This window comes from Oryzias latipes, chromosome 7 (genome assembly GCF_002234675.1).
Source record: "Oryzias latipes chromosome 7, ASM223467v1".
NCBI classification, from domain to species: Eukaryota; Metazoa; Chordata; class Actinopteri; order Beloniformes; family Adrianichthyidae; genus Oryzias; species Oryzias latipes.
Genome location: NC_019865.2, coordinates 32770533 through 32841921, shown reverse-complemented (window position 1 = coordinate 32841921; position 71389 = coordinate 32770533). Strand labels below are relative to the sequence as shown.

Genomic DNA, 71389 nt, shown 5'->3' with positions numbered 1-71389 from the left:
GGAGAGACAATGCAGAAAATGGGGCCTCTAAATGTGTGAAGGATTATACAAACTATCACATGTTAAGGAATAAAGTTACAGAATTATACTTTTAAAAAAAGAATATTTAGGACAAAAAAATCAGTGTTTCCATGAATGACAGTAAAAGATTGTGTAAAGTGTTACAAGAACTGATGTGCAAAAAGAAAGACTTTGAATTTGAATATGGAAATTGACATTATTATTGTCAGTTGGTTCTTAATACATCTAAAACAAAATGCTTTGTTTTCGGTACAAAATATTTGTTGAATGCACCACGTTACCTGAATTTGACTATTGACAATAGTTGGGTGAAAAAGTGACTAAAAACAAGCTTCTGGCCATCAAATTGGATGATCAGCTGTCTTTGACAGAGCAGATTAATCATATTATAGTATCCAAGATCTTGGCTCAGAGGTCTGCTTAGTATTGTCCACCTTTTGTATGCATTAACTTTTCCATTTGAGCTGTTTCTATGTTTCCATTTTTCTATCTATTACTTCTTCTCCCCCATGGCTGGGTGTTTGCATTCGGCTCCCGGAGTCGTAGCCCTGCTTGTCCTCTGGCCTCTCGTGTTCTGGGTCCTCCTAGCTGCCTGGACCTGGTGTGCCCAGTCACCTTCAGGGTTCTCTTTTATTTAGCTTCTATTGTGTTATAATAAATTCTCCTTTATTTGTGCATAAGGGGTTTATCTTCTTGTTTTATTCCATATTCGAGGCGTCTTACTTCCAGGTAGGAAAAGGAGCTGTGAAAATAACTTATATTTCATAAAACATTGTTCTTTAGTGTGCCAAAGGTAATATATTATCATATATCTGGATACAGATTAAGGTTAAGAATAGCATGATTCTTAAGGCCCCTAAGTGGTTGTAGATGAGTGTCTTTGGAAAAGCTCCACCCTTTTGATAAAATGATATAATGATCAACCTCAAACAATATGAATCAAGATCGGATCTCAGAGAGATTTGTTTACAGCAACAGAGGATTTTACCAGGAGAAACAAAGATGTCCAGGTTTCTGACTTTAACATCCTTTCCTACAGCAGAAGGAGGTTTCTGGGCTGAAGACACCATGCTGGTCCATCAAATCCACCAACAGGAGTTCACACCTGAAAGAAAGAAGAAGGATCATCTGGATTAGACAGATTTATCTCCTGTCTTCACATGTTGGAGCAGCTTTGATGTTTCAGTTCAAAGGTCTTCTCACCAGTGGAGAAATCCACATCTCTGTTTCTTCCATGTCTGTTAAGAAAGTGAACTTTTCTCAGATGAATGAAGGATAAAGATGTAGTTCATCTCAGTCCTACTTGGAAGGTTTTGTGCACAAACAGCTGAATTGTTACAATGGAGCAGTGGTTCTGTCATGTCTCGTCAAGCTTCCTGTTGTCTCCTGTGGGGTTTCCTGTTTTATTTTGAAAGTTTAACCTACCTCTCGTTCCAGACTTTCCCTTTCCTCCCTGAGTCTGCCTCATCATCCCTGATCATTCCCACCTGTGCTTCCCCTCCTCATGTATTTATAGCCTGTGTTTCCTTTTGTCCTGTGCCTGTTTGTCACGTGCTATCACCTGTCAAAGCTAGCTCTCTCTTGTGTCCAAGAATTAAAAACCTTTTCAAGCTCTGCATCTGAGTCCAGTCCTGTGTCTGCCTGTCATTACAAACAGGCCAGAATGGACTCAGCAGAGAGCAGTAGATTAACATCAATCCTGCAATGCCTGGAAGCCCGCCTTGCCCAACAGGAGGACTTCCAGAAGGCCCTGGCGTCCCATATGGGTCAGGTCTCTACCCAAGTTCAAGACCTCCGTTCAAGTTCACTCTGGACCAACCCTCCTCCAGGACCTTTTACGTCCATCCCAACTCCTCCTACTCCCATGCCTGCCAGGAGCCTGGAAATCAAGCTCGCTCCTCCCGATCGTTACTCAGGAGAACCTGGACTATGTAAGGCCTTCCTCACTGACTGTTCGATTCATTTTGAACATTCCCTCCATGCCTTTATTTCTGACAGAGCCAGGATCGCCTTCATGATTTCTCATTTAACGGGGAGGGCTCGTGCATGGGCCATGGCTGAATGGGCTCGTGCCTCCACGCTCTGCTCGTCCCTCGTAGCCTTCCAGGAGTCGCTTCAAAACGCTTTCGACCCGGTGTCTACCAGCCGGGACAAAGCCCGTGAGCTCACCTTCATACGCCAAGGTGGGGACTCTGTCTGTGATTACGCCATCCGATTCCGCACCTTAGCGGCTGAGAGCGGGTGGAACTCGGTGGCGCTGTATGATTTCTTCATGAAGGGGCTGGATCCGCGCATTCAGGAGCAGCTCATTCCGGTGGACTTACCTCAGGATATTGACTCCCTAATCGCTCTCGTACGGTGGCCGAGAGGTGCAAGACACGCTTACATTTAAGATGCAGCAACAGCATATCCCAGTACAAATGAACAAATCACGAAACACAACAGCAAATCATGAAACACAACAGCAAATCATGAAACACAACAGCAAATACTGAAACACAACAGCAAATACTGAAACACAACAGCAAATACTGAAACACAACTGCAAATCACGCAACACAACTGCAAATCACGCAACACAACTGCAAATCACGCAACACAACAGCAAATCACGCAACACAACAGCAAATACTTAAACACAACAGCAAATACTGAAACAACTGCAAATCACGAAACACAACAGCAAATACTGAAACAAAACTGCAAATCACGAAACACAACAGCAAATACTGAAACACAACAGCAAATCACGAAACACAACAGCAAATACTGAAACACAACAGCAAATCACGAAACACAACAGCAAATCACAAAACACAACAGCAAATCACGAAACACAACAGCAAATCATGAAACACAACAGCAAATCATGAAACACAACAGCAAATCATGAAACACAACAGCAAATACTGAAACACAACAGCAAATACTGAAACACAACTGCAAATCACGCAACACAACTGCAAATCACGCAACACAACAGCAAATCACGAAACACAACAGCAAATACTGAAACACAACTGCAAATCATGAAACACAACAGCAAATCACGCAACACAACAGCAAATACTGAAACACAACAGCAAATCATGAAACACATCAGCAAATACGGAAACACAATAGCAAATCACGAAACACAACAGCAAATCATGAGACACAACAGCAAATACTGAAACACAACAGCAAATCATGAAACCCATGGTGGCCGGGAGGTGCAAGACACATTTATATTTAGGACACAACCAACAATAAATCCCAAACTAATAAATCACAAAGCACTAATAACAATCTCGGAACAAATTAACAAATACTGAAACACAACAGCAAACCACGGAACAAATGACGGAGTCCTGAAACACAAAAGCAATTTCGGGTGAAAACTAACAAATACTGAACTACAAAAACAAAAACAATCTTGAATTTCTTCAATTGTATTACTACAATAAAAATTACAACAACATTTAACAAGGTAAAGTTTTTGCTTTTCCGGTATTAAGGGTATTCCCTCTCTGTTAAAACCACTCTAGCAAGAATGCTTCAGGACTGTTTCATGTATTTAAAATATCCACGTAAACAAAACAGTAATTAATAACATTTAAAAAAACATACACAATTAGTTTTATATAATGTCCATTTCTGTTAGAAGCCATGTCTCCGCTTTCATTGTTGTGTTTCTAGTTTTGGTCATTTGTAACTTATTATTTTTTTGTAATTCGGTATTTGTTTCAGGACTGTAATTTTCATGATTTGCTGTTGTGTTGCGTGATTTGCTGTTGTGTTTCAGTATTTGCTGTTGTGTTTCCGTATTTGCTGTTGTGTTGCGTGATTTGCTGTTGTGTTTCATAATTTGGTATTGTGTTTCATGATTTACTGTTGTGTTTCAGTATTTTCTGTTTTGTTTCATGATTTTCTGTTGTGTTTACGTATTTGCTGTTGTGTTGCGTGATTTGCTGTTGTGTTGCGTGATTTGCTGTTGTGTTGCGTGATTTGCTGTTGTGTTGCGTGATTTGCTGTTGTGTTTCAGTATTTTCTGTTGTGTTTACGTATTTGCTGTTGTGTTGCGTGATTTGCTGTTGTGTTGCGTGATTTGCTGTTGTGTTGCGTGATTTGCTGTTTTGTTTCGTGATTTGCTGTTGTGTTGCGTGATTTGCTGTTGTGTTTCGTTATTTGCTGTTGTGTTTCGTGATTTGCTGTTGTGTTTCCGTATTTGCTGTTGTGTTGCGTGATTTGCTGTTGTGTTTCGTGATTTGCTGTTGTGTTTCGTGATTTGCTGTTGTGTTGCGTGATTTGCTGTTGTGTTGCGTGATTTGCTGTTGTGTTTCGTGATTTGCTTTTGTGTTTCATGATTTGCTGTTGTGTTTCAGTATTTTCTGTTGTTTCATGATTTACTGTTGTGTTTCAGTATTTGCTGTTGTGTTGCGTGATTTGCTGTTGTGTTTCCATATTTGCTGTTGTGTTTCGTGATTTGCTGTTGCGTTTCGTGATTTGCTGTTGTGTTTCATGATTTTCTGTTGTGTTTCAGTATTTTCTGTTGTGTTTCATGATTTGCTGTTGTGTTTCCGTATTTGCTGTTGTGTTTCGTGATTTGCTGTTGTGTTGCGTGATTTGCTGTTGTGTTGCGTGATTTGCTGTTGTGTTGCGTGATTTGCTGTTGTGTTGCGTGATTTGCTGTTGTGTTGCGTGATTTGCTGTTGTGTTGCGTGATTTGCTGTTGTGTTGCGTGATTTGCTGTTGTGTTTCGTGATTTGCTGTTGTGTTGCGTGATTTGCTGTTGTGTTGCGTGATTTGCTGTTGTGTTTCGTGATTTGCTTTTGTGTTTCATGATTTGCTGTTGTGTTTCAGTATTTTCTGTTGTTTCGTGATTTGCTGTTGTGTTTCCGTATTTGCTGTCGTGTATCGTGATTTGCTGTTGTGTTTCCGTATTTGCTGTTGTGTTTCGTGATTTGCTGGTGTTTCCGTATTTGCTGTTGTGTTTCATGATTTGCTGTTTTGTTTCGTGATTTGCTGTTGTGTTTCATGATTTGCTGTTGTGTTTCGTGATTTGCTGTTGTGTTTCGTGATTTGCTGTTGTGTTTCGTGATTTGCTGTTGTGTTTCGTGATTTGCTGTTGTGTTTCCGTATTTGCTGTTGTGTTTTGTGATTTGCTGTTGTGTTTTGTGAATTGCTGTTGTGTTTTGTGAATTGCTGTTGTGTTTCGTGATTTGCTGTTGTGTTGCGTGATTTGCTGTTGTGTTGCGTGATTTGCTGTTGTGTTTCGTGATTTGCTTTTGTGTTTCATGATTTGCTGTTGTGTTTCAGTATTTTCTGTTGTTTCATGATTTACTGTTGTGTTTCAGTATTTGCTGTTGTGTTGCGTGATTTGCTGTTGTGTTTCCATATTTGCTGTTGTGTTTCGTGATTTGCTGTTGTGTTTCGTGATTTGCTGTTGTGTTTCATGATTTTCTGTTGTGTTTCAGTATTTTCTGTTGTGTTTCAGTATTTTCTGTTGTGTTTCCGTATTTGCTGTTGTGTTTCGTGATTTGCTGTTGTGTTTCGTGATTTGCTGTTGTGTTGCGTGATTTGCTGTTGTGTTGCGTGATTTGCTGTTGTGTTGCGTGATTTGCTGTTGTGTTGCGTGATTTGCTGTTGTGTTTCGTGATTTGCTGTTGTGTTTCGTGATTTGCTGTTGTGTTTCCGTATTTGCTGTTGTGTTTCGTGATTTGCGGTTGTGTTTCCGTATTTGCTGTTGTGTTTCGTGATTTGCTGTTGTGTTTCCGTATTTGCTGTTGTGTATCGTGATTTGCTGTTGTGTTTCCGTATTTGCTGTTGTGTTTCGTGATTTGCTGGTGTTTCCGTATTTGCTGTTGTGTTTCATGATTTGCTGTTTTGTTTCGTGATTTGCTGTTGTGTTTCATGATTTGCTGTTGTGTTTCGTGATTTGCTGTTGTGTTTCGTGATTTGCTGTTGTGTTTCCGTATTTGCTGTTGTGTTTTGTGATTTGCTGTTGTGTTTTGTGAATTGCTGTTGTGTTTCGTGATTTGCTGTTGTGTTGCGTGATTTGCTGTTGTGTTGCGTGATTTGCTGTTGTGTTTCGTGATTTGCTTTTGTGTTTCATGATTTGCTGTTGTGTTTCAGTATTTTCTGTTGTTTCATGATTTACTGTTGTGTTTCAGTATTTGCTGTTGTGTTGCGTGATTTGCTGTTGTGTTTCCATATTTGCTGTTGTGTTTCGTGATTTGCTGTTGTGTTTCGTGATTTGCTGTTGTGTTTCATGATTTTCTGTTGTGTTTCAGTATTTTCTGTTGTGTTTCATGATTTGCTGTTGTGTTTCCGTATTTGCTGTTGTGTTTCCGTATTTGCTGTTGTGTTTCATGATTTGCTGTTGTGTTTCGTGATTTGCTGTTGTGTTTCGTGATTTGCTGTTGTGTTTCGTGATTTGGTGTTGTGTTTCCATATTTGGTGTTGTGTTTCGTGATTTGCTGTTGTGTTTCGTGATTTGCTGTTGTGTTTCATGATTTGCTGTTGTGTTTCCGTATTTGCTGTTGTGTTTCATGATTTGCTGTTGTGTTTCCGTATTTGCTGTTGTGTTTCATGATTTGCTGTTGTGTTTTTCATTATTTGCTGTTGTGTTTCGTGATTTGTTTTTTTTTTTACTGGGATTTACTGGGATTTGACTCTCGTAGCCCTCATTGACTCTGGGGCTGATGTCAGCCTTATGGACTGGAAGCTGGCCATCGGCTTAGCTCTTAAGCCACAGCCTCTAGACAGACCCATCCAGGCCCGGGGCCTTCATGGGAGGGGTCTCTTTGATATCACGCATGTTTCTGAACCTCTCAAACTGTCCATAGGCAACCATACAGAGGTCATGTCCTTCCACCTGTTTAGGGGCTCCTCTGGGAAGCTGGTTCTGGGATTTCCTTGGCTGCGTGAGCACAGTCCCGGGTGGACTGGGCGACAGGAAATATACTGGAGTGGGGGCCAGGATGTGACAGACACAAAATTTCCCATCCCGCAGGTAAACGAACCGTCATGAACAATAACCCTGTCCCTGTTCGTCCTGCTTCAGGTCCAGAGGCCCCTGACCTGAGCACTATACCCTCCTGTTACCATCATCTGGCCGAGGTTTTTAATAAGAACTGGGCTCTGAGCCTCCCGCCACATCGGCCCTATGACTGCACCATCGACCTGGTTCCGGGGTCCACCATTCCTAAAGGACACCTGTACTCGATCGCAGCTTCAGAACACCAGGCACTTAACAAATACATTGATGAATCCCTGGCAGCGGGTCTCATTCGTCCCTCCTCATCTGCAGCTGGCGCCGGGTTCTTCTTTGTCGGGAAAAAGGATGGAACTCTCCGACCCTGCATAGGTTACAGTGCACTCAACAACAAAACCATCAAGAACAGATATCCATTGCCGCTCATGTCCTCTGTTTTTGACCAGCTCCAGCAGGCCCGGGTGTTCACCAAGCTCGATGTCCGTAACGCTTATCATTTGGTCAGGATCAGAGAGGGGGACGAGTGGAAAACAGGGTTCAATACACCAAGAGGCCACTATGGACTCACTAACACCCCCGCCGTTTTTCAGACCATGATCAATGATGTCCTCAGGGACTTCTTGGATCATTTCGTTTATTTGGACGACATCCTGATTTACTCCCCGGACCTGGACTCTCATGTCTCCCATTTCTCTGCAGTCCTCCAGCGACTTCTGGATAACCACCTCTACGTCAAGGCCGAAAAGAGTGAGTTCCACGTCACCACCGTCGCCTTCCTAGGTTTTATTGTGTCCGCAGGGAAGGTAGAGATGGATCCAGCCAAGGTCAGCGCCGTGAAGAACTGGCCGACACCTGACAGCTCAAGAGGCTGCAGCAATTCTTAGGCTTTGCAAACTTTTACAGACGCTTTATCCGGGGATGGGAAGGTTCATCCCTGTGCGTTCCTGTCCTGGCGTCTCTCTCAGGCGGAGCGCAACTACGACATCGGCAATCGGGAGCTTACCGTCCCGGTCAGAAGGTCTGGCTCTCAACCAAGGACCTCAACCTGCACGTTCCTAGCAGAAAGTTGGCTCCAAGATTCGTGGGTCCATTTCCCGTCACCAAGGTCGTCAACCCTGCAGCGGTCCGCCTTCGGCTGCCCCGGTCCCTCCGGGTCCATCCCACGTTCCATGTCAGCAAGGTGAAGTCGGTGGTGGACAGTTCCCTCATGCCTCCCTCGGAGCCACCCCCTCCGCCCAGAATGGTGGGTGGGGGTCCGGTGTACACGGTGCAGAAGATTCTGGCTGTCCGGAAGCGGGGCCGGGGTCGCCAATTCCTAGTGGACTGGAAGGGTTACGGTCCGGAGGAGCGGCAATGGATTCCGGAACGCTTTATTGTGGACAGGTCACTCCTGACGGATTTCTTTGGGTCTGGGGCTCCTGGACCGTCAGGAGTCGGTCCTTAAGGGGGGGGTTCTATCATGTCTCATCAAGCTTCCTGTTGTCTCCTGTGGGGTTTCCTGTTTTATTTTGAAAGTTTAACCTACCTCTCGTTCCAGACTTTCCCTTTCCTGCCTTGTCTGTTCCCCACACCTGAGTCTGCCTCATCATCCCTGATCATTCCCACCTGTGCTTCCCCTCCTCATGTATTTATAGCCTGTGTTTCCTTTTGTCCTGTGCCTGTTTGTCACGTGCTATCACCTGTCAAAGCTAGCTCTCTCTTGTGTCCAAGAATTAAAAACCTTTCAAGCTCTGCATCTGAGTCCAGTCCTGTGTCTGCCTGTCAGGTTGAAAGATATGAAGGTGAACTTTACCTCCATTCTTCATTTGTCTGATACAACAAACAAACTGTTCTGATCAAGTCAGATCTGTGAAATGTGAACTCAAGTTCTCTGGTTTCTGTGTGCAGAGAAAACTGATTCCAGTTGAACCTGTTCCTCTGTGGGAACATTGCTCTGCTCTGATTGGCTGAACTGACAGAAAACAGATGTTATGGTTCACTGCCAGGTTTGATCCACAACATGATGCTCCTTCACACTGACTTCAGTCCAGAGTTAAAAACAAAGAAACAGTCATGTGACTCTATAGTCAAAGTCTCTGAAATGCAAAATATGTCAGCCTGTTTGTTAGGTTTAAAAAAAAACATCTTTCTGGAGGAAAGAAACATTTTTCCTTGGTAAAAATCTCAAGTCACACCGACAACTACAAATGTAAAAAAAAAAAGTAACCTGGTCTGTATTAATGACAGTTATTCTTGTGTTTTGATAAAGAATCAAATGAAGAAAAAAAAAGCATTTTGATATTGTATTACATTACAAAAAGAAACAAGTTGCTGAAGATTTATCATTATGGCTCTCAGGTGTAAAGGTTACATACCTTTTTCCTCCAAAAGAAAATCTTCACACACAAATATCTCAACAAGTACACAAGACAACTGCAGCTCACGTACACATACTTGCAGTGCTCAGCATAAATGTGTACACCTCACTACAATTGTCAGAAAACCTGTAGTGTCCTTTCAGAATCAACATTTTGTGTGAAATACTAAACTACAAAATACACCTACAAAGTTGGGCCATTGATTGAAAACAAGATATGTTCATTTGCACAAAAAAGGGACTTTCCTAACAAATGAATTCCATGTTGTAAAAATGAGTACACCTCATGGTCAAACACATTTTCACTGAGGGCCACCTCAGCATAGTGGTTGTCCTCAAAGGGGCCAACTATAACATATACATGTAACTAAATGTAATGAAAAATAAATGTAACTGCTCCTTGATGTTAAATAACTCATTATTTATGTATTAAAACGTTTTAAAGTGACAAAAACAGTTGCATAGAAAACACATATTTGCTTGTTACCCTAGCATAAATCCTTTTAAATTTTGTCCGCTAATTAAAACCCACATAACTCCATTAATTAAGGATCAACCTGTCCAAGCGAATAAAGAAAAATAACATAAAACTGAGCTAAAAAGAACATGTATTACAGTGTAACATTTTACACAAAAAAGCTGCACACAGCCTTGCATCCAACTGATGGTCTGATGACAACAATTTGTTTGCATACAAACATAAGACCAGCAAACATTGAATAAATACAACAGCAGCTACACATAATTATTATGTAATCAACTACAAAAAAAAAAAAATTGTAAAAAATTAAAAACTTGTATGCTTTCGCTGGCCACATAAAATGACATGGCGGGCCACATTTGGCCCCCGGGCCTTGAGTTTGACACATGTATCTTAGGAGAAAAGCCAAACTTGAGACAACAACATTCTAATGAACAGGCATTCAACCACAGGTGGGTCTAATGATTCATTTAAGAGATATCCAGCTCACAGGTGACTAGAAAAGGGCATTTCTTTACAAAGAAAAGCCCCTCCCACTTCATGCTGTCAGCAATGGCTCCCCATAGAAAAGAAACGTCACAAAATCTTTGAAAGGAAATCATTACTTTACACAAAATAGCTGAGGGCTACAAGAAGATCAGCAAAGCTTTCAGTCAAAATACTAAATACCATGGAGACCTGCCACCTGCTCCCCAGGAGAAAGGAGACGGATAAACCAGCGATCCTCATCAGGTTTGTGAATCAAAACCACAAGCTAGCTCTGATGAATCAAAGGAGGAATCTGAAGGGATCTGCTGTTTATCTGAACGACCATTTGACCAGAAGGAATGCTGAAATCTCAAAACATGCACGGCTTCTCAGGAAGCAGAAGCAGATTGAGAACACTTGGGTTAAAGGCTGCAGGATTTACGTCAAACCACTCGGTCCACCGGACCGGGCCAAGGTTCTGGTTGTGAACACCATGAAGGGCTTTGAGAAGTGTTTGATCACGGATGTATGAACCAACATGCAGAAATAAATCCAAGAGTCAAATGTAATTTCAAGAAATATGACGCCTAGATTCATCGCTTTCTACAAAAGTCTGTGACCCTGATTTTCAGAAGAGTTCTGACCTGCAGACAACTTGACCTCAACTTTCACCGCCGCTGATATCAGCTGAAGAAGGACCTGAATCTAATGTCTGCAGTCATAACAGTGAAGAGAACTATAAACTCTGTTTAAAACCAGAAGAACGGCTGTTAATCAGCAGTAAAAGAAATACCAACCTTGGACATTCGACATAATATGGACCCTTTTTATTTTTATTTTTACTTCACAGCATTACCTTTATTAAAAAAAAAATAATTAAAAAAATAAAATAAAATAAATGATTAATCAATTATTGAAAATGGGTACATTGATTGATTTTTACTGATATTACTTCACTTGCTCCAAAAATTGATTCATTATTTTTCCTAATGTCACATCATTTTGCACATATTTTCACTTTTGATGCTTGATCAAATTTTGAAAAGAAATTTTGTGTTATGTCTATTTTACTTATATAGTATTATTTCTATTAATCACATACATGATTTTTTTAATAAATATAATCTGCATATATTTTAGATAAATGATCTGCATTTGCCAAGTTGATTTTTAAGTAATTTTTTTACATATTAATTTGAGTAATTAATCTTTGTCATGTGATTTATTGATGCTTTCAGGATTCTTAATTCTGCTTAATTCTCAAAGCTAGGAACAGGATAATGATAAATCATGTCATAAAATGGTTACGGTAGAACAGGGGTGTTCTACCGAGGGATTTTATAAGTTTGCTTCCTTCCACTCCCTTTCAGGCAATATTTATTAATATGTCTAATTATCCCGTCATTGTATGAATGTATGACTGATGATTGTATTGTTTTTGTATATTGTTCCTATTTGATTGCTTGAAATAAACCATTTCAAATCAAATCAAAGCAAAAGTGATCCAAGAATTGAACAAAGATGGAAGTGCAGCCATCTTACAGAGACGTCCATGAAAGCTAACATCTGGACAGGAGCATCCTCTGATGAGAAGGGTTGAAGAAAATCGTCATTTAAGTTCCTTGCAGTTATCTAAAGCAGTAGAACGCCAAACTAAAGTGACGGTTTCCTGTGACATCATACGCGCACACTGCAGAGGAACTGCATGCATGGTTATCGTCCACCAAGGAAGCCTCTCCTAAAGCCCATGCACAAAAAAGCACGCCTAGAATCTGCTAATGCTGATGAAGATGAAGACTACTGGGACTCAATACTCTGGAGTGATGAGAGAAAGATCACCGTTTGTGGAGCTAAGGGTTTAAAAACTGTACGGCGTCACAAAGGTGAGGATTTCAAAGAGAAATGCATGGAGCCTACAGTGAAACACTGTGGTCCTTAAAAATCTCAGTGCTCATACAAAATACAAGATGTAGTTTTTGCTGCAGAGTGTATTTATTTTTGCTTCAACCAATTGAAGTTAAACTGAAGATGATGTGATCAGAGTTAGATCATTAATCTTAATTTCATGTTATAGAGTTAAAGAAGTGTTCAATAAAACTCAACCTTCTGGAAAGTTTGGAAATGTTTCTTTTGTTCATTGATCTACTAAATAAGTTAGTACTTTCTGAAGGGGGTGTTCTCATTTATGCTGAGCACTGTTTGTATCCAAACAAACATGTTAAGCATTTCCTTTTGTCAAGAAGAACCAACAGCAGCTGATCAGTTTTCTTTTGGGGATTTCAGTGGAGCTGGAGTCCAGCTGCAGAGGAAGCTGGGAGCATGTATGAGCAGGAGCGGGGGGCCCTACCCGGGTATCTTCATCTGGAGAGGTTCTGTTCTCAACAGAGAATGACTGATGTGATGCCGATCAGCGATGTGGACAGACTTTCTCTGATATGACTCTTTTTAATACAGTTGTTAACCACAAACAGACTTTTTCCAGATGCATTGCTTCATGAAATAAATGTGAGTGACAGGTATGTTGAATAAATGCAACACTTGATGAAATGAATTAAGAAGCCCATAAAGTAAAATCCCCCAACTGTGTCTCTGTTTATGTTATTAAAAAACCTTCATGTTAAGTAATAAATATACTGCATTGCCATGAAACCATTTTAATTATTTTCATATCCATTAATCCAATGCCCCCATCAGCATTCAGTTTTTTCACCGGCATAGAAACATTTCTAAACAACAGCTTTAAAAATGCCAACATCAACTTTGTTAATAAAGCTATAAAACTTTGAATAGTAAACATGGAGCTACCAAAGGCCAACTCTTACATAAAGCAAGTTTAATATGAACATTTTAAACTGCAGCTTTGATTAAATGAACATGAACTTGTTTGGAGTTGTACCAGTGTTTGATGCAATTCCTCATAGATGTTATTTTCCAGATCATCAGCCTGAGGCTGAAGGCAGGAACCACGGCTCCTCTACCATTCCCAACACATCCTTTACAACCAATCAGGCTTATGCAGCGGGTCGAGAAATAAAAGGCTTTTTTAAGATTAAAGTTAAATAATAATTAAAACCGCAAGCGGTGTTGTATGGCCCGCAGACGCAACCCGCCTTCCACGCCCAACTCTACGCACCAACGCCGCCTTCACCGCCTTCACCGCCTTCACCGCCTTCACCACCCACAAATTAAGGGCTGGTCAAAACTGCATTTGCTAATTATGCTAACTATGCTCGCTATGCTAATGTGGCTAAAAGTGCTAGCATAGCGAGCAGCATCATCAACTGACTCAGAAAAACACATTCCTCCATTGGTCAGAGCCATATGTCATAAGTTAGTTAAAAAAAAACATTTTTTTTCAAAATGGCGGCTTTTCTGTTGATTTTATCTGCATAGCAACCATTTTATGTTTTGGTCCCCTCGGGAGGACGAACAGATTGAAGTTAGTTTCGGACAAATCGGTAAAAGTAAACTTTTTGTCGTCTTTAGCAACAGTTGTTTTATGCTAACCACACCCACATTCCTTATATGTCCATATCCAGTGTTTTTAATTGTGTTCAGTTCCTGCTATGGATGCATGCATTCAATTTTCACTGAATTCAAATGAAAAGCATGGGAGTTACAACAGTGCGCCATTTTGCTAGCTCGCCACGCGGACACCATTCAAAATCTACAACTTCTAATTCCAACATTTTTTCCACAGTAGCTTGCCATTGATGCCCAAAAAGTTTCGAGACGATCGTTGAAAATTCCAACAACAAGTTTACGTTTGAATCCGCCAATAAAGGTAATATTTATAGAGGTCCAAGATGGCCGCCTTTTCCCGAGGTCAAAGGTCGACGAAACTCCAGAGGTGATTGTATACTTACGCTAGGGACATGCGAGTCAAATTTCGTCAAAATCGCTCTAAAAAAAGTTCATTTTTCCAAATTGTGTAAAAACGCGAAAACGCAAAATGGCAGATTTTGGCACAAAATGGCCACCAAACCGTGGGTCGTGTCGCCATCACGTAATGATTTCAAAACTTTCTTTGGATATCGCGAACAAGGGTAGATTGGTTTCGTTTGGCCATTCTCAAAAAAAAAGTTCTGAATTTTTTCGTTTTTGCCGAGTCGGCACATTTTTTTGCGACGGTTTTTTGCTTACCACGCCCACATTCCTTTATCGATCTTGTCGTGCGTGACATCGTTTTGTTCAGCGCGGGCCAGGGAATTGCATATTTCCTCTTCACGACATTCCGATGAAAAATGTGCGAGCTAGCTAAGATGGCAGCGGTTGCGAGCTCGCCACGCGCACGCCGTTCAAAATCTAAAACTTCTAATTCCAACATTTTGTCCAGAGTAGCTGGCCGTTGATGCCAGAAAAGTTACGAGACGATTGATGAAAATTCCAACGACGAGTTTTCGTTTATATCTGGTGCTAAAGGTGCTTTTTTGAGAAAATTACAGATGGCTGCCTTTTCCCAAGGTCAAAGGTCAACGACACTTCTGTGGTGTTTGTAGACTGGAGCTGGCAGCAAGTGTGTGCAATTGCGTGAAAATCGCTCAAACAAAAGTGTCGTTTCCCCATGTCGTGGGAAAACACGAAAATCGCCAATTCTCAGAGTCCGCCACAAAATGGCTGCCAAGCCGTAGGTCGTGTGGCCGCCCCGTAATGATTTCAAAACTTCTTTGGGATATCCCCGACACGTGTGTTTTGGTTTCGCGACTGTATTTTGAAGTACATTTTGTTGGGCCCCATGCGCGATTTTCGGCCCATTCCTTTTTTTGACGGGATCGCTGGCCGTGATGTCATCGTCTTCGGGGGGGTGACGTTGACTCTGTGGAAAATTCATTTGCAATTTATCCCAGGTGTGTGCACGTTTTGGTGACTTTTCGAGCATGCGGCGGGGGTCACATTCTCGCTGAAAGGCGAGTCCCAACTGCGAAAACAATATGGTCCTTGCAGTCAGTGACTGCTGCTGCGGGCCATAATTAATGACTATATGGAACATAAATCTGTATTCCCATGTAAAGCTACCATCTGTTCTTCTGGCTCTGCACAAACTTTGCTCCTAGAAACTTGACCTGCAGAAAAAACACATTTTTACTTAATGTAGTATTTTGTACTTTATATATATATATATATATATATATATATATATATATATATATATATATATATATATATATATATATATATATATATACATAATATATTATATATGTTATGTATAGGGTTCAGTGATATTGTTTCACATATTAATCTATTTCTGGTTTCAGTCTTAAATATATTTTAGCAACGATTGTTGCTAAAATAGGAGTTTCTTCTGTTATGTTATCACCAAAAACAGGAACAGCTTATCATCCAGATTTCTTTCGCACATGCGTAACTTTCAGTTAGCCTTAGCTACAGTTAACTTCTAGCAGTGGCAGAGCGTGCATCACACTCCTTCAGTAGAGCTACGTCTGAATCCCTCAGCCCCTCATGAACCATTTTATGATGCAGAAACCAGCTTTGCATTGCAGACGTAAAATTCCTGTAGCCACAATAAATGCCTCTAAATAAACTGAATCAACAAAACAGTAAACAAATTTCATAATGCAACTATAGCCAACAAAAAACATTGAAAAAAACACAACTTTTTAATATTATTCATGATATTTATCATTTCACTCATCAAAAATTGGGATTATTTGAAGACAAATCCATCCTCCTCTCTTTCCTCTAAACAGTCCATCACCCTGTCATGTAGATTATGGTCTTCAGTTCCATCCAGAAGTCCTTTTCTATTCCATCATCAGTGCTGAGAGCTCAGTCTGTCCAGTTGTGTTTGTGTAGGTTTGAATTCACTTTGGAGCAGAAAATGTCCGCTGGACAGACGCAGTGGACACGAGGACGGTCAGTCCAAACACACAAATCTGTACGGCTGCTTCTTTTAACACTTTTGCTATCTTAGATGACCCCCCCCTTACATTGACGTGTTCTTCCTACCATGACAAAGGTGGATAAAGGTGGAAAGATTTCATGTAATCCATGGACACCAGTGAAAATCACAAATCATTGAAGAAAAAAGGTTCAGAGCACTGTCTAGTGGGTCTAGATGACCCAACTCCCAATGTCAAATTGCCTAAGATAGCACAAGGGTTACACAAACTTTTGCTTTATAATCTGGGCAAAAAGGTGAACTTTCCTTCTGAAAAGATGCTTTGGATCACTAAATATGATGTTTGGAACACACCACTTTAGTCTGCCATCTCTCCTCTGCCTAAATCAGGGGTCTCAAACTGAATTTACCTGGGGCCCACTGAAGGCAGGGTCTAGCTGAGGGACTAGAGGGACGCAACTTCAGCGAACACACACGACAACTTGTGAGTGTCTGACAGCCAGGAAATTTGTAAGGAACATATACTATACTATTAACTATACTCTATTATTAACTGTTTTCTGTACAAAATGTACTTATAAAACTCTCATTCAAATTAAATAAAATACCTAAATAAAAAATCAATAAGTAAATAAATCAGTCATACATTTCTGTTTATTCAGTCTTCTATATCTGCTGTTTTCTCATTTAAACATCCTTATTAACACAGTTCAACACTGTTGAATTAAAACTATTAAGCACTAAAGAAGACTCCAATTCTACAGTTCTGTAAATCCATCAATGGTTCTTCTGAACTCGGCTTCTCTTGTCTTCTTCTTACTGATGGACACTTGGCAGCACTTCCTCCCAAACATCTGAGACCCTCAGTGTGGCTGAAGATGATTGACAGTAAATCTGGACTTTACTTGGACTTATTGAAATTTAAGGTGGAGAAGTCAGAGAGGATGTGCTCCCAATTTTGAGTCTGTGTTGAATGTTTTTATTAAAAGTTTACTCTTTAAACCACAAATCGGTAAAGGAGAAACAAAATTCATTAACCATCTTTGAATTTTCTTACTTGTGACTTTTTGCACATTTAAACCCTGGTCACAAGTTATTGTAGAGCAGCCGGTCAAACACTCCTATATTTTCAGAGTTGAATTCAAACTAAGGTGAATGAAAAAACGGGCGCTGTTCATTGGAGATCAGAACAATCGATACAGATACCTGAGATCAGAGAAAAGCTCCAGAAATGACTACAAAACAATGCATTATGGGAAACATGTCCTGATGGGTTTTGTAGTTGAGTTATCAAAAATAATTTAAAATACCAATTGAATAAAAAAAGGCTACATACATTATAAAACATTCAAATAAATATAAAATATATAATAACAGATTATACTAAGAGGGACAGGCATATTAAAACTAAATTGAGTGTTAAGGACAACTCCATCTTCCTGTTCTCCTTCAGTCTCACTGCAGCTTGGACATCATCTCAGCGCCCCCCCTCCCGGCCTGCAGCCGTCTGGTCTCCCCAACGATCCAGATGTGGCGCTGGTTCATTGTTGCATTTTCCCCACGTACTTTTAGTGTATCTAAGACTGAATATTGTTTTTTCTCGCATGTATTTAATGTCAAAGCCCCGTTAGCTGTCACGCATGTAGGTGTGTGACATTTATTCTCTTCAGCTGGCCCATCTCCTGTGGGAGCAGTGTGCTGTAGTCACAGCCGCACACGGAAACTGTTTGGTTGGGGTTAATACGCCGCCATACGCCAAACCGTAACCATAACCTTAACCCTCCTCCAGGTCTGTGCGGCCCAGAAAAAAGTTCAGCACGGACTGCATGTATTTAGAAAATGACATTCTAAAAAGGAAAGTAAGAAAGTCCTTAATGTGGTCTGGGGAGGGGGCTGTCAGGTTTCCCTAAATCAGGGTTTTTCAACCAGTGTGCTGTGGCACACTAGTGTGGCGTGGGAGATGGTCAGGTGTGCCGTGGGAAATCACCCTCATTCACTGATCTAAAAACATTTTCCATCTCCAGGATATCAGCTCTGTGTTCATCCAAACAGGCCCTGATAAAACACTGAGTAGTTAGGAATATGAAAGATAAAATACTTTTTTCTTTGTGTTTATTTGATTCTATTAAAGACATTTTGATAAGAATGACGGTACCACGATTTAGCTGCAGCTAAAGCTGTTTGGGGAAAAGTCCCACCCCTTTAACTGTCTCCACCAATCATTCTTGGAGGCTTAATCACATGTCATCAGTCTGACCAATCAGAAGTGGTTAAAGTCTTTCCTTCCTTGTTCTGATTCTGTTCATAAAGTCTCTCAGTTCCAACAAAAATACCAGCTAAAGCTCGTCTTTTCTGTAGCTTTCCACAGAATCCGGTGTCAGACCGTGGAACAAGTGAACAAAACCATGAAACTCAGAGACGCTAGTCTGTTTGCGTTCATTGGCTGATTGGACTACATCTCCCATGATGCATTGGGTTACAGTGACAGCGTCTCAGCGCAACAATGAGTCTTCATTGCTAAAAGTCTTGAAACAACAAACACACATCAAACAGTTTTTCTATCTTCTAACTTAACTTTTATTACATCTTTTAGAAAAAACAGCTACAACTTCTAGCTTTTTCTGCCACAATTATTACAAAAATGAATGTGAGATTGCAGAGCTGCTGTAGATCAATACAGACTATAAAGTTTCTCCCTTTTTGGGTGCTAGTGTGCCACGGGATTTTTGTTAAGGTTAAAGTGTGCCGTGGCTCAAAAAAGGTTGAAAAACACTGGCCTGAATGTTCTCCTGCTTTCAAGCCCGGTCACTGTCACGCCCCCAAGAGTCATATACCCCACTGATTGGTTGGTTTGCAGCTCCGTGCCCAACACTAAAAACAATGTTACTTATAAAAAACTGGGTGGGGACGCACAACATTAAACTTTCAGTCAGACAACTCTTGCAGTAAGAAATATTTGACATTTTCCAGATTCTTTAAGTTGGCATTCACATATTTTCGTTTGGCATAAGGCTCAGTTCAATTCCATGAGAAATTTCCAACAAACCCCCCCTTTACGGAGCCCACAGGTGGAAGCCGGGGAGGAGAGTGGGGCGAAGAATGAGCGCTGAAGGTAAGAAAGAGAATGAACGATTGCGCACCTGGGCTTAAATAGGACGCTGAGCAGGTGAGTTAATTGACTGAACCGCCCTAGGGTATTTACCTGTAAAACACTGCAGCGAGTATCTGCCCGAAATACGATAAATCGTCATTTCATATTAAGGCGGGGGCCGCAAATAGCCCTTGGGCTGCGAGTTTGAGACCCCTGCTCTAAATGGTTTATCTTAACACCTTTGTCCTGCGCCACATAGAGCAACAACTTGTATTTTGGAGAAGACCAACGTTTGCTTCAGCCTATAGGAGCGCTCCATCTGGCATTTTGCCTGCAGGGTGTAACTCCTACAAAATGGTGAACACGGTCCTACACAATGCAGTAAGCAGTGAGTGAATAAGGAATTTGGACACAGCCTGAATCAGTGATTGACCTCCGTGTTAAAGCAGGAACTTGAAGGAGGGTGAGGGGACATCACTGTGAGTAATCAGGAGATGTCCCCTTAGTGCCCTACTCGCCAATTTTAACTGCACCCCCCTTAGTACACACACCCCTCCCCCTTCAATATATACATTCAAACATAAACACACACACATGCACACAAACACCCTCTCAAACACCCATACACGCACACACATTTTACAAGGAAGGTGGGACCTGGGTCCATCTGTCCCCTACCCCTTCCCTGGTGGGGGGTGTGGGCCCCTTGGCGATGGCGGCCGTGTCCCTTGGGTGCCGGCTCCCTGGGCCCGGCGGTGCTCTCTCCGCACGGTGGGGGGGTTCATATTACACCTGAGCCGGGGGTGTTCGTGTCCCTGGGGGGTGGGTCCTGGTCCTTGCCCCTGGGCGCTGGGCCCCGCCAAACTTCCAACATGGCCGAGCCTGGTCGGGCCATATTTATAACATCCCTTGTGGGCCGCCCTTTTTTCCCCGGGGTTCCCCCCTCCTGGGCGGGGGCGGCGGGCCCCTGCCTTGCTCCTACCTGGACCAACCGTGGGCCGGGTGGGTGGCTGCCTGGAGTGCGGAGCGGGTCTCCCTTGGGGGGTCCTGGCTCGTACCTGGGGTCGGGGCGGGGGGATGCCCGGAACTCCTGGGTGGTGGTGGGGTGCTCGTCTGGGGCTGTGGGCGTCCCTCTCCGGTGGGGCCCTGCGTTGGGCTCTTCCGGCGCGGCGGGGGGCTGCTTTCCTGGCTGGGCTGGGGCGGCGCTCTCTTTCCCTCTGCGCCTCCCTGCTCTCTGGCTCTGGGGGCCTCGCGGCGGTCCGGCTGGCCCTGGCCTGGGTGGCGGTCTTGGTCGCCCGGGGGGCGGTTGTTCCCTGCCTGTTCCCGTGTGGCGTTGGGGGAATTCCGGCTGCCGCTGCTGCTGCGGCGGGGGTATGGGTGTGGGGGTGGCTGGGCGCTCCTCCTCCTTCTTTTCACATTCCACCATCCATTTTAGAAGAACATAAACACTCACCTGAGCACAGGTGTTAGCTCACCTTTGCACTAATAGTTTGCATGATTGAATGAATGAAAGATTTCTCACTAGTTGGTTTAAAGGCATAGGTATGCGTTCGTGAACACTATCTGTTTTGTGTGCATGTTGACATGTGGACATTTTTGCGGCTAGCAGGTGTGTTGATAATATTTGAGTGTGTGTGAACAGGCCCCGCCCTTTTTGTACTACATTTGAACCGTACCATAATGATTAACAACCAGTAAACCTGTCTGCTCTATGCTGCTTCATGGTCTTACCCCCCTTCCCCTCCTATTATCACCCTCCTACCCCCCCCTCTCTCTAACGTCCCTCTCTCTTCTTCCCCTCTTTCCTTTTCCGTCCGGTCCAACACCAAAGATTTTCAAACATGATTGAAATTAATAAATTTTGGCCTCAATTACAAAAGGGGTTTATTCAGACATACCTTTGGTTTGTCTGAAGATGAATAACCCCTCTTGTTAAAATAAAATATGTCCAACACAAGAGGCCCTCAGCTCTCATCTGTTTGCCTAGCTGTTGGACAGGACAAGTTAAAAAAAAAAAAAAAAAAAAAAAAAAAGCAGGAACTTGAATCTGCTTCAAGTTTCTCAGCAGTTCCTGTTTTTAATGTTTAGACTCACTTTCTGTTTAACATTCAAGAAAGAAAAGAAGTTAAAGCAAAAAGTTACACATTCTGTTTCTACCATCAGTAAATATTTCAATTTACAGAAACTATTTTAAACCAGAATTAGGAGCATTAAAATATCTTAAAAACCCCAAAAAACAGTTGAGATTAATTGGTGGTAAAAATGAAGTGAGTGGTTCAAACTATAAACCGACAGCAGAGAAGAATCTCCAGTCTGACCTTCACAGATGTAACTAGTTTGTAGTTTTAATATGAAGTGAAATAAATAAAAAGTTTGAACAGCAGCTTCTAAGTTCACAGAATCAAGTTGAACAGAGTTTCAGGTCTTTTTCCTGTAACCTGCTAAACAAAAGCTGGAAAGAACATTTACTTACTTATTCTTTTACAGGATGATTACCAAAGACTTTCTCACTCCAAACATGGCTTTGGTCTCATTCGGAGGTTTTCATCCAAGGAAAAAAAGAACACGCAGTTTATGGATCAGCAAAAACGAAAGAAGAAAACCAGGAAGGGAGGGGTTGACGGACAGTCTGGAAAAAAACAGTATTTAAACAAACAAGAGGTAACATGACCCGTGGTGCGTTTAAGGACCGTGGTTATTCTTCAAATGAGTGTCTGGTTCTAGTAGCAAAGTTAGGATCCAGTAGATGGAGCTCATTCCCCAGGATAAGTGGCTCTTGTTGTTGATAGACTTTCTGTAGAAGGTACTGTAGTCCAGGTGAAAGACCTTCTGAGCTCCATTTGGATTCAGAACCTTTTTTCTTTGAAACACTTCTAGCATATGGCAACATAACAACAAATAGAGCTACACATGAACATAAAACAATTGGAACAAACAAATTAGTTACATCACTGAACAGAAGAAGGCAAAATAAAATAAAATAATAAACCACACATAAATGGTAAGGGTGAGAAAGAACAAAGGAGAGAAATGTTTCTGTTTTTTATTTTTCATGAATCTGAATGAATCAAAACATAAACAAATCTTAGGAAATATATTAAACGTCGTTTGGTTTCTGAAAATTTACTTATATTAATATAAAATTTGTCAAGTAAAACAACAAAAAACTTAATCAAAACAGATAGTTATGTGAAATTACACCCAAAATGATTTTTTTTCTAATTTTACCAACAGTTAATTTAAAAGAACACTAGAAATGAAATTTACACTATTAATGTAAATGCAATCAAAATACAAACAGCAATCGTCTGAATGTTTTTAACACGAAATATACTATTTCAGTCAGACAACGCATAGAAAAAGTAATTTAGTTTCATGGTTGTGACTTTATCTCCTGATGTTTGGATGAAGACAGAAACTCCTCCCATCACGCTGCAGTAAAGGTCAAAGGTCACCTGTTGTCTAAAGTTCAGTTTCAGTTTGAAGATGATAAATCCTCATCAGTCATGTCTGTTGAGTCACAAACTGCAGGAGCTTCATGAAGCTGCTCAGATTCCAGAATGATGAAGAAAATCAGAACCAGAGATCCAACTGGGTTCTGCAGAACATGAACTCCACAGAGAACAGGGACTGCACACGTCTTTATGGGGTTTTAGTTTCTGCTGTGAAGAGGAAAATCTTCATGAGTTGATCTGTTTTTATGAAGGAGCTGCTCTTTCACCTGCAGACATCAGCAGTTCAGACAGTCAACATTCGTTGGTCTGGGTTCATTAGATCCATTTCTGTGTTGATCTCTGACTGCAGGAAGATAAAAGATTCTATTTAGATTCTCTGAACAAATCCTGCTTTCCTTAACAAATGTGTGAAATGACAGTTTTACAGACAAACATACCTCTGCTTCATCTCTGTAAATAAAAAAAGAAAAAAAAACTTGTTAATAACTGAAACATCATTTAACATAAAACATTTGAGTCTTTTCTGTCATTCTCACCTTTTTTCAAACAGTTTGTTTTTTCTTTTATATTTTTTCTGAAATGCCATAAAACAGCTGCTGTAATAACTAATAAAACAACAGCAGGAACTAAAACACCGATCACTACTGCTGACACATCCTGACGTTGTTCTCCACATTGAGCATCAGTTGAAGACGTTCCTGCTTCCATCAGCTGCAGGTTTTCTGCTTCACATCTGGATCAACAGAGGAACATTTTTACAGGAGAAGCTTCAGATCAACACATTCCTGTTTGTTCTGGAAGAAGCTCTTACTGTCTGTGTGGCTGACAGGACTCTCCTGTTCCATCTGAAAATGTTCCTGAGCTGCAGTCAGAGCACTCAGTGTCTGTGGAGGCCGTTCCTCTCTGTCTGATGTACTGTCCTCCTTTACAGCTGCTGTGTCTCTGTGCTGCTGAACAGCTCTTTGAGGAGGAGTCCACGCAGAAGAACCCGTCCAAAGGTTCACACACCGAGTCTGAAGTCAGTGTGCATCCAAGCTTCACTGTCAGTCCAGAAACTGCCAGTAAAGAAACTCATTACTTTGAAATGTTCAATAAACAGTTTAGTAAACTTACACGATACTGTCTGCTGTTAACGCCTTTATTCTGAAGACATTTTTTTTCACACACTCACTGGTAACTTTATGAGGCACACGTGTCCAACATCTTATTAACACAACTTTCTAATCAGCCAATCACATGTCAGCAACTCAATGCATTCAGGCACATGGTGCAGATGATCTGCTGCAGTTCAAAGCATAAATCCTTCCTTTGGTTAAGACTAATGGGGATCATTAAATAAGTAAAATTTTAAAAAGTGTATCTGAGTGAGGAAGAAAAGTGATTGAAGTGACTCTCAACGCAGCATTATTGTTGTTGCCAGACGGGCTGGTCTGAGGATTTCAGAAACTGCTGACCTACTGGGATTTTCACCCACAACCATCTCTAGGGTTTACAGAGAATGGTCTGAAAAAGAGAAAATATCCAAAATATCCGTCAGTTCTGTGGGCGTTGTTCTGTTGATGCCAGAGGTCAGAGGAGAACAGTCAGACTGGTTCCAGCTGATAGAAAGACAACAGGAACTCAAAGAACCACTGCTTCCATCTGAGGTCTGCAGAAGAGCCTCTCTGAAAGAACAACACGTCCAGCCTGGAGGCAGATGGACTACAGCAGCAGAAGACCACACCGGGTACCACTGCTGTCAGCTCAGAACAGGAAACTGAGGCTACAATTCACACAGACTCACCAACACTGGAGAAAAGAAGATTTCTGCTGCCACTTTCTGATAGTAGGATCAGAATTTGGGATCAACAAATTAAGATTTAAAAAAAGGTATCAGATCCAGAATGGTTCTTCTGACCAGTAGAATGACTGACAATTGTTTATTTCTCTACAGAAGCCTATGGGATTTTGGCTTCTTGGAGCCAGCAGGCATCTTTTGCTGCGCTGCTGTTGACTGTCATGAAGCACGACAAACACAAATTTCTGTTGTAACAGTTTGTAAATGTTCTTGGTGAAATCAGAGGTCAACAGTTTATTTCTCCTTCAAGGTTTTTGGTTGGAGAACAAAGGAATCCAACTCAGAGATTCCAATGTTTTTGAAAGAAACAGCAGCTTTCTAATAATGTCTGTTTGAAGGACAAATTCAATTTCAGATTTAATACACTTTTGAAAACTTGAAGTTAAGTCTAAATAAAAAACAATAACAAAACCATAGAAACAGGATTAAGGTGAAGTGGCCAACAGATACATTTAAATAAACTGAAACAATTTAATCCCCTAAAAAGAAATAAAACATTTTTGATGCAAATTTTAGGAAAACAGCTGAAACCTCAAAATGTTTGCCTCAAATATTACAGAAAATGCATGTGAGAGCAATACAGACTGTAGAGTTTCACTTTTTTTACATTTTTGGTTGCTGGTGTGCCACGAGATTTTTTCAAGGAAAAAGTTCACCTTGGCTCAAAAAAGCTGGAACACTGATATGTATACGTTCTATAAGTGTGACTCAAAAAAACAGTCTGCATCAAAGTGAATTTGTGTAAATCATCAAATCATCATTTGGTAAAATGCAACCAAATTTGCTGTTTGACGTGTAAAATCTTGAGGACCATCTGCCACATTGTTAAAAAAGGTTTTCACCTAACTAGGTTAGTCTTGTTAATCAGCTTATTGTTGGATTTTGTCAGTAGTCACAACCCTGTCTCCCCCTCTGGTCACCAGTGGGAACCATCTTCAGAGTTCCAGACACACTACATCTCCCAGCAACCCCATCTCACACTTCCTGGATGCGACACACCTAAATCTCATGTACAATCATTCACAACATACTTAAACACTGTACTGTGCTTCACTTAGTGCTAAGTATTGTTTGTTCCACTCTGCCTGCATTACCAAGCATCATACCTGGATCTGACCTTCTGTTTCCTCACCTGGATCCTGACTACTCCTGTTACTTCTCTGACGTTTTCATATCTATTATCAACCCCTGCCTGCCTGACCCGTGCCTAGCTTTGTGGACTTTTAGCTGAGCTAATAAACCTGCTGCATTTGGAAACAACCGTCTGCCTGTTCTTGTGACAGATTACTTTGCCAAACATGGATCCAGCAGCAGGAGTTCCCAGCCCGAGAAATCCGGCGGGGTTTGCTGTTTTGTTTCTAGGGCACGGTTGCCAGCTCTATCGTCTAACCTCTGCGACTGAAGCCATCGTGTTGCGCCTGCAAATCAACCTTCCTGTCAGTGATGCATCTGGCCGAGCTGCAGCAGGAACTGGTGTGTCGCGACTACGTATTATCCTTGGACCAACTCATCGCCCTCACCATTAAACTTGATAGTCTACTGAGGACCCGGCAGCCACGCAACGCAGCCTCAGCGAACGTCATTTCTCCTAGGGACTTCTGTTTCCGACCATGAGCCCATGCAAGGGGTGGCCGGCTCAATACGAGGACCTGCATGAGGCCTTCAACAAGCAGTGTGCCACACAGCTCCCCCCACTCCGGTCCTACGACTGTGCCATTGATCTTCTGCCTGGAGCTATGCCCACCCAAGGATGGGTATTCCCGCTTTCCCAGCCTGACTCTGTCCTACATCCGAGAGGAGTTAGCAAAGGGCTTCATCCGACCGTCCACATCCCAGCCTCAGCTGGCTTCATGGTGGTTCTGAGGCAGTGTATTGACTACCGCTGCCTTAATGACCTGACTGTGAAGTACCGTTATCCCCTGCCTCTGGTTCCTGCAGCTCTGGAGCAGCTCTGCACAGCTCGCTTCTTCTTGAAGTTGGATTTGACAAGTGCCTACAACCTTATCCGCACTCCAGCAGGGGAGGAATGGAAGACCACCTTTTTCAACCACCTCAGGACATTATGAGTATCTGGTCATGTCCTTTGGTCTCTGTCACGCCCCCTCTGTGTTCCAGGCTTTCATCAACAACATCTTCCGTGACATGCTGCAATGCTTCGTTGTCGTTTACATCGACGACATCCTGATTTATTAAGAAAAGCAATAAGTACAAACAGCAGACAACATAAAGCAAATTTTGCTTTTATTTAAACAAATGCAAGACAAATGTAACCCCCATTTCTGGGATGAATCATAAATAAATGAACTCACTCTTGGAATCAAAGTCCCAGCTGTGTTTTAAGTCACACTTTGTAATCTAGACTAAAAGGAGACAAACATTCACCTTCAGAGTAGAACCATTTTCTAAAAGATTACCAATACAGCTCACATCTGGGATCTAAGGTTTTAATTCAATTAATAGACCCCGTCTTCTCCACAGACAAGATGATGAAGCATCAGGAGTCGCGGTCAAACTCCCCTCCGCCGCCTCCGAACACAAAATCCTCTGGCGACCGCGTCGCAAACGAATACCGGTACATGTATTAATTACAACGCAGTATTCTTTATTAACAGATAACAGTAACAACTAACTACTACCTAACTAATGAACTAACTAAATAGGTGTTGTAGAATGAGTATGTGTGTGTGTGTCAGCACGCTGCATGTGGAAGAGGAATGAACGCGTGCTAGATCGCTAGAGCGAGTGAGAGCCTTTGACTGCGATGGGCTTCAGTCAAATGTTTTAGTGTTGGGGGGGTCTCTTCCTCCACGTCTGTGGCAGTAAACACATACCAGTTCCATCAACAGATGATTTTATTCCTTTCTTGGGCACAAACTTCCCACTCTCACAGGTAGCCATGCTGTCGCTGGCTGTTTCATGTGCTATGATGTTGTCTGTCGCTTGCCATACTGCCTTGTGAGACTAACGCTACGGAAACTCTGGGGAGCCAAAAAAGCGCCATTACATAAAAACTTGATTTAATCATTTTTGAAATCGCCCTAAAAAAAATTCGATGAAAAAATTCAATCAATCGATTTTTCGCCCAGGCCTATGGTGTACGTCCTTCTGCCCCCGTTCTCCTTCTCCCTCGCCCCTTTTCGCGTTATACCTGGATCCGATCTTCTGTTTCCTGACCCTGTTTTACCTCTGACTCTGTTTGCCTGCCGCCTGCTCCAAATCTCACCTGGATCCTGACTACTCCTGTTACTTCTCTGACTCTGATTTATCTTTGTGGACTATAAGCTGAGCTAATAAACCTGCAGCAGTTGGAACCATCCGTCTGCCTGTTCTTGTGACAGATTTCATCTGTGCTTTTCTGCCGTTCAGATGCAATGTACAGAATATTTTTCCTTTTTTGATTCATTTCTAAATTTCTGTACGCACACTTAACATAAGAATAAGTTCTTTTGTTTGCATTGACGTCAGTTCAAAAAGCCAACAGAAATGATTGGAATTAATTCATTCATATTTTGGGTCAGTATTACGTTCAGCTCAAGAAAAAAAAACAGCAGAAAAATGTAGCAATTTTTACCAGAACCAGCCAGGCTGCAAAAAGAAAACAAACTGATGCATGTAAAGTGTAAACTAACTTCCATACTATAGCAAAGAAGCTTTACTTTGACAATAATAAATCAATAACTGAATTAAATCAATAAATTTGTACCTGAATCACACGGAGAACATGGTTTGCAGTATTGTTGTCCGTTCGATTTCTCATTATAAGTTCCTTCAGTACACGGCACACAGGAAGTACTTCTGAACTCTGTGCAGTGTCTCTGAACTCGACTTCCTGTAAAGACATCAAGAGATCTTTGTCAAATAATATCTGGAAGAGAATTTCAGTTCATCTGCTGCAGATTCTTCCATATTGATGACATTACTGCTAACATGATTTTTGTGTCTTCTTTTTACTAACAGTGATGAAGTTTGAACCAAAGCAAAGTCTGATCTTACCAGGAGGACACATTGCACAACATTCACCGCTGATCTCATACTCTGTCTGATGACAAGAGAGAACTCTGGAGACTCTCATCAGCATCATCTGTGGAGAGTCAGAAAAGGTTCTTCATCAGGATGAAGATGCAGCTTCTTTGTTGTAGATCAGGGCTGGTCAACCTTGGTCCTCAAGAGCCTAAACCTTTCCTGTTTTCCTGTTCTCCCAGCATTGCTTAATGCTGACTACCTATGGTTGCCTAAACCAGATGTGTTCAGTCAATCAGGATGGGGAATTACTTGAGACAGCAGATCAGACTGATCAGCTGGTAATAGACCAGACATTGTAGTGGTGGATAAAGAACAGAGGAAAGCCGTTGTGGTGGATGTGGCAGTGGGTAATTGGAGCACTCGGGGCAGTAACCCCCAAGCTGGAGGAGTGGCTACAACAGATGCCTGGAAAGACCTCAGACCTCTCAGTCCAGAAAAGAACAGGAACAGCTAAGATACTGCAGGACCCTCAAGCTCCCAGGCCTCTGGTAGAAGACCCCAGCTTGGAGGAGAAACCACCCACAGAGGGGAAGAGCAGCTTTTTTGTACAAGTACAGTACAGATCAAGCTTTTGGTCTGTTCTGTATATGCAATGTATTATATAAGTTTGTGTGTTTCATGAACCAGGCTATGATGTCAACTACAAGATCTTCAGTGCGCAGATCATCAGGGATTGAATTACTGTAAATATAGAGGTGCTGAGGAGGAATCAGCTGAGAAGAAAGCTCATCAGTGAAATAACATGAGAATCTTGATGAGTGGAGTATGGATAAATGACTAAATAATTTTTAAGTAACCCCAAGCTCATAATTCATTTGCCTCTTTGTCTGGAGTCTGGAGAAAGACCTACCCTGTACTTCCACACAGGACTTTCCAACAGAACAAGGATCACAGATGACCTCAGGTGACTGCTGCTCTTGGCATCAGTTTATGCTTAGCCCTTTTTGGGATTCATACATTTTCAGGTTGTGACTCTACAAGTGCTTTTCATGGCAAAGGAAAAAGAAAAGACATTTTCTGTTGCTTGTGAAAAAGAGGAATGCCACACTGCATTTTCAAATTTTGGTAGAAGTTTTAGGCTGGATCAGTTCACCTTTAAAATTATTTGCTAATATGTTTGCCACCCATATGTCATGGTTTTAGGTTTTTCTGCTTTTGTGTTCAAGTTGTTTTTGGTTCTGTGATGTTTTGAGTTAACTTCCTGTTTTACTTTGTAGTGTTTCCTGGTTTGTTGTAGTTTTGAGTTTTACTTTGGTCCCCATCCTTCCTGATTGTGTTCACCTGTGTCTCGTTTGTCTGTATGTATTTAAGTCTTGTCATTCCCTTCCTCCTGTGCTGGTCCATAGTATGTAAGTCTGCTCGCCCTGTTTCGAGTCTTTCGAGTGTTTAGTGCAGGGGTCGGCAACCTTTTTTACTCAAAGAGCCATTTGGGACCGCCCCTAATGAAAAAAAAAGCACCCGGAGCCACAACCCGTTTTGACATCATTATATATATTATGCATGTTTATATTATATCAAAGGTGCTCATAACGTCGATCGCGATCGATTTTCAAGGACATGAGTGTAGATCACGGTCCAGAAAAGATAAAAAAAAGTACTTCTTTCTTTTCATCTTCATGTTTATTTGTTACATGTTTATTTCAACATTATTGTTTATGCACTGATGGTTAAAAACTACACAGTGAGTTTACATAAAGATACTTTTGTATTAACAGATGAGGCGTTTTATTACAAAGACAGAAAGCAGCGACCACCGTATTCATGCTCTGCTGTAAACGGTGCAATGCGGGGAGCGTGGCATATTGTGAGGCATTTGGCGCTGCTGGCTCCGTATTGTTGAACCTTTCGCAGCGCGATGACTTCTCTTTTTCTCTCGTCTTTCCGACCGTGGTCAGAAGCGCAGGGGAGATTTCCTTCAGGGCCGAAGGGAATTCTCCTTCGGGGTTCACTTCCCTGTTTGAAACCCTCAACCTTCAGAGCGGATTAAAAATGACTCCAAAACAGTTATTCTGGGAACGACGACTACTCTTTATTTAGTGCTCCGTCCTCCGAACACACAATATATTTCATATATTTCACCTCCGCTCCGTGCTCACACCCCCATCTTTACCTGCACACGCCCCTTCTCCCTCGTGGCACGCGCGCCGCCCAGCAACAGTATAAAGCGCGTGCCTCACAGCTTCCTTGATGAGCTCGTATTTATCGGGCGAGAACTGCAGAGCTTATAGCAGGAGGAGAAACGCGGGGCGGCTTTAATAAACTTCGGTTGCTGGACTTCTACCGGGGACATGATGTGCAGCGGGGAGAAAAAGCCGCTCTGATGACAGAGCCTGCGCTCAGTGAATTTAAACTCGCGTCTGCAGTGACGTATGTGTCAGAAGATGTCCGATTGGCCATTCTGCATGTCAATCAAGTCCCGTACTTTTCGGTGAGGATTTTGATTGGCTGGTGGATTTTCAAGAAGCACTCTCTTCCCCTTCAATCTCCCCCACGTCCCCGAAGATGACCGGTCGATTGCGACCGACACAACGAGCTCCCCTGCTCTGAAACACACATCACCGCACACGGGAGTCCAAAACACCGGCGCAAACTCTCCGTCACCAGAAAGCCGCTCCCCGCTCGGCGCCACGCCAAGCCCCCGGCAGAAAATCACTCCAGACCCGGAGTGTTTATTGAAGCCGCCCCGCGTGTCTCCTCCTGCTATCAGCTCCTCAGCCCTCGCCGACAAACACGAGCCCACCAAGGAAGCTGTTTTTTACGTGGCACGTGCCTCGCACGGAGCCAGCAGCGCCTTTGAAATGCCATGAAAAATGAACAAACTAAAATAAAGTAGAATTTTTATAAAATACTCATTATTTTCCAAAGTCACAGGGAGCCACAACAGAAGGATGAAAGAGCCACATCTGGCTCCGGAGCCATGGGTTGCCGACCCCTGGTTTAGTGTTTCAAGTTTCTAGCCTGCCGTATGCAGTGGTTTTGGTTTTGTGTCTTTAGTTTTGTTTATTAAAGCCCCCGTTCCCCTGCAACCTCCTGCCTCCTCTCCTTCTCTGCACTTGGGTACTCCCTCATCCGCTCCCCGTGACACCATATGGGCAATAATCTGTAGAAAATGTAAACCATGCAAGAGACAAAGCATTCTGCCTGGCATATGCTCTGCCACAATTATCAATCCCTCCAACACACACGACGCTCGACATAAACCCAGCAAAAGGGGCAAATTACCAAGCAGCAATAATGAGGAATTGTCTAAAAGGTATCATGTGTGCAGCCTCATCTATTGGTAGTGGATGGCATGTTAAAGATGGAGAACTAAAAGTGATCCGGATGATGGATGACTAACTGTGGGCTGCAGTTCCATTGCCAATGTGCTGCAGACAAATGTTCATGGATGTCAGCAAAAATGTCTTGTGTTGAGTTGTGTGTGTTTAAGTGCCAACACAACATTGTTCAGAAGGAAAAGGAAACCGAAGGTGGGCGGGGCATGGGATGATTTTTCTGACAGTGATGTGGATGGAAGTAAACATGAAACATCTGCCACAAAAAATGAAACCCTGCAGTTGTAAACAGTGTGTAAATATGACCATTTATGACAGAAAAATGTTTTTCCTCAAATGTCAGAGTACGATTTGATCAGGATCTATTCACTGTGACCAAGACCAAGGAGCTGTCAAAGGACACCAGAAAAAAACTGTAAACTTGAACCAGACAGGGATCACTGAATCTGCAAAAGGAAAGCAGCTTGGGGAGAAAAGTCCAACTAGACTGTTGAAGCAATTTTTAGAAAATGGAAGAAATACAAGATCCCTGACAATTTCCCTCCATCTGGGGTTCCATATAAGATCTCACTCAGTGCAGTCAAAATGATCAAAAAGTTCAGGTTAGAGACGCAGCTGCTGCCATGGGGGGGACCATAAACTCCCTGCTCTGCTCCATTTTGATCATCCAGTCTCAGACAAATAGATCCATGAACGTCTTTGTTTTCCCAGTCTGAGCTGGAATCTGGATCAGAACTGTACGGCTGGATAGATACCATATTGCTGCTATTTTTGCTGCAGTGCTAACGTTAGGTTAAGGTTGTGAGGGGCTGTAAGCTAGTGGGAGAGAGTGCAAACAAAGGAATGCTGGGATATCAACGGCGGAATACTTCCACGACAACAGTCCCCTCCACAACTCAGAGGTGAATATCTAATGAACTCCATGTCCTAGAAAACAAAACTAATTTTTTTTAAATTTTGGTTAAAAACAGCATCATCATAGTTAAAAGGCCACTGGGAACGCTTTGAAAATAGATCAAAAGATGATCGGAGTGGGACTTTAGGTGTGTGGATGATTGTGTCTTTGTTTGCTTTAAAAACACAGACACGCTGCTGAGATGACTTTAGGTCAATATCATGAAATGGGCAACACCCACAAGGAGCGAAAGGCGGAGCCTCAGAGATTGAGGCGTCTAACTTCCAGGTAGGAAAAGGAGCTGTGAAAATAACTTATACTTCATAAAACATTGTTCTTTAGTGTGCCAAAGGTAATATATTATCACATATCTGGATACAGATTACTATAAAAGGTTAAGAATAGCATGATACAGGCCCCTAAGTGGTTGTAGATGAGTGTGTCTTTGGAAAAGCTCCACCCTTTTGATAAAATGATATAATGATCAACCTCAAACAATAAGAATCAAGATCTGATCTCAGAGAGATTTGTTCACAGCAACATAGGATTTTACCAGGAGAAACAAAGATGTCCAGGTTTCTGACTTTAACATCCTTTCCTACAGCAGAAGGAGGTTTCTGGGCTGAAGACACCATGCTGGTCCATCAAATCCACCAACAGGAGTTCACACCTGAAAGAAAGAAGAAGGATCCTCTGGATTAGACAGATTTATCTCCTGTCTTCACATGTTGGAGCAGCTTTGATGTTTCAGTTCAAAGATCTTCTCACCAGTGGAGAAATCCACATCTCTGTTTCTTCCATGTCTGTTCTAAGAAAGTGAACTTTTTTCTGATGAATGATGAACTCAAGTTCTCTGGTTTCTGTGTGCAGAGAAAACTGATTTCAGTTGAACCTGTTCCTCTGTGGGAACATTGCTCTGCTCTGATTGGCTGAACGCTGCACTGACAGAAAACAGATGTTATGGTTCACTGCCAGGTTTGATCCACGGCTTGATGTTCCTTCACACTGAAAGTCTTTGAAATGCAGCATCTGTCTGTCTGTATTTAAGTTTTTTTTTATCTTTATAAGAGAAGAAATACATTTGTTCCTTGATACAAATCTCAAGTCACACCACAAACTAAAAATGTAAAAAAAAACAACAACTCTGGTCTGTATTAATGATACAGTTATTTCTTGTGTCTTGAGTAAGACTCAAATAAAGAAAAAAGCGTTTTATATGTTATTACCTCATAATATCATTTGAGGTGAGGACTCCAAGAAGATCAGCAAAGCTTTACATTTCAGTCAAGATACTAAAGCAAAAGTGACCCAAAAATTGAAACAAAATGGTGAACACAGTCCTACAAAAAGCACTAAGCAGTGAACGGAGAAGGAATTTGGACACAGCCTGAATCAGTGATTGACCTCCGTGTTAAAGCAGGAACTTGAAGCTGTTTCAAGTTTCTCAGCAGTTCCTGTTTTTAATGTTTAGACTCACTTTCTGTTTAACATTCAAAAAAGAAAAGAAGTTAAAGCAAAAAGTTACAGATTCTTTTTCTACCATCATTACATTTTTCAATTTAGAGACAAACTATTTTAAACCAGAATTAGGAGCATTAAATGTCTTAAAAACCCCAAACCACAGTTCAGATTAATTCTTGGTGTTAAAAAAAATGAAGTGAGAGTTTAAACTATAAAGCAACAGCAGAGAAGAATCTCCAGTCTGACCTTCACAGATGTAACTAGTTTGTAGTTTTAATATGAAGTGAAATAAATAAAAAGTTTGAACAGCAGCTTCTAAGTTCACAGAATCAAGTTGAACAGAGTTTCAGGTCTTTTTCCTGTAACCTGCTAAACAAAAGCTGGAAAGAACATTTACTTACTTATTCTTTTACAGGATGATTACCAAAGACTTTCTCACTCCAAACATGGCTTTGGTCTCATTCGGAGGTTTTCATCCAAGGAAAAAAAGAACACGCAGTTTATGGATCAGCAAAAACGAAAGAAGAAAACCAGGAAGGGAGGGGTTGACGGACAGTCTGGAAAAAAACAGTATTTAAACAAACAAGAGGTAACATGACCCGTGGTGCGTTTAAGGACCGTGGTTATTCTTCAAATGAGTGTCTGGTTCTAGTAGCAAAGTTAGGATCCAGTAGATGGAGCTCATTCCCCAGGATAAGTGGCTCTTGTTGTTGATAGACTTTCTGTAGAAGGTACTGTAGTCCAGGTGAAAGACCTTCTGAGCTCCATTTGGATTCAGAACCTTTTTTCTTTGAAACACTTCTAATAAATGGCAACATAACAACAAATAGAGCTACACATGAACATAAAACAATTGGAACAAACAAATTAGTTACATCACTGAACAGAAGAAGGCAAAATAAAATAAAATAATAAACCACACATAAATGGTAAGGGTGAGAAAGAACAAAGGAGAGAAATGTTTCTGTTTTTTATTTTTCATGAATCTGAATGAATCAAAACATAAACAAATCTTAGGAAATATATTAAACGTCGTTTGGTTTCTGAAAATTTACTTATATTAATATAAAATTTGTCAAGTAAAACAACAACAACTGAATCAAAATAGACGGTTATGTGAAATTACACCCAAAATAATTTCTTTTTCTAAATTTACCAAAAGTTAATTTAAAAGAACACTAGAAATGAAATTTATATTATGACGTAAATGCAATCAAAATACAAACAGCAATCCTATCAACGTTTTTAACACGAAAAATATCATTTCAGTGAGACGACTCATGCAGAGTTAAAGTAGATTATTTTCATGGTTGTGACTTTATCTCCTGATGTTTGGATGAAGACAGAAGCTCCTCCCATCACGCTGCAGTAAAGGTCAAAGGTCACCTTTTGTCTAAAGTTCAGTTTCAGTTTGAAGATGATAAATCCTCATCAGTCATGTCTGTTGAGTCACAAACTGCAGGAGCTTCATGAAGCTGCTCAGATTCCAGAATGATGAAGAAAATCAGAACCAGAGATCCAACTGGGTTCTACTGAACATGAACTCCACAGAGAACAGGGACTCACTTCTTTGAAACACTTCTAACATATGGCAACATAACAACAAATAGAGCTACACATGAACATAAAACAATTGGAACAAACAAATTAGTTACATCACTGAACAGAAGAAGGCAAAATAAAATAAAATAATAAACCACACATAAATGGTAAGGGTGAGAAAGAACAAAGGAGAGAAATGTTTCTGTTTTTTATTTTTCATGAATTTCAATGAATCAAAACATAAAAAAAAATCTTCATTTGAAGTGTATAAAAATGTGGTCTGGTTTCTGAAATTTCTTTGCATTAATATAAAATTTGTCCAGTAAAACATTAAAAACCTAATGAAAACAGACGGTCTGGACAAAACCTAGTTAAAACGAAACAAGCCTCATTACATGAAAAAGAACTGTATGGTCAAAGAATTTAAAGATGGTGGTCTCAAAGTTACTGATTTTGACTGCAGCCTAAACGGAACCCTGAAGATAAACTGGTTCAAATCCTGGATCAAACACAACCAATCCTTCTGGTTTTGTCTCTCAAATTATTTATTTAATAAATTAGATGGGTTAAAGTTGGTGCTTATTTTGATGTTAATACGCTCGCTATAGCGTTATCAGAGTTCCACAAACAAATTCTGCTATACTGGAAAATATTGTATGTGCATAATTTCTCACCACACTCAAATATTATTTGGAGCAACAGATACATCCTCCACAGAAACAAGTCCTTGTTTTGTGCTGAATGGTTTGGATGACCAGTCGGTAACTGATCTGATGGACACGGATAGTAATTTATTAGATTATGAGCAATTTTGTATTTATACCATAACTTCAATCATCCCATCTCAGAATTCTTTTTTTTCTTCTAAACGTTTTTTCTTCTAACTTGTTCTGTCCAACAACTATCAGATGAAGGATGCCCTCTTATGGACAATAAATGTAATAAGTAATTGATTTATTGAAAGATTATTTTCTGGACAACAGAACAAAAATAATATACTGTAGAAATCTGAACAAAATATTGTTACTAAATGAAGAAACGATTTCATGAAAACTTTATATTCCCTCAAAATTTAAAGAAACACACTGAGATGAAGGGGAATCTACAGCAAAACTGAAGGAGAACAGGAAGTTGGAGTTGTCCTTAACATTTAATTTAGTTTTAATATGCCTGTCCCTCTTAGTATGATTTGTGTTATTATATCTTTTATAATTATTTTAATGTTTTGTAATGTATGTAGCCTTTTTTAATCAATAAGTATTTTAAATTATTTTAATTGATCACTAAAACCCGTCATGACACATTTCCCATAATGCAATGTTTTGTAGTCATTGGGCAGCATTCAGTCAGTGCAGTATTAAATTTCCGGCTGCGTTCGCTCAGGTTGGCGCCTTGTCTGATCTCAGGAATCTGTAACGATTGTTCTGATCTCCAGTGAACGGCACCTGTTCTTTTATGAACCAAAGTTTGAATTCAACTCTGAAAATATAGGAGTGTTTGACCGGCTGCTCTACAATAACTTGTGACCAGAGTTTAAATGTGCAAAAAGTCACAAGTAAGAAAATTCAAAGATGGTTAATGAATTTTGTTTCTCCTTTACTGATTTGTGGTTTAAAGAGTAAACTTTAAAAAAAAAACATTCAACACAGACTCTAAATTGGGAGCACATCCTCTCTGACTTCTCCACCTTTAATGTCATTTATTAGTTATATTATTACAGTTATTTATTTGCTTGTTTTGTTGTATTTTGAGGACCCCCTTGAAAACGAGATGACACATCTCAAGGGGCTTATCCTCTAAACAAATAAATTGAATTGAATAAGTCCAAGTCCAGTCCAGATTTACAGACAATCATCTTCATCCACACTGAGGGTCTCAGCTGTTTGGGAGGAAGTGCTGCTAAGTGTCCATCAGTAAGAAGAAGACAAGAGAAGCCGTGATCAGAAGAACCATTGATGGATTTACAGAACTGTAGAATTGGAGTCTTCTTTTGGATTTAATAGTTTTTATTCAACAGTGTTAACTGAACTGTGTTAATAAGGACGTTTAAATCAGAAAACAGTAGATATAGAAGACTAAATGAACAGAAATGTATTACTGATTTATTTACTTATTGATCAGCATCCGACTTAAGTTCCAGGTTCCAATCCCTCTTCTTCCATTTCCGTGAGCTCTGTGTTCGTCACCCCACCCTCCTCCTTCGGCTTTCACCTGTGAGCTCCGTTAGGGGTAGTTTAATTCCCAAAGTTTTCCATGGAGATCTTTGTTTCATGTATCTGAACGGAGCTTTATGCCAAACTAAAAGAAATATGGAATACATTTTCTTTACTGCAGGAGTTGTCTGACTGAAATGAATGTCCCACATTGATTTTGCATTAGGAGGCCTTCACAACTCTTGCTGAAGGCCCTTACCCTGCCTGGCAACAGAGGACAGCTCAAATGCTGGTTAACGGCTAAATGGTTAAATGCTGCAATGTGAAAACACGTCTGTCTAGAAGCAGCATAACCATCACAAACACAATGGACAGACATGTAGAATGATTTAATGAGTATGCTTTGACATAATATAATGAACACTCGATTCAGATATTTTTAGGCCTTCAGAGAAAGCCTTGAAGGCCCTGATGGCCCACCGCTGACCAAATCTGAAACTAAGCCAGTCTTTTGACAACTATTAAATGCCTCCAGCACAGCTATGGAAGCACAGATCCACCCCATTACTATCAGTGACCACGCACCAGTTTCCCTGACTCTTAAAAACAAAACATCACCACTTTCATTAAGGAGCTGGAGGTTCAATACATCTTTGCTCAGAGACCGTAACTTTATCGTCTTCTTTGCTAAAAAATGGTCCTCATATCTTCAAAATAATGACCACCCAGGTATTTCTTCATGCCTTTTATGGGAAGCCGGGAAAGCAGTCATGAGAGGAATATGTATTAAATGAATGGAATGTATTTACTGTGTATTTGAACTGTATATTGTGAAATCTGAGCATAGGTGATGGTGTGAGAAATGTAAATAGGATGCAATGTTTAAAAGGGAGCAGATAATTATAAGAATTGTATTCTTCAATTCTGCTCCCTTCTAATCATGAAAATGTTCAATATGTGAGACAAACATGTAAACATTTGGACATCAATTTTCATGAAAGGAACAAATAAATAAATAAATGAATGAAAATGATTCCTCCTAAACTGGAAATCTAAAAATAATCTTAGCATCAACCACTACAGAAACCTCATGTCAGAGCATATTAGTTTAGAGATAATGTCCTCCACAAAAAACCTGTCGGCTTCAGACTCTCCCTGGCCCCAGCTGATTAGTCACATCACCTAGTAGGGGTGGGATGGTGATGGGTTGAGCCAGGTCCTGGCTGGTTGGGTGGGCCGGGGTGGGTTTGGGGCGCGCACTCTGCCGGCAAATTGGCAGGGGTTCCTGGGCTGGTGCCTTCTGGGCGCAGGGTAGGCGGTGCGGCTGACCAGGAACGGTGGCCGGGTGCCGTGCTGGGTGGCTGGTCGCCGTGGTGGGGGCTGTGGGGGGGGCTTGGGGTTCTGGGGCCTGGGGTCGCCTGCCCGCGCATGGGATTGGTTTTGGGGGGTCGACGTTGCATTCACAGCATGGGGTAAGGGATTCACCTGGGTGGGTTTGTTTAATTATTTGTTTATTTTTATCCTTTTTCATTTATTTATTAATTTTTTATTTTATTTATTATTTATATATATATATATATATATATATATATTAGGGGGGGGCCCTGGGGGGGGCGGTGTGCTAGTCCTTAGGGAGGTCAGGGCATGAATGGTGGGGCTGGACCCCCTGCCCCTCCGTTTTAGCACAGGGCCCCTTCCTTGCTGGTTGTCTCTCGGCGCTACGAGGCTCTGGCCTCCATCTGCGGCTGGCTTGCCACCTCCTGACTGCCTGGCCGGTCGCTAGGGGGAGCCTTCTTCCCATGCCCATCGGCCTGCTTCTCCCCGCTCTCACCCAAACAAATGTTGCATACAGGCACATAGGCCTCCGGGAACTGGATGGGTGGGTTACGCTGGCGGGGCTCACTGGGGGTGTCTCTCTCTCACTCACAGAGGGACCCCGGAGTGGGGGGGTCTGTGGCTTGACAGCGGTGGGGCCCCCCACACTGGAGACCTCCTATCTTACCTGCAGCACACACACAGCACACACACACCTCCATACATGGTGGGGTCGGGGGGGGGGGCGGGGGGGGGCGGTCTTCACCCGCCTGGTCCTCTCAGGGCGGCCGGGCTTGTGGGTGTCCTGTCGGCTGCGGTAATGGTCGGGCATGCGGCGCTGGGGGGGTTGGTCGGCCGGAGGGAGTTACTGCGTGGTGGCGGGGGGTGGGGGGTAACCAGAAGATTGAGAGTATGTCTGCGAGAGTGCATGGGTGGGACGGACCTGGGGGCTGGCTCGCTGGGATCCTCTGGGGCTTTCCCTCCCCATCACAGAGGGGGGAGGGCATTGAGGGGGTTGGGGAGGGGGGCTCAGATAATATGGCGGGGGAGGAGGGTTGTAGTGGGTAGGGTTATGGGGGGTGGCTGTGGGTGTGCGGCAATCTCTGGGTTGCTCAGGTCGGGTGGCTAGCGGAGACGGAATGTAAACAGTAAATTATAAAATCTAAAAAACAAATCTTTACAATTCAACTTTTTACTTTAGAAAAGTTTAGGTTTTTCCTTTTAAAAAAATTAAAGCGAAACAAAACAAAACACGGCAACCAACAACTCTGCTGCTCCTCATAGCGTCTCTCTTCATCTCATCTTTGAGCCATTGGACTTTGATTTTTCATTAATGGGACTGCAGCATTGAGGGCATGTCTGTACTGTGGTGACCTGTCTCCATCTGCATTAGCGTGCATGCGTGTGCGTAGGTGCCAGTTACGCCATCATTTAAAATAAATGTCTGTTTTGTTTCATTTAACCAAGAGAAAATGTCAGAGCCTACAAAATCTAAGTAACGACGTAACGAGGGTTTCTGTAATTGTAATTTACCACCAAAATTGGACCTTTTATTTATTAAGGTACTCCGTTACTGACAAAAGTGATTAAATACCAGGAATTTGTTAATTTGAAACAAAATACTAAATCAATGACCTGCAGCACCCCAATCCCATAAGTAAACTCAGATTTAAAATGTGCTGTTTGTCATAATGTGTGTGAATTTTGTTTTCATTTTCCACTATGACACGATAAAATCACAGATCTGTCGTCCATCTCTGTCAGACTCTCCGCTGCATTTGTGGTCATTTCTTTCACCATTTGGATGCTTTGTGAAACATCGCAGACAATTCACACAGAACTTCCAGCAGTTTTGTTTTTTCAACACAGGTTTTATCAATCAATCAATCTATGATTTGTATAGTACTCAGAAAAGTAGAGGCAACCAAAGTGCTTAACATAAAATCAAATAAAATCACTAAACAAAATGATGCAATAGAGAAACAACAACCAAAAAACAACAAAATCAATTAAACAATAAAACAATTAAATAATAAAATTAACAGAATGAACAAGCTGACCCACTAGATCTGCTCGCTGGAGTAAAAAGCCTGGGGCAAAAGAAGAGTTGTTAAAAGTGTCTTAACCCTCCTATTATACTTGGGGTCAAATTGACCCCAAGGGTGAAAGATGTGAGTAATATTTGAGGAGAATACGAGGGTTAAAGTCACTGACGGTTCTGGCTGACCTCACAGAAAAGGGGAGAACATTCCAGAGTTTTGGAGCTGCAACTGAAAAAGATCTGCCTCCCCGAGTCACCAGCCGAGTCCTGGGAACCGTTAAAAGCATGTGATCTTCAGATCTGAGGACTCTGCTTTGACGATAAAGATGTAACAGCTCAGAGAGATACTGAGGTACCAGACCATTCAAAGATTTACAAACCAGATAAACAATCTTCCAAATGATTCTAAAAGACACAGGCAGCCAGTGAAGAGAACGTAACAGTGGAGTGATACGCTCACACTGTCTGGTCCCCGTTAACAGCCGGGCCGCTGAATTCTGAACCAGCTGGAGACGGCAGAGCAGAGACGGTCAATATCACTGTACAGAGAGTTACAGTAGTCCAGTCTGGAGAAGATCACAGCATGGATCACTTGTTCCACAGCATGAGGAGGAACATATTGCTGGACTTTGTTGATTTTTCCTTAAGTGATAAAAACTAGACATATCATGAGATTACCTTTTCCTCTCCATCCAAATAGGATTTTTATCTCCTCTAAGGACCACCACCATGATGGACTGGAGGTTTGTGCATACCCTTTGCCCAACTGTAGCAGCAACCAGCACCTGTGACCCTGAAAACTGTCAGTCAGGTGGATGATTGGATAGAAGAAAACTTCAAAAGGCAACATTAGTCTAGTTTAGTCATTGACCTCAGTCTCAGAACATTTCTTTTGTTTATTTAAAGGCTGTTTTCTCCTAGCCTCTGAAGTGATGCATCATTCTCCACAGAAAGCGGGTCAAACTCTGCTCCTGAAGTGATGAAGGGTGGAGGAGGAGGACGGGAGGCTGGCTGCAGAGAGAGGGAGGTGAAAGAGAGAGAAGGCATCTGTAATCCTCTAAACATGAAGTGCGGGTCAGAGCGCTGAGCCTCAGTGTGAAGGATGGCTTCATCCTCCTCCCTCTCAGCGCACAGAGCATCTGTGGTTGTGGGCGGCGGCACACAGCAGGATGACGGCTCGTCTGACCCTCCTCCTCTGGGCTCACGCCGTCAGTCTAACACTGGGTGAGTATGACGGCTGCTGAAGCAGAGTTTAAGCATGTGAGCTGACTGTTGGCATCAGCACCACTCAGAGTGCTCAGCTGCCAGGGATTTGGGCTAAAGAGCTGTGATGTTTTCCATGTTCCCCTCTGGGATGCTCAGATGTGGTCATTTGTGCTCAAGGTCAGAATTTGAGTTCTTCAGACTGTTTGCCTCCAAACAGAAAGTAGGTGGATTTATTTTAAAGTTTACTTTCTGAGAGGCTTTGGGGCAAAACGTAATTCCTGGAATTATGTGAAAGGTAAAAAACAAAAACAAAGAATCTCTTGGATGTCCGTTAAAAGGAAACAACATTCTGAGTTCAGCCCTGCACTCTGCTGGGGTTGTTGGTGATGTTCCTTCAGTCTCCTCTGTTGCTCTGCAGAACCTGTGAGTCAGAACCATGCAGAAACTTGAACCATCTCTGTTTTTTAATGAGAGTTTCATGTTTGGAGCCTGACGAAGACATGGCTGTGAGGAGAGAAGAGTTAAAACTGTTTGGTTTTTTGAAAAAGCTGCTATATTATCTGAAATTACATTTAAAAACCTGAAACTTCAGAGGGAGGCTCACAGACATGGAGATGAGTTCAACAGGAGTCCAGAAGAATGACAGACTTTCAAAATGAAGTAAAGGATCCTGGTTATGATGACAGATTGTTTTTTTTCTTGTTTTCCTTTTTTTTTGTGGGGTTGGTTTTATTTTCAGGTGTTGTTTAGCAGTTCAATTTTCAGTTGGTGATGCTCCTCCTGTTCCCTGAAACCTCAGGTTTTGGCTCCTCACACTTCAGTTGTTCCCATCTCTGTCACGTTCAGTTTTAGTCCAAGCGTCTGCTGACAGTCTTTCTTCTGGGTTAACAAAGTTTTTAGAGTCATCAATGCTTTAATATTTGCAGTCCATCTCAACAGTGGAAAAGAAATCATCAGGGTCCACAACCTTGGGCTGATCATGGGAGCCAGAGTTTGGCATACATTTTACAGTCTTTTACTCAGTCTTTTACTGCTTGAATGAAGATGAATGAAGATGCTTTCTGTTTCAGATTGACAAACTTTAAGAGGATTGCTGGTTTGTCAGTCTCTCTCCTCCGGTAGATTTTCAATCCGGTGATAATCCCGTCGTTAGATCTGGAGTTTTGTTCTTGGTCATCCATTCATTTTCATGAATTCATTTTATGTCCATCCTGTTAAAACACTGCTCCTGCAGAGCCCGGACCTGCTTCCCCTCTTCGATTGCATCCAAAATTCATAGATGAACAATCTTCATAGCGTTGATCTCCTCCAGCACAAAATCAAGCATCTTCCTGAAGTCCTCATATTCCTCCGACACTGTTTTTTTTTGGGTGGCATGTTTAGGAAATGCTTTTCTCAATATTTACACTTTTCTGTAGTAAATAGAGTTGAGAAGTGCAGATGCTCTACACCTGCATGGCGTCTTCTATGAGAACAGGAAGAAGTAAAAAACAGTTTCAATTTTAAGTCGATGTACAGACGGGATCTGAGGTCCTCCTGCGCAATCCAAGCGTCAGGTGCTGTTTCAGTCCAGCAGCACTACAATTTGAGCGTTGCAGTGCGATTTGGGTGTCAGACGCAGCGCGTCAAGAGTAAAAAAATCTGACCTTTGGCGAAGGACTCAGCTGTAGGCCCATAACGTTTTAGTGTCTCCGTCAAATCCAATATGGGTGATCGATGCGAGGGCTCTCATCCCAAACTTCCATCCATTGTCTTAACTTAGACTGTCCTGGCTGCTGTTAAGAAAAGGGGGGTTACACCCTGGACAGGTCATCAGCCTGTTGCAGAGCCCATGGAGGTGGAGCAATCTCTGTCTGCAGGCCAGCCAGCCAACTGTTAACAGATGGGGGGGGGGGTAAGGAGTGGGTGGGGTTTTTATGGTAATACTTGTGTAAAGAAAGTAAATAGTTTTGTAAAGTGCATGAGAAGCACTTTTAGAGATAACGTCTGATTTGATTTGATAAAGTTCCCACAGAGATTAACCCATGGAGACTGAATGATGACACTGCATGAGGGGCCGATGACGTTAGAGCAAAGACTGAAAACCCAGAGCCAGAATTCCCAGGAAGGGGGGGCAGGTGGCAAGAATCAGGGCTAATGAGTAGCAGCACCTGCTGCAGCTCAGACAGAGGCCCCGCCCTTTTTGTACTACATTTGAACCGTACCGTAATGATAAACAATCAGTAAACTTTTCTGCTCTATGCTGCTTCATGGTCTTATCCCCCCTCCCACTATCACCCCCCCCCCCTCTCTAACATCCCTCTCTCTTTTTCCCTCCTTTCCTTTTCCGTCCGGTCCAACACCAAAGATTTTCAAACATGATTGAAACTAATAAAGTGTGGCCTCAATTACAAAAGGGGTTTGTTCAGTCATGCCTTTGGTTTGTCTGAAGATTAATAACCCCTACTGTTAAAGTAAAATATGTCCAACACAAGAGGCCCTCAGCTCTCATCTGCCTGCCCAGCTGTTGGACAGGACAAGTAAAAAAAAAAAAAAAGAAAAAAAAAAAAAAAGAGGCAGCAGCCATTCAGTAACAACACTATGTGTCCTATGGTTGTTGTCATGGTTACAGGAGGTTAGAATGATTAATGTCGAACTACAGTGGATTAAATGTGGTGTTAAAATGGACTGAGGGAGAAGTTACGGTGGAGTCACAATGTTGCAATAGTAATAATTAATGAGCTTCAATAATAATAAAAAAGGGCTTCAGTTACTGACTGTATAGAGAACTTGGCCTTGTGAGTGTTAAGGTGGAGCTACAATGAATTAAGAGTGGAGGAAAAGTGAAGTTACAATAGATTAAAGTTGTAATTAAGGTAGAGATACACTGAAGGTTGGAATTTAGGCAGCTTCACTGGGGTATAAAGGGAGCTGTAGGGAGTGATGGTGTAGCAAAAAAGGAAATAAAGTGCAGTTCAGTGAGGTGAATACGTGATATGATCACCGGTTACTAAGTACAGCAAACATTTCTTTTTGTTCTAAAAATTACATGTCAAATATCTAAGTTTATTATGATTCCCAGCATTTCAAAACCTCTGTTTTCCTTAAAACCTGACGGACGTTTTAGCGTTTTAATTTATTCGTCTGTGTCGCTCACAGTCAGAACAGCTGCAGTACTTTACTGCCTAAAGGCCCGTACACACCGGGACGAATATTCGCCAGGCGTTATTCGCCAGCGTTTTTCGCCACATTTTTTGTGTTCACACCCAGGCGATTTTCGCTGACGATGAGTGGAGTGAACATGCAATTTCATTCCCTGACATTAGATGGCGCTTAATGTAAAACAAAAATACTCCTGTACACAAGGTGGCGCCGCGCAACTTTACGCTTCTTAAAGTCGCTTTTCACTCAGAAGAAGAGAGCAAGTATTTACGCGCTTGTCAGAATCATACAAAGAAAACATGAATATTTCAAGCATCAGTAGCTCCAACTGGTGCTTGGTTCGGGGATATTTTAGAATGTCAGTCATTATTGCTTCGCGGCTGTGTAGACGCTACTTGGCGTCTATCTTCTTCGCTGGTATGTGTGCTCAGAAAGGCAGTTTTGTGTTTGAGCGCCCCCAAGTTGTGTTTTACTGTAACTTCAGAAGCTCCAGACACGTGTGCAAAAGCGCCATTCTCATTGGTCGAGTAGATTTCGACGCGACGCGTCGAAAAAAGAAAAAAACGAACCCGAGGCGTTTTTTTTTTGACGCTTTGACGCGTGGCATTTTTTCGCGTCGGTGTGCACACTCTCGTTGGTGCCCTTTGTTTAGTCACGACGCGTTAAACGTCGGCGAAAATCGCCGGCGAAATTCGTCCCGGTGTGAACAGGCCTTAAAGGTATTAACTCTTCATGGTTTGTTTGTTACCATTAGCTTTAAAACATTTAAAAGATTCTGTTTTATGTCAGGATTTTGATGAGAAAAACATCAACAGTTCTAACCTGTAAATAGTAAACTATGGTCTGATGTGACACAACTATCACACACTGACCCTGATGCAAAATATTGAATCTGCACCACAGTGTTTGTGATCATAATCGTGTGTTCTCATGTGAGGTGCACAGTAAGACTGTGTGTGTCTGCACAGGCCTGGCTGTTTGGGTACAGACATGCTTGTTAGTGTGTTGGAATGTGTGTGGGAATGAGCCACAAAAGCAATTTTGAATCATTGGTTGCCCATCTCTCTGCCACCACTTTTTCCTAAAGAGCTCCCTCATTCCTTCTCTTTTCCTTCTGTCCCGACTTCAGGATCAGCACCAAACTCAAAAGAAGTAAAGACACCACTGCAGTGTGCAAAGCCTAAATCTGTCCTGCTCAGCTGCAGAACACACACTGATAGAAAGAGTGGAGCTAAAGTGGAGTTCAGATGAAGTGAACTTTGCTCTCAGGAACTACGATTAAGATAAAGAAAAGAAACGAGGGGGATTAAAACATGTCAGCCCGGTCAGGCACACGTATCGTTCCCATCTTTGTGTACATGTGCATACAGCAGTGCAGTGACAGGAATCCAAAAAGGGTTGGAGCAGGAACGACCAGAGACAAGTCATGTTCTCATTGGAATTTTCCTAAAGTATTTCCAAACAAACCCTCCTAGAAACATCTGTCATGTTCATGATATGTTTCTAACAAACAAAACTGCTGCCATATTTTTAAAGAAAGAAACTCACATAAGACCTGATTTCATCCAGTTGTCCTCGGTGGTTCTGGAGTCAGTGGAGAGCCTGGACTGTTTCTCTTGACAGTTAGAAGCTTGGGTGAAAAAGATGGGAACTTCAGCCATAGGAGGTTGTTTTTTATCCAGTCAAAAATGTTAACATTTTGCTGAGGGAAAAAAAGGATTTCTGTGACTTAAATTTCTGAAATGACAAATAAAAGCAGATCAGATCACTGGTCTGTAGGGGTGTTAGAAAAAAATCGATTTGGCAAAATATCACTATAGTTCATTTGGCGATACTTCGATTCAGAATGCTGTTAGGACGATATTTAGTTAATTATTTATGCACGTCCGTCAGTGTTTGAATCTTGTTTTCCACTTCAACCTCCAACCCCTAGTTGGCAGCAGAGCACACAGAGCCTCTTTAGCAGTGCTTTTTAGAGGCTTAGATAAGAACGAGTGAAACAGTGCAGCTTCATAGCGGCTGATAGGCTAATGCACTTAGCAACCAAAATGCTATCGGCAAAGCTGCCCAAAGTTCTGCAGAACCTCACAGCAATAGATTCTAGTTTAGCGACCAGATGGATCAGAGTGATGTGTACAACGCCCTGAAAAAAGGCCAGCATCGTGGCAATCAGCGTTAGTTTACTTCCACGTGAGAAAGCGTGGCTGCAGCGGTGCAGAGCAGACTGTCATGGAAACAAAGCATCTTTGTCACATTAAAGCTCTCCATCCTGGCATGCTGCCTCATCTTCACACATTGTTTCGGGAAAGAATTTGTGTTTTTTTCCCCCCTTTATTTTTTAAGCACCATTCAGGCTCCTGAACCATTTAAAAGTACTGGAGAAGCTACATTAATGTTGAAAACAAACAGCACTTTATTGACTTAATCATACTTTCAGAACCTTATTGGTTAAGGCACATTCATTTTTTTCTTATACTGAAATTTATTATGTTGTGGAAATCAGACAATGTTGACTGTTCCCTTTACATAGTTTAAGTTACCAAAATAAAAGCACTATGAATGTGCTTAGGTAAAGGCAATTTATATATGAGATGCAGTTGCAGTGCTTAACATTGTGATCATTAAATAAACTGAATTTGACAATTTTATTACAGTGAAAGACTTATTGAAATTCAGTTAGAGTTTTTTCCAAGTCATATTTAAAAAATAAATAACACCGCAACGATGAGACGCAGCAACTCAATGAGATGTGGTTGGATGAATGCAGGCTCATTAGAAGAGGGAAAGATTTATAACAATTATTTAATCTTTCCCCAGGTGGGTGTTACAGTTAATATTGTGGCGACCTGGAGGTCTCGTTTCCCTGCTACATCGACGTACCAGCTGGATCGGTAAAATATACTGATGAAGACCTTTGTCAACTAAACAATTCTTCTTTTTTGTTTTTTTACTATTTACTACACTGGGTAACAAGAGGGGCAGAGCTGTCCACTGATCACTACCTGGTAGTGTTTTGGATTTGCTGGCAAGGAAGGAGACCGGAAGGACTTAGCAGACATGAATATATGGTAAGGGTCTACAGGGAATATCTGGCTGAGCCCTTCGTCAGGGAGGTCTTTACCTCCCACATCTAAGAGAACTTCAGACAGGTACAGATGGAGGCTTGAGACATTGAGTCCACGTGGACCATGTTCTGCACCTCTCTTGTCCCTGCTGCTAGTCAGAGCTGTGGTTGCAAAGTGTCTGGTGCTTGTCACGGTGGTAATCACTGAACCTGGTGGTGGACACCGGAAGTAAGGGATGCTGTCAAGCTGAAAAAAGTGTCCTATGAAGCCTGGCTGGCTTGTGGGAGTCCAGAGGCAGCTGACAGGTACTGGCAGTCTAAAAGAGCTGCGCCCTGGGCTGTTGTGGAGGCAAAACTTGGTCAGAAGTTCATGGAGGCCATGGAGAAGGACTATTGGTTAGAGGTTCTTGCCAACCATACAGCACCTCAGGAGAGGAAAGCAGTTTTCTGCAAGCTTTGTTTTCAGTGCAGATGGGGAGCTGTTGACTTTGACTGGGAACGTTGTTGGGTGTTGGAAGGAATACTTTGAGGATCTCCCAATCCTGCTGACTTGCCTTTTTTTGAGGAAGCAGAGGTTGAAGATGTTATAGTTGGGCTGTCAATCACCAAAGCTGAAATCAATGTGGTAGTCCACGAGCTCTCTAGTGGCAAGGCTATGGGAGTGGATTAGGTCTGCCCTGAGTACCTTAAGTCTCTGAAGGCTGTTATTGTCTTGCTCACATGTTTCTAAAGTATTATGTGACAGTCTGGAACTGTACCACTGGTACACTTGGCAGACAGGGGAGGTGGCTCCCCTTTTCAAGAAAGGGGACCGAAGGGTGTGTACCAACTACCGAGGAATCACACCCCTCAGCCTCCCTGGGAAAGTCTATGCCAGGTCACTGGCCGTCTTTAGGGTGTGCTGGAGAGTTCATGGGAGTTTGCTCATCCAGTAGATCTTCATTCCAATATTCACCTACGGTCATGAGTTCTGGGTCACGGCAGAAATAACAGTGTCCCGAATACAAGTGGCTGGAATGAGCTTCCTACGTAGGGTGGCTGGGCGTTCCCTTAGAGATATGGGGAGTAGCTTAGTTGACTGGAGAGAGCTCGGAGTAGAGCAGCTGCTCCTCCATATCCAGAGGAGCCAGTTAATGTGGCTCTGGCACCTCGTCCAGATACCTAATGTATGCCTCCCTGGGGAGGTGTTCAGGGCATGTCCCACTGGGCGGAGGCCCGGAGAACAACCAGGACAAGCTAGAGACACTATGTCTCTTGGGTAGCCTGGGAACACCATGGGGTCTCTCCAGAGGAGCTGGAGGAACCGGCTCAAATAAAAGCCATGACAAACAAAAGGGAGACGGGGTAAGGCTTAACAAAAAATTATTTTGAACGTATACTGAACCTAACTAAATCTGCAAAGAAAAGTAAGGGAGTTGTCAAGGCTGCAGGATCATCTGGCAGGTGGGAGAGAGCCACGCCACGAATCCCAGCAGCCTTTATACCCTCTTTGGGACTAGCCAAGTCTAGGCCTAGCCTGGAGGGTGGAGACTCCAGCCCAACCAGGACCTGCAAACAAGAAAGGGAAACATACACATAAAGACACACAGGCCTGGAAGAGGGGAAAACTGGGGCTAAATCATAAAAGAAAGAACTCAAAAGGTTCATAAAAAGAACAAAACTTAAGCAAAAACAATGATAAGAAAAATGATAGACATAAAAGGAGTTCAGCAAAGACAACCATACCAGCCTAGGCCACCCAAGAGACGTAGTGTCTCCAGCATGTGAACAGCTCCCCAGGGAGGCATCCAGGAATTATCTGGATCAAAAGCCAGAGCCACCTTAACTGGCTCCTCTGGATGTGGAGGAGCAGTGGATCTACTCGAAGGCCTCTCTGGATGACTGAGCTCCTCCCCCTATCTCTAAGGGGGCGCCCAGCCACCCCACGAAGGAAGCTCAATTCAGCCGCTTGTATCCTTGACCCATGCTTTCGGTCATGACCCAGAGCTCATGACCATAGGTGAGTATTGGAACGAAGATCGACCGGTAAATTGAGAGCTTTGCTTTCTGGCTCAGCTCTCTCTTCATTGATGGTCCATTTTCTCTCCAGGTTGATACAGGTCAGATCAGAGCTGTTCTCTTGCAGGCTGATGGCCTGGATGTGGAAAAGCCAGTTTGTTTCTTTTCCAGGAAATGTAACTAATTATTTAACCACAGCCCAAGATAAGAAAAGAGGGGAAAACTAGGGCCATAACAGTGGGGAGAGGGAAGTCTGGGCATATTTGCTTAGACTGCTGCCAAAGTGACCCAGTCTTGGATAGGCAAAAGAAGATGGATGGATGGATCTCTGTTCCTATAAATGTCTGTATGGTGTCAAGACACAAAAGGAAAAAATGTAATTTGTCCTTTTGTGATTATTTTTTGCAATTGTTGGTACTTCTTCGTTTGTTTGAAAAGGACACTACACACCCATCAAGTCAGGTTGCCATGATTCAGCGTGAAAAGGTTCAACTGGGGGAACTTTCAGCGCACGTTTAATGAACACCAAATTCGTATGTGGAGTCTGTGTGTAGCAACCCACGATTACGAACGTTCCGGACACCCAAGTCCAAAGATCTGGTCTACATTTGTTTAAATAGACTTTATTTGAAAGTGGCTGCTTTAATGAGAGTCTACGCAGCCGGTCTGAATCCAGCTTTATCCAAGTTCTATTTCCAATTCAATGACGCGTCAGTTTCGTGGCACCAGGTCCAGGTTTCAAAATAAAGACTTCCGCTTTCCTTTCAAAATAAAACTTTGTAAGATTTAATTTCATATTTATGGTAAAGAGGTCACGCGAGAATGCACATTAACACAGCGGACAACACCACCATGGATGATGAAACTTGACCGTGCATTCAAAAACATAACACCTTCTGACACAAAGCATGTATTTTACAAGGACTCGGGAGGGAGAGGGCACGGGTTTTGATCGTTTCAGTGTTGAATGATTGAAGAGACTGAGAAAAATAACTTGAAACCGGGGGGGACAGCACAAACCACCCCTCCTGGATCCAGGGGGGTGGGGGGACGGACCGGAGACAGATTCCCCACTCAGTGGAGATGCACCGCACACAGACCAGTGTAAATTCGGGGTAAGGCTTCTGCTGAGCCTGTTGGTGCTCCGTCAGAAGACCTCTGGGCAGTGCAGTGAGCCTGCAGCTGTGATGGTGCCAGAAACAATCATCTGAATGGAGCTTAGACAATCAGAGCAGGAGAGCGGCCGGACAACATTACCTAATGCTGTTTGGAGATTTCTCCCTCAGGGATAAGCGAGCCCATTGTCTGGCTGTGACCCACATTGCTTAGGGTAATCTGTACTTTGAAATGATTAAAAGCTGGTGGCTGTTCCAACCATCAAGAGTGCGCACGTTAATCCTGCATCAGAAATCGCAGATTTTCTGTCCATGATCTTGGGAGCTTCTGCCTAGATTCTGGATTATGAATAAATGTGTTCTGCTGGAAACCACACAGTAGCCTGAAGCCCCCCCCGCCCCGCCATGCAAGCATCAGGGCAATGAGGACGTCCTCTGGGTAAAACGGGGGCAGCTGCTTTAATTACAGTTAACATTTTGGGCTGCAGGATTCTAGGAACTGGCATGACATCACACACAGCAAAAACCTGCTGGTGTCTCCAGCCCTGTGTGTGTGTTTAACCCTTGTGCTATCCTAGGCACTTTAACGCTGGGAGTTGGGTCATCTAGACCAGTGTTTTTCAACCTTTTTTGAGCCACGGCACACTTTAACCTTGACAAAAATCCTGTGGCACACCAGCATCCAAAAAAAAAAAAAAACAGAAATTCATGGTCTGTATTGATCGACAGCCCCCCCCCGCCCGCCCGCCCGCAATCTCATGTGTATTTTTGTGATAATTGTGGCCGGAAAAGCAGGAAGTTGCGGCTGTTTTTTCTAAGAGATGAAATGAAAGTTAAATTAGAAAATTTAGAAACTGTTTGTTTGTTGGGGTTTCAAGGCGTTTCGCAAGGACAACTCATTGTGCGCTGGGACACTGGCTCTTTAAGCCAATGCATCATGGGAGATGTAGTGTGAAAAGTGCCGAAAACTTGCAGAAAGACTCGCGTCTCTGAGCTTTATTGTATTGTCCACTTGTTTCATGGTCTGACACCGGACTCTGTGAAAAGCTACACCGCTAAAGAAGAGCTTTAGCTGGTATTTTTGTTAGAACTGAGCGACTTTATCAGCAGAATTAAGAACAAGGAAGTGAAGACTTTAAGCACTTCTGATTGGTCAGACTGATGACATGTGATTAAGCCTTCAAGAATGATTGGTGGTGAGATTGGTGTCTTTAATAGAATCAAATAAACACAAAGAAAAAAGTATTTTATCCTCTCTCATATTCCTAACTTCTCAGTGTTTTATCAGGGCCTGTTTGGATGAACACAGAGCTGATATCCTAGAGATGGAAAATGTTTTTAGATCAATGAATGAGGGCAATTTCCCACGGCACACTGGTTGAAAAACACTGATCTAGACCCACTAGACAGTGCTCTGAACCTTTTTTCTTCAATGATTTGTGATCTTCACTGGTGTCCATGGATTACATGAAATCTTTCCACCTTTATCCACCTTTGTCATGGTAGGGAGAACACGTCAATGGAAGGGGGGGGGGGTCATCTAAGATATCACAAGGGTCATAAAAAAAAAGAAAATGTTAGACAACAGTCTGCGAGACACCAGTGAATTCAGACTGTTGATCTGTTTCTGAGAGATTTAGTTCTTTTGCTAAGTTCAGGTGTTGTGTTTGTTGTGTTGGAGCCCCACATGACATGTCACCCTCGTACGCAGACGTTCCCTGTTTGCTGGCCTCTCTTTGGATCAACAGTGACTCATTTTCATTTATTCATTTCTAGAGCACCATCCACCACCAGCCAAGGAGGCTCAAAGTGCTGTACTCACATTATGTAATCATAAAAACATAATAATAGATATAAAAATAGGTTTAAAACAGAGATTGAAACCAACATGGAGACGTTGGATCAACATGTTGAGCTGTTTTGGGTTCCCTGAAGGACTGCTGAGAGCTGTTTAGTTTTTCTTTCTCCTCCTGCTTCATTAATATTAATAATAATTAATTGGTGAAAAGTGGACAAATGTGTGTCACTCCTGTTTTAATCTGAATTATGTCTGTGAAATTGTAGAACTGCAGGTTTTTGTCCTGAAATGACTAATTCTGCAGTGGAGAAGCTAGTGGTGCTTCCTGCATGGTTTTGGTGAACCTTCTTTTATGAACACACATTTGCTGGAGAGCTTTCACAGGCTCCTTTCCACCCACCTCGAGTTTACAGAAAATCTGAACAGTGGAAAAAGTAGAAGAAAATTATCTATATAAAAATATAGCACTTTTTTTTACAAGGAAAATACCACAAAGTGCTTGATGGTATAGTAAAAAGGCATTATAAATTAAAAAAAAAACAAGACATCTTAGGTAAGAGACAAAAAAAGTTTAAACAAGTAAAAGACAGTCAGAAGTAAAAATAGCTAAAAGCCGAACTGAATACAAATGTTTTCAGAAGCTTTTTAAAAGAACCAACAGATTCAGCTGTACGGAGGGTAAACGGCAGGGAATTCCAGAGTCTAAGGGCTCCAGCTTGAAAGGACGTGACCCTGTCTTGTTGTCTAACTAGAGTCATTGGATGAACAACCAAAGTAGGTTATCAGATTAATTTAAATCACCAACAGAAAGTGTTCAAATATCTTTTTTAGACGTGTAGTTGGGGTGGGGGGGGTTACACCAGATTAGGCCTGCACAATATACCGCAAATTTATCGTTATCGCGACATTAAGCTGTGCAATATGCATACCGCAAAAAATGGCGAATATCGCAATAAATGGTTACCTTAAATGTGCTAAAACAAATTCATGGCAGCTTGAAATATTGAACAAATGAAATAAATCCCTTTATGCATTTAACCAATCGGAAGGACCCGTTTACGTTGTTGATCAATCAGATGAGCCCTTTTATGTTTGATGTTTGCCTCCTACGTCGACGAGGGTCATTTGGAGTATAATTTTTAAACTGTTGCAGTGAAATGGAAATTATGTTTTTGGTTGTTTTGCTATTTGTTTATATACCGCAAATTATATCGTTATCGCAATATTAATCACCAATATCGCATATCGCGAGTTTTCCTCATATCGTGCAGCCCTACACCAGATTATAATCCTGATTTAGAGAAGAATTTGGACGAAGGTGTGGAGAAACTTTGTTCTGATGAAGGCCATCCTATAATTAGATGATGTAGATCTATATTTGGAATTACAGAGAAGAATGAGTGAAACAGCTTTAGTCATTAACATTAGAGGCACAGAGTTGAAGCTGTGATATTAATCAACCCTAAATTGATGACAGAACCACTGTTATGTTATGTTAGTTGTTACTTTTTGACATTATATTACAGTGGCTCCCTTTACACAGAAACAATCCGGTTCTTTGAACAGGAATTTACAGAAAGAGCTAAAGATTCTCATCAGCCTCAGATTCTGCAAATTGTCCATCTTGAAAAAGCTGAGAGGTCTGTAATGTTCATCATAGAAACACTTCAACTGTGAGAGACAGACTGTAAACAGAATCAGAGAAATCACTTTTAATTTGTATAATGGTGCAGAAAATGAGGATTTGGTCAAGTTCACCTCAATACTTTGTGATGTATCCCTGGTTTCAGTGACAGAAGTCAAAGGTTTTTCAGTTCCAGAATAACAGCACTTCACTGCTAAATCTATATCTCCCTTTGTAACACTTTTGATTAAAGTGCACAATAAAAAGAAATTGGAGTAGGCAGGTTCGTCTCAGGGAGGAAATGTGGAAATGTAAATCACACAATAAACTCCTTTAGCTGGTTTGATGCAAATATATATACAGTGACCAAAATGAACAATGACAAAATGTAGAATGGGTAAATATTTTTTTATTTTTTTCCAGTCCAGTGTTCAAACAAGTTCACCCTCTTTGGGTGTTGCAGTAAGAGTCTTTGAAGTTGATGAATTTGCTCAATGCTTGTTGCTTGGTAAAAGTCATTGCTGGAGTGTTGGTGTGGATTTGTTTGTCCTACCACCTCAGTGGGGACTGCTGGGCATTTGGTCCAGGCGGGCTCAGCTGGCTCCCATCAGCACATGGGAGGAGAGAAAAATACCTGGCCTGTATAGACAGGACCAAATAATTAAAACATTGAATTATGTTTCAAAATCATTTCATGACAATTCGTTTTCTTAATGTGCATATTTTTCCAAGATTGAATACATCTGATTAATTCCAAATATTTAATCATCATCAAATCATAATTCACAAAATCAATATGCGCATGATCAATAGTTCATTATTTTAGAGTACCCATAATTACATTTATAAATAAAAATAGTTTTACATGATCACAAACTGAGATCAGCTGACGCCTGCACCAGCTGACTCGAACACACAAAACAAAACTGCGTCACTCAGCAGTTAAAGCGTGAGAGGAATTTGAAGGGTCTATGGTGGAGGGCGTTGTACAGCAAGGATTTCACCGTTGACTCCCGAACGTTTGTTGTCTGTTAAATATCCCCGCCACTGATTTGTTTTGAAACGTACACAGAAATTGTCTGTGAAATCCCGTTCTGAAATCTCGCGATATCTCCAAAAGCGTATGTACAGCAGCTCAACCCTTGTGCTATCCTAGGCACTTTAACATTGGGAGTGATTTGGAGAAATAAAACCCATCACATCAGAAAATCTCAACTAATTAAGGAATATAATTTGGGAGTTATATATGAAGGTAAAAATGTGTCAAAAAGAACGCACTTGTAGTTTTGATTTGAGAACTTGTAATACAGAATAAAGACGATTGATTTTGAATCAATGGTTGGAACCTTTAGAATAAAATGGTTAAAAGACTTTATGGCTGACCCTGACTCAATATGGTTTAATATTCCCCAAAACATCTTCAAAAAAGTAGGTGGATTAGATTTCTTGCTGAAATGTGACTTTGAAATTTCCAAACTTCCTATAAAGATTTCAGGATTTCACAAACAATTACTTTTCCACTGGAAAATGATATGTAGTCACAATTTCACCCCCTCACTTGCGCCCCCCTGTGGAACAGCAGAGTAATGACCACAAACAGGAAGACAGTGTTCCATCAGAATTGGTTTGAACACAAGATCATTTTTATAAGTGATATTCTTGATTCAAATGGAGAAATTCTTCAGTTAAGAGACTTCAAAATAAAAATATGAATAAATATGATATTGAATGCACAACCAAGGAATTCCAGAAAACCTGCAGAGCAATTCCAATTGCTTTAATACATTTAATAAAAAATCCAATATTGTCCTCCTATGTTCAAATTAAACTACCAAATTTAGTAATAGATGAAATAAAACTTAGTGAAAAAATGTGATATTAAATACATAAACAAATCCTTTAAAGGTAAATTATACCATGACTTCAATAGAAAAAAGTGAAATATAAAATAACTGAGACACCTGTCAGTCACATAAGGTGCTCAACTAATTTATAAAATGGTCCCAAAATTAAAGAAATGCAGTTCAAAATTATAAACAAATACTACCCATCGGCAGAGACATTGTAGAGTTGATTTGGCTTTGAGGTTGATCCGTGTGATTTCTGTCATACAGCCCCAGAAACAACCAGACAGCTGTTGCCAAAAGGGCATCTAACTGTTTGGAGATAACCAAGGAGTTTTTGATCATGGAGTCACCAAAGGGGAACCCAGGATTAAAAGACTTGGATGAACAGGTGTGTGCGGTCCTCAAGAGAATGAAGCTACCTTGGAGTAAACCACGGATGGATCGCCGGATTTACCTGGAAAAAGGTTGGACTGCTGAAAAGAATCCAGATCAAAGTGAAAGATCAAAACCCTGAGCAGGATGTTATTTCCTTCACTGCATCCTTCATCAGGAGTCTTTAAGACTGCATCGTTGGTTATGGTCTTGGAGGAAACTGATTCGGATCACCACTCTCGTCTCCACTGGTGACTGGTGTTTCAAGGAGTGTGGGAGCTCAAAGAGAAGATCTGTTCAAATCCAGTGAATTTCCTGAGCTAAACTGGCTTTGTGACTTTGACTTTGCTATGGACATATTTTCATTAATGAATGAGTTGAACATGAAGCTGCAATTTTTCCTATTTCTTGTTAAAAAAAAGCATGTGGAAAGTTTGAAAGTGTGTGTTTTTATTAAGTGTGCATTTACGCACAGCAGTGAATTAGAAAATGAGCAGAGCAGAATGATTCAGATTAAGTATTTTGTTGCATAATCGCTTTTGGATGTTGAAGGTGATGTCATTCATCTTTTTTCAATACATGTTGATTGCTTTAACTGTTTTGCCTTTAATTGATATGTATTAAAAACATGTGCAGTCTCCCAGTTTGATAGATTAGTGTGTGATTTACATTTTCTCCTCTCAATATTGTGCCAAATAGTGTGTAATCTTGCATATTCAGAGAGGCAAACATATTATCTGGATGAGAGTTATTTTACACATTTGAAAGATGTCAGTCTTAGTCCTATTGTCCTATTAGGTCTGCACACTACACACAACGCTTTAGTATATCTGACCAAACACAGTCTATCCAAATGCTCCTGGCCCGGGCCACCTGTAAAATTTTAGAACCCATTCTGACTCGCAAGTCAAACAGTTTGCCCACCCCTGGACTGTGTGACATACGGACACCATCAGCTTCAGCTGTTTGTCATAAGTCCGTGTAACTTATTGAACTTCATGATGCACTTACCACACGCATGACAATGGTACGTTCCATTTTCATGACGTCTCTGCATCTGTAAGACACACTGCACCCCCTTTCAGATGCAGCCGGTCCTCTCTATGACCCTCCACGGGACCGGACATCCAAAAAACCTGCAGCACCCCATACGGATGCATGTCCCTAAGACCTTTAAGTTCAAGGGTGATAGAGTGAAGAGGAATGATGGGAGTGCTGTGGGGGCGACCAGGAATCATCTTGACTAAAAATATAAATAACTCAGCAGTGCACTGGTGAGACATTTCCTCCTGTCACAGTGAATCCCAAACAGTCACTGCAGGGAAGACGCGCTGACTACTTCATTTTTATAAAAGATGGGCCCTACGGCTGGTGTACGGCCTTAAATTTAATTTAATGTTGGGCTTTTAATAAAATAAAATAATAATAATGCCAAAGATGTTCAGCAGGTCAAACTGCTTAAAGCAGTTCACAGTTTAATCAGGACTAATCTAAATTCAGAACTAAAATAAGGCATGGTTGTTTGCATTTCTGCATTTCTTCTCATTATAACAACAAACTCAGCAGAATTTCAGGAAAAAAATAATTACTAAAAAAAATCCATACTTATTAAAAACAGTTTTATTATAGTTCAGTATCTTTAGGAAACTCGTTTCCCGTTTCCCTGTCTTTTGTTTCCAGACCTCCTCTTCCTCTCAGGTCAGGACTGACTGGGAGGTTAGTCATACTAGGAACCACAAACGCCTCTGATTTACTCTTTAAGACATGTAAGTTTTCAGGAAACATCATGTCAGATGTTTAGCTTAAAAACGTGAAAACTTCCAAATATCTTTGACATTTAGGGAATAGTTTGTAGGAGCAACACATTCAATTAGCAGATAAACAAGCCAGATTATAGTTCTGAATCTGAAGCCTCTGTTCTGGAAGAGACAAATATCTATGTAAGACAGAAACAAAGCAAACTAAAGAGAATCAATTCAGGGTTTTTCTCAGATGAGCCTTTTTGCTTTTCCATCACCCGTGGCGTTTCTGGAGAGACAGGAGCCGGCTCACGTTCACTTTATGAAAGCTGCAGGGCGGATTAGGGGAGGAGCATGCAGAGGAATAATCTCTGCTGTCGGGCAGAGGTCATACGCTGCAGAGCTGTGGAGGTGAGGCGGACCCATGGCGCCGCTGGGCGTTTTCCTGCTCCACAGCTTCGGTCCGGGCTGACCTTCCCACGGCGGGAACATGAGACGGCTGCTGCATGAAAAACGAGCTGCTGTGTTAGCGAGCAGACAAATGATGCACAAAAACAGCCAGTAACAGGAAAACCAAACCCTTCCTGGTTAAGATGTTTCAGCATTAAACTTTACAGCTTGATTTGTTATTCTAAAACTGAAAAGTCCAACATGAGGAGATGCATGGCAGGGTGGGGAAACCGTGATCAATATTCCAGAGCAGGGGGGTCAAACTCATTTTCACTGAGGGCCACATCAGAATAGCGGCTGTCCTCAAAGGGCCAGATATAACTTATACATGTAACTAAATGTAATGAAAAATAAATGTAACTACTCCTTAATGTTAAATAACTCATTATTTATTTATTCACTTTTTAAAGTGACAATTACAGTTGCATGGAAAACAGATGTTTGCTTGTTACTTTAGCATAAATCCTTTTAGATTTTGTTCACTTATTAAAACCCACATAACTCCATTAATGAAGGATCAAACTGTCCAAGTGAATAAAGAAAAATAACAGAAAACTGAGCTAAGGAGAACATGTATTACAGTGTAACATTTTACTAAAAAAAAGCTGTACACAGCTTTGCATCCAACTGATGGTTTGATGACAACAATTTGTCTGCATACAGACCTGCAAACATTGAACAATTACAACAGCTACACATACATAATATGTAATCAACTAAAGAACATTTTTATTTAAAAAAATTAGAAATTAGCCACATTTGGCCCCCGGGCCTCGAGTTTGACACGTGTGTTCTATACCTATATTTTATATCCTCCAAAGTCAAAATCCAGTGATCCCTGGCTCTGCTTTGAAGCAGCTGGATTTAAAGCCTGAACGGGATTTTTGTTGGTGGAGCAACATCATGATGAACGGATGAGAGCATCAGCAGGAGACTTGCTCCTGATGGGGCTGTGAGGATGAAGGTGGAGGAGCAGTACAGGCACAAACTCACTCTGCTTATTTCTTCCACCAATAGCACTTAAGTATGATTAAAGCGGAAAAGAGTCACTCTTGTTCCTGAATCTGAGGAACTGATCTTCTGGATCAGGTGATCGGATGAGAAAGCCTCTTTACTGTACGATGGTGGGGGCTCCTGTGTGATTACCACAGTTCTCCAGGTTTGAACGAAGAGTCTAGAAGCTCTTCTCTGTCGTCATGGAGCTGCTGCTTAATTGCCTCCCCTGCTCTGTGCAGGTTATTTGATGGTGTCCATGGAGCCTCTACCCCCCGTTGTGATGGGAGACACAGTCACACTTAAGTGCAACTTTCGGACGGACAGCGAGCTCAGAGAGATCGTGTGGTTTCAGGTGAGCTCTCAAACATGTGGAAGCCCAGGAATGCTGACTCACCAGGCTCCTGCAGGGGGGGGGATTTGCTTATGCTCATGTAACCGGATCACTTCTGCGTTGTGCTTGAGGGAGTCAAAAGATGTCGGGACACAGCAGCACCCTTGGAGACCACCTCTGCTTGACAATAAAACAGAAAGGGGAGAGGGAAAGCAAGCGCCAACTTATAAAGGGAAAACCAGCGAAGAAGAGAACATTACGGAGGGGCTACCAACCCAACACTGAATACAGGGGGGAAAGAAACTTAGGGACAGCCAATATTTTGTGTGATTAAAACAAACAGATTTCGTCCCGTTACACACACTCAAGCCGTTGACATATAACTGGACGGATCACACCTGAGACCTTTATGAAAGAGACATCTTCACGTAAGACTGAACATGAAATGAGCTTAGGTTAAGTCACGTTTTGAGGGTCGTTTCAGTATATTTTGTTTTATTTCTTATTCATGACAGCTGGACGGCGGGGTTTACATCTTTTAAATGTGTTTTTTTTCTCCAGTTTCTTAATTTTATTAATTGACAGCAGGTTCAAACTCTGTTCTGCTATCTCTAATTGCTATCTCTGAATGATGTTCAGGTGGGCCCTCTCACTTTAGGCTCCATTTTCACTCTATCAGTTCCACTGAATAACAGGAGGGATTATTCCTCCATCCACCTTTAAACCCGCCTAATCTCTTTTGGGGTCACACATGCGGGGATTCCCCCTAGACGACGAGCCAGACCATCACAGGGTTACAGAGAGAGGACCGATCCAGTATTGATGTCTTTACTTACACTTATAAGTTACCTTCATGCTCCTTTGTTATTAATCTTTAAGGTGTCGGTCAATCAATACTGAAACAGTGATGAAAATAGTCAGAAATGATCTTCAGTGGTCTTCAGTGAAGGTTTGACCAAATGCACACAGACCTTCACACACTGCATGCCTGAAGCGGGACGCCTGACCCCAGATTCAAATCTGACTCCTCACACATTCCTGCTGTTGTTCCACAGGTAGATGAAGGTGGAAGCACCAAGCAGAAGATTTTTACCTATGATGCTGCGTTCAGCTCAAGTCCTCCGCACAGAGAAGACACACCTGAGCAGCTGGTTTACCACTCCACAGTACGGTAAGAGAGCCTACCACTGCTGCTCGGGTTCATAGTTGGGTGCTATGAGGTAAATGAGTCTGGAGGAGCTATTGAAATGAAATTGTTTTCATCTAAATTGTAGGTTTTGTGTGTGTATTGTGAGCAGGCTTCCTGAGGTTCAGATGGAGGACACCGGCCTCTATGAGTGTCATGTGAGCGTCTATGACAGCAGCTCCCCAGATCTGCTACTGCTGGGCTCCGACAGCACTGCCCTCACCATCATCGGTGAGAATCCACATACATGTACTTTAAAGCTTACCAGTGCTGATTTTGTCCATGGGAACCAGCAGCACGTTGCCTGCTGAGATTAAATCCAGACAGGAACCAGCAGCTGCTCTGCTCCCCATCTCTGAGACAGGAACCAGCAGCTGCTCTCTATCAAAAACAGTAATCTCAATAAGTTAGGAATATTGTGAAAAACTCAGTGGATGCGGTAAACACAGTGTTTGTTTCACTTCGCAGAATTTCAGGAGGCATGTTTTTATTTGGGGCTATTTTCATTGTTGTCTGAGTTTTTGGTGTATCAGGCTAATGAAAATAGTCTTCCCTCTGTGAACCGAAAACTGTCTGGGGCTTTTGCCCCTGGTAGGGTCTCCCATGGCAGACAGGCCATGAAAAGCTAGACAAAGAGTGGTTCCGAATCCCTATGAGAAGACAAGACAAAGATTCCATAACGTCACCCGGAACGGTGTCAGTGGGGCGCCACTCTAGAGCAAGGCCCTGGGTTGAGGCTCGCAAGCGAGCATCCGGTTGGGCCCATCTTGAAGAAACTATGTGGGTTCGCTCTCCGTGGGCCCACCACCTGTAGGGGAGCTCAGAAGGGGCTGGTGCAGTGTGGTTTGAGTGGCAGTTGAAGACGGGTGCTTCAGTGAACCAAACTCAGATAATGGAACTTGGCATAGAACGTCACCTCTTTGGGAGGGAAGGAGCTGAACTTGTGTGGGACGTTGAGAGGTACCAGCTAGATATACACTTTATTATCAAAAGTATTTGCTAACCCATCCAAATGATCAGAATCAGGTGTCCTAATCCCTTTGCCTGGCCCCCACTGGACTCTAGAGCAGTGACGACGCCTTCTCTGGAGTGATGAATCAAGCTTTTCCATCTGGCAATCTGATGGACAAATCTGGGTTTGGAGGTTGCCAGGACAACGGTACATTTGGGACTGGACTACTGAGTGTGAAATCTGGTGGAGGAGGAATTATGGTGTGGGCTTCTTTTTCAGGACTTGGCCCCTTAGTTCCAGTGAAAAGAACTCTGAATGCTTCAGGATACCAAAACATTTAGGACAACTCCATGCTCCCAACCTTGTGGGAACAGTTTGGAGCGGCCCCTTCCTCTTCCAGCATGACTGTGTACCAGAGCACAAAGCTAGGTCCATGAAGACATGGAGGACAGAGATAAATTAGAGAGGAGACTGAGATCCAGGCCTTCTCCACCAACATCAGTGCGTGACCTCACCAATGACCTATTGGAAGAATGGTCAGAAATTGTTGGGCTCCCCTCAACACACAGCCTGGACTCTGAAACTAGGTCCTTCAAGTATGCCAGTCCCACCAAACTCAAGGGCCTTAGTTTCAGAGTCCAGTCAGGAACAAATTGAATCTTGTTGTGAATGTATGTATCATTGGGTGTTGTCCAATTCCACAGTAAATCCCTGAAATAAAACGAGAACCGTTAGTTTTCCCCTCAATATTAATTTTTAATAAAGAAAAAACGGGAGAGTGAGACGTAGTTTCATGGTTTTCTGCTGTTAGTTGTTGTAACATTCCAGCCTGATGAATGAACTGTTTCCCCCAGGACATCATGGAAGTGACTTTGTTCATTCTGTGATTGTGACGAAGTAGCAACACAGGTTGCAGGACAGCACCTGATAGTGATGGTCTGGCAACACTGATGCGTCAGCTCACGTGTCCAGCTCATAAAGTGAATCCCTGTGTCGGTGTGTATCACTTAAGGAGAAGTCATGTGACCAACACAGACAGTGTGTTGGTGTGTCACAGAGGAGCAAAACAATGAGCGCATCTACCACTAGTGTTGTCAGATTATGCGGTTTTCCACCCAGTTGGGTGGGTTTGATTTTGATTTTGCTAAGAAGATTTGATATGGGCAGTTTCGTGTCAATTTGTTGGTTTTTAGCTAGTTTTATTGTAGGTCTCCAAGCTATCTTTTATTTTGAAAGATATTTTATTTTGAAAAATGACAGGATCTTCTCGTTACATTACTGTCACTTGGGTGCCTTATCCGTCCAGCTGTAATTTTAACACAGTAAGGAAAAGAACCATTTTTGATGCGTCGGATGAACGCCCAGCTTCCAGCTGTTGAAGGATTCTCGCAATCCCTGTGCCCGTTTTCCCTGCCCACCTGTGTTTGACCTTTTATTTTGCTGAATCTTTACTTAAGATGTTGAAGGTGGTGTTTTAACCCTTGTGCTATCCTAGGCACTTTACCATTGGGAGTTGGGTCATCTAGACCCACTAGACAGAGCTCTGAACCTTTTTTCTTCAATGGTTTGTGATCTTCACTGGTGTCCATGGATTACATGAAATCTTTCCACCTTTATCCACCTTTGTCATGGTAGGGAGAACACGTCAATGTAAGGGGGGGGGGTCATCTAAGATAGCACAAGGGTCAAGTGACACAGTATTAATACAGTTTGAGCAATGTGCAAAAAATGCTTCACGAGGCCTCATCTGTCCATCGCTAGGCGGGGCCTGAACACCAGCCTCCATTGTTTGTTTTGTCTCTTTTCTCCCAGCCCAGTAGCAGTTTATAGTTGCATAGGACACATGCACACAAACAAATCATTCACATTTCCTATTTGGTTTAATTCTAATGGTGTACACTTGGTTTTAAACAGAATCTTACTCACCATCTTGATTTCCCTCCACAAACAGCCAAACCAGAGCATTGTACACATCAGCATACATATCCACAAGAAACAAGAAGTGACTTCTCATGTCAGAATTGTTTGGGTTATCTTTTTATTTTACTTTTATTTGTTTCTCTTTCTTCTGAATTGATTTTGTCTCATATCTGTTTCTGCATTTCAATTGCTACTAATTTTTTTGTTGTTAAATATTTGTCATTTTGGAACTATGTTCAAGAATCCTCTGGGTTGCAAGGCAGGAATTTGTTTGGTTGGAAGTGTTTGGGTAATTGGGCTGTGGGAGGGGCTAAGCTAAGGGAGAGCAGTCTTGGTTGCAGTGGTGGCAACAGGGTTTCCTAAAAACTTTGTATTCTTTGATTATTGTTTTGGGATCAATATAATCCCACTGTCTGGAATTTGGAGTCTGCTGGCTCGGTCATTTTATTTTAGAGTGATTTATTTATTCACTGCTAAGAAGAACCCCGTCACAGTGATCCTGAAGCTGCAAAGACTGACCATGGCTATTGATGTAGATTTAGATTTAAACAGATGCAGACATTTCAGGTATAAAACATCAACAACTCTAAAAACTGAGCTCAGCTCTGGTCATCACTGAATAACCATCCATCTGGCTTTCTGCAGTTCCTCCTCGGTCCATCTCTGTGGAGGCCGCCAACAGCCCGGCGCCTTTTAGCCGTTATGAGGCCCAGAACTTCACCTTGGTCTGTGTGGTTTCAGGAGCAAAACCAGCTCCTGTGGTGAGTGAGCCACTTTCTCTGCTCCAGTGATCCGAGTACTGATCTGCAGGCAGACAATTAAGCTTCATTATCAAAGTGTTTATAGATAACTAAATCTTCAAGAAGCAGTTCAAGTCTTTCAAACTGGGAGACATTTCCTGCTTTAATACATTTAAATGTCTTGGACCTCCGGAAAATAGTTCTGGATCTTTATATCGTACGGTTGACCTTTGGAGAGCTGAGAAGAAACTTTCATGATCTGAAGTGATAAGAAAAACAGACAAAATTCCTCAAACACCTCCAGAACCTGATGAGGGCAGTTCTCTGATCTTCTCTGATGTAGAAGTGTGAAAAACGTCCTCCACAATGATCTGAGATGATGACAACAATCAATTCTTGTGAGATTTGGAAGGGCAAACTAATATATGACAAAAACTCTTCTGCAACTTCAACAAAAACATCCCGATATCTGCAACATTTAACCCCGCCAAAGATCAAATCTTTCTTATCTTTCACATCAAGAAACAGTTTTAAACATTTTGATAAAAACTCCAAGTGCAGAAGATTCTGGGATGTCTTCCCTCACTGCTGAACACAGCTGCTTTTGCTGTTTTCTTTTTTAGGTGTACTTCAAACGGGACGGTGAGCTGATTGATGTTTTGCCGACAGTCCAGTCCTCTTCAAAAACATCGATGGGTTTCAGTTCAGAGCAGAAGTGGGCTCCGAACCAGACAGATCAATGGAGTATCCAAGTTCACACCAAATGGGACCTTGACGACACCAAACTTCAGAGGTCTCAGTCCCTGCTGGATCAGGAAGGGAAGCTGGCTGGCCAGGATTCCCAAGAACAAAATGAGGAAGAGGAGACCGACTCACAGCCTGAAACCACCACTGAGATGATCCCAGAGACCGTGGTGAGCCGGGAGTTCCCACGCTGGGTCCAAAGCACAGACCCGCTTTACTATTTCCAACACTGGCAGCAGGCGACTGGTGACGGCACCACCGACGTCAAGGCCATGCTGACCTGGAGCCTCAACCCCCAGCTGGACAACGAGGCTCTGTTCAGCTGTGAGGTCAAGCATCCAGCTCTGTCCATGCCCATGCAGGCGGAGGTCACACTCAGTGAGTGAATTAACAGCACCCTGCCAACTCTGCTGACCCCAAAAGAAAGCAAAAAGGTGTTGGAACATCCTTTTGTGTGATGGCAAAAGGCCCTGCCACAAAGTCCTGCTGGAAGGCCTGATTATGTTCCTTTAGGTCATGTTGGGGAACTCCAGGCCTCAGGGTCAGGTGTGTCTGTAAAGGTTCAACATGTCACTGTCCCACTCAGGGCTGATACCTGATATTTTTATTATTCTACTGGGTGACTTATGCTCATTTAACCCTTGTGCTATCTTAGATGACCCACTATACAGTGCTCTGAACCTTTTTTCTTCAATGATTTGTGATCTTCACTGGTGTCCATGGATTACATGAAATCTTTCCACCTTTATCCACCTTTGTCATGGTAGGGAGAACACATCAATGCAAGGGTGGGGTCATCTAAGATAGCACAAGGGTTAAACATGCATCAACCTTAGCTCATTATTTTAAAAACACAATCACACTGTTTGCTGCATTTAACTAAATATATAATGGTGAGTAGGTGTGTGAATGTGTGTGTTGATGAGTGAGTGGGACTGTGACTGCAAAGCACTCTATAGCGAGGTAGAAAAACGTGACATAAGTTTGTTTTCCACAGTCGTCTTCAAACAGCAAAGCTTTTTCTGCAGCCCGGGTGGACCGGCAGTAGAATCTGTTAATTCCTCACGTTGGTTTTTGAATTGAACTACAGTGTTCCTCCGCTTATTCACGGTTCAATGGTTTAGGGAAAGTCCTGTAGCAGGTCTTCCACCTTCTGTCCATGTTCTCTGCTGACTGATGGTGCAGAGCTGTCTTTTGTGTCAGTTCCGGTCTAAACCTGGACCACCAAGACCATGTATTTATGGTTTTGGATTTGGAAAAAAAAAGAACTCATGAATGAGAGAGGGAAAAGTGAAAATGAGAGAAAGTGCAATGTCGGTTGCAGCCTTCAGCCAACACTTGTGGAAGAAGGCTTTTGTGTTGTTCAATGAACTTTTCTGGTTTTCTAGCTGCCCCCAGAGGACCAAAGCTGACAGTGACCCCCACCGAGGCCAAAGTGGGAGACACTGTACGGATCGCCATCCGAGGTTTCCAACTTGGACCCTCTGCTGTGAGTTTCCGATATTCAGACATGATGTGTGACACACTGAACTGAAGAAAAAACGTTTTTAAGGTAAAATTAATCGAAAATAATCAAACTTGATGGAGTTCCTGTGACAGTAGAAAGCTCTGAATATCACTGAGAAACCCTCTACTTGTACATAATAAAGGGTAAATGCAACATTTAGTAGCACTTGGAGCTAAAGCTGGAAAGAGATTTCATTTTACAAATTTTATATTTCAGCAATAAAACCAAAAAGACAAAGAAAACTGCTTCAAATTGAATATTCTATCTAGCTCTGAAAAAGCTGTAGTCCGGTTATTTTCAGCCCTTGTGAGACAGACGGTGCTGTCAGCATTTTGTACTAAATTGATTTCAAGCGGCTGAAATGAGCTTCCTCCACAGGGTGTCTGGGCGCTCCCTTAGAGATGGGGGGAGGAGCTCGGTCACCCGTAGAGAGCTCGGAGTAGATCCGCTGCTCCTTCACATCCAGAGGAGTCAGTTGAGGTCCAGATGCCTTCTGAACGCCTCCCTGGGGAGGTGTTCTGGGCATGTCCCACTGGGAGGAACCAGGACACCCTGGAGAGACTACGTCTCTCTGGTGGCCTGGGAATGCCTCAGGGTTCCCCCAGAGGAGATGGAGGAAGTGGCCGGGGAGAGGGAAGACTCCTGCCCCCGCGACCCGGTCCCAGATAAGCGGAGGAAGATGGATGGATGGAAAATCTTAAGTCAGAAAAGATTTTACTGCTGCACTTCAAATTAAGACGCATTATCTGGATGTTTGACTGGCAGCAATGGGTTAGCTGCTGGTCAAACATACTAAGGGAAACGGTTTGCTTTTCAATAAAGAGAAAACGAGAAACGTTTTTTGTGATCATCTTACATCCAGTCAACAGCAGAGCAGCAGAGGTTCTGTGGTGCTGGTGCGGTTAGGAAGGATCTGGTGCTGAAACAGAAGATGGTCCAAACAGCATTTGAACCCGTCTGATGTTTGGTGCTGCTGACAGAGAGGCTGCAGTCTTTCTCCTGATTTACTGTTTCTGAACGAAAACCTTTAGGCGGCATCAGAGCCTCCACGCTCACATGCACTCTCACTGAAAACATGCACCCACCACTGTTCACGGCACATTCAGTTATTCAGAGTTAACTTAAGCAAAGTCCACTGAGGTTTTGTCCTCACAGTAATGAGCAGCAGCATGTTTAACATCCTCACAAATCTGACTTTCTTGCAAACATTTGGTCCTTCTAGAGCAGATTTGAACAGAGCTCATTAAAGGTGAAGCTGGTTTGAAGACTTCTCCGTCACACTTCATCATTTATTGTGGAATCCCAGCAGAAGAGGCTCTTCCTGCCTGTTCTTTGTTCTCACAGACGGAGGTCTTTCCTGAGCCCATGTTCACCTGGACCAGAGTCGGGGGGCTCCTCCTGGACGGCAGAGAGAAGCATGAGGGCCGGGAGCTGGTTCTGGAGAGAGTCCCCGCGGAGCTGAATGGCTCCATGTTCCGCTGCACCGCCCAGAACCCTCTGGGGTCCACAGACACCCACACTCGCCTCATCGTGTTCGGTTGGTCTGTTTCCTCCAATTAATGTATAAGAGAACTGGACCGAGTGAGCGTGATGTCACTATAGAAAACCAGTTGCTTCCGGTTCCACTGAAATAAAGTCCATTAGGACGCCATTTTTCCATGATGTGGTCGGCACCATTTGGAACTAGAGTCTGAGTCAGCGTTTCTATAGCAACCACTCTCTCCAATAAGGAGCAAGCATGTCAGAAGACCACCCCCCCCTTCCTCTGAAAGCGGGAGTCAATCAAACACTTCGAATATTCGACACAAGGCCACCTACTTCTATGGTGGCATCCGACTGTTCAGTGTACAACTTGAATAACCTGAGCTACAAATACCATAAAAAAAGGATTATCAAGATCATGTTAAAAAAGGCAGCAGGGCCAGAACGGTTCTTCTGACCAATGGAATGACTAAGTAACAGCTGTTTATTTCTCTGTAGAAGTCTATGGGGTTTTGGCTTCTTGGACCAGCAGGTACTTCCTGCTCCTGTCAGGGGGGAGGGGTCACTCAGTCCAGTTCTCATATACAGTGAATGTGTTTTCAGGGACAGTTCCCCTCAGAAAGTCTTGATGTTCTATTCTGTGTTGCAGACAATCCAAAGCTGAAGAAAGGAAAGGAAAACTTTGTTGGTGGGTTTCTGCTTCTGTTTGCTTTTGTTTTTAGAGATTTGTTCCAGTTACATCTGACAACCAGCCCTGTTGCTCTGAATATCTGAAACTTAAATTCATTTAGTTACTTTCTAATATTTATTTAAATTATTTTGGCTACATACGGTAGATTAGATGTTGTAAGTATCGATGCCTTAGATTTCATTTATGACAGCAGAAAAGCACAGACCTGGTATTAACAGCTCTTACTCCGGCCCGCGGGACCTCCCCTTTCATGTTTTTCTGTTCCAAGGGGGTAACTGTCGTCCTGTCTGTTTACAGTCATCAGTGCAGAGAGCAGCCAGCGCTCGCTCTCCTTCCCCTCCATGTTGCTGATGCTGAGACTTTCCTGTGAGCTGACGTGACCCAGAGGCGCTGCTGACCCCCAACCCAAGGTCTCTCCACTCACAGGCTGATGGATGCACTGCTGACCCCAGTGGACTGCAAACACTCCACGGCTAACCAATGAGCACAGATTACATTTTTGGGTATGTATCCCCCCAACCTCATCATTTAGTCTCTACAGTCACAGACGTGGTCACATGGGGACAGTGTCCTGTCGGCCAAAGGCTGTTGAGCCTGGACTCCTGCCTGACATGACAGTTTTCATGCTGGACACACTGAGGCAGGTCTGAGGTTTTTAGAAAAGTAACAATTCTGGAAAACCTGACAGACGCCAGCTCTCAACAATTGGACCCCCCAAGACATGCAGTCCTGGCTGGAAAGTTTGAAAAGAAAAGATAATTATGTTTAATGCATTTACATGAAAAGTATGTAGATGGTTGTTCAATAAAATCAAGTCTGCCAGAGTCCATCCAGTTGCTGCGTTTTTTGTTGTCCTGTCAGCAAACAGAATCAGAGTGTGATTGTGTCAGATGGAGCCCTGCCTCACTACAAAGGTGTGGTTACACGAACCCCTGTTATAATAATGATATTTTGTATTTAAAAGCCTTTTAAGTTCACACAAAGACACTAGAGATGACACGTTATTAAATCATAAAAGCCGGTGGTGTTAACACCAGAAAAGCAGGGAGGGGCTGCTTCTTCTTCTTTTTCTACTTTTACTAGCGCTTGTGCACAGTTGGAGGAGGCTCGGTGTGAAATGTCAAAACAATAGAAATCTGGTGAATCTTACTCCAGGGTTTTTCTTTCACAGCTGTATTCTGATATACAGTATCTAAGGACAATTTAGAGATACTAATTGCCCCATGAAGCATGT

General features: G+C 42.2%; 3 protein-coding genes across 8 annotated transcripts in view; 1 reads left to right on the top strand and 2 right to left on the bottom strand.

The window, feature by feature from the left end:
- LOC105354482 (tumor necrosis factor receptor superfamily member 14) overlaps positions 1–21885 on the bottom strand; it is a 26181-nt gene extending 4296 nt beyond the window's left edge. For 3 of the 5 annotated variants that reach the window (XM_023957078.1, XM_023957077.1, XM_023957080.1), the window contains exons 1-2: positions 21730–21877; positions 1010–1126 (exon numbers count right to left, since the gene is read on the bottom strand). In XM_023957078.1, the coding sequence (XP_023812846.1) occupies positions 1010–1048 (39 nt within the window). In that variant the 5' untranslated portion in view covers positions 1049–1126; positions 21730–21877. Of the gene's footprint in view, positions 1–1009; positions 1127–1224; positions 1509–21729 lie in introns of those variants that run through there. The other 2 variants (XM_023957081.1, XM_023957079.1) reach the window with 2 other exon arrangements.
- Positions 21886–22627: 742 nt separating this feature from the next.
- LOC101161312 (tumor necrosis factor receptor superfamily member 5-like) lies at positions 22628–34754 on the bottom strand. Of its 2 annotated transcripts, XM_023957082.1 has the most exons (9): positions 34604–34754; positions 33510–33601; positions 33295–33411; positions 28542–28629; positions 28252–28377; positions 23523–23766; positions 23248–23444; positions 23149–23161; positions 22628–23054 (listed from the first exon to the last, which is right to left on the bottom strand). In XM_023957082.1, exons 3-9 carry the CDS (start codon positions 33331–33333, stop codon positions 23027–23029), a joined length of 735 nt encoding a protein of 244 aa, XP_023812850.1. In that variant the 5' UTR covers positions 33334–33411; positions 33510–33601; positions 34604–34754; the 3' UTR covers positions 22628–23026. The 2 variants fall into 2 exon arrangements, with proteins under 2 accessions (XP_023812850.1, XP_011475967.1); XM_011477665.3 differs by lacking the exon at positions 33510–33601.
- Positions 34755–42189: 7435 nt separating this feature from the next.
- LOC101164153 (immunoglobulin superfamily member 21-like) lies at positions 42190–70984 on the top strand. The gene is made up of 10 exons (XM_011477664.3): positions 42190–42476; positions 60842–60954; positions 61989–62104; positions 62232–62350; positions 65637–65752; positions 66355–66853; positions 67864–67964; positions 69327–69519; positions 70114–70152; positions 70453–70984. Exons 1-10 carry the CDS (start codon positions 42422–42424, stop codon positions 70533–70535), a joined length of 1434 nt encoding a protein of 477 aa, XP_011475966.1. The 5' UTR covers positions 42190–42421; the 3' UTR covers positions 70536–70984.
- Positions 70985–71389: the final 405 nt, after the last annotated feature.

Bases quoted from the DNA above. Each gene is read 5' to 3' on its own strand.
- LOC101161312 (XM_023957082.1), bottom strand. From the start codon at position 33,333: ATGTTAAAGTCAGAAACCTGGACATCTTTGTTTCTCCTG. The intron at 28,378-28,541 runs GTAAGATCAGAC...ATGTCTTTACAG, and splicing joins TTGTGCAATGTGTCCTCCTG to GAAGTCGAGTTCAGAGACAC. The intron at 23,445-23,522 runs GTAAGAGCTTCT...CTGTTGATCCAG, and splicing joins TCCTGTCAGCCACACAGACA to ATGTGAAGCAGAAAACCTGC.
- LOC101164153 (XM_011477664.3), top strand. From the start codon at position 42,422: ATGACGGCTCGTCTGACCCTCCTCCTCTGGGCTCACGCCGTCAGTCTA. The intron at 60,955-61,988 runs GTGAGCTCTCAA...GTTGTTCCACAG, and splicing joins GAGAGATCGTGTGGTTTCAG to GTAGATGAAGGTGGAAGCAC. The intron at 69,520-70,113 runs GTTGGTCTGTTT...TCTGTGTTGCAG, and splicing joins CACTCGCCTCATCGTGTTCG to ACAATCCAAAGCTGAAGAAA.